General features: G+C 44.3%; 3 protein-coding genes and 1 long non-coding RNA gene across 5 annotated transcripts; 1 reads left to right on the top strand and 3 right to left on the bottom strand.

Annotated features, from left to right (window-relative positions):
• Positions 1 to 12,080: 12,080 nt before the first annotated feature.
• LOC117808169 (major facilitator superfamily domain-containing protein 6-A-like) lies at positions 12,081 to 21,061 on the bottom strand. Of its 2 annotated transcripts, XM_034677725.1 has the most exons (8): positions 20,786 to 21,061; positions 18,546 to 20,109; positions 16,830 to 16,927; positions 15,509 to 15,670; positions 15,321 to 15,419; positions 14,950 to 15,239; positions 14,547 to 14,550; positions 12,081 to 13,874 (listed from the first exon to the last, which is right to left on the bottom strand). In XM_034677725.1, the coding sequence occupies exons 2-8, from the start codon at positions 20,105 to 20,107 to the stop codon at positions 13,867 to 13,869; spliced, it is 2,223 nt and encodes a 740-aa protein (XP_034533616.1). In that variant the 5' UTR covers positions 20,108 to 20,109; positions 20,786 to 21,061; the 3' UTR covers positions 12,081 to 13,866. The 2 variants fall into 2 exon arrangements, with proteins under 2 accessions (XP_034533616.1, XP_034533615.1); XM_034677724.1 differs by lacking the exon at positions 14,547 to 14,550.
• Positions 21,062 to 22,542: 1,481 nt separating this feature from the next.
• LOC117808301 (protein slit-like) lies at positions 22,543 to 26,554 on the bottom strand. The gene is given in 5 exon segments (XM_034677964.1): positions 22,543 to 23,155; positions 23,157 to 24,179; positions 24,471 to 24,601; positions 25,677 to 25,806; positions 26,360 to 26,554. Coding segments are annotated over 4 exon segments (1,383 nt in total). The 5' UTR covers positions 25,741 to 25,806; positions 26,360 to 26,554; the 3' UTR covers positions 22,543 to 22,990.
• A 6,268-nt stretch (positions 26,555 to 32,822) lies between these two features.
• On the bottom strand, positions 32,823 to 53,417 carry ahr1b (aryl hydrocarbon receptor 1b). The gene is made up of 12 exons (XM_034678144.1): positions 53,257 to 53,417; positions 52,880 to 53,036; positions 51,743 to 51,930; positions 47,375 to 47,490; positions 44,640 to 44,729; positions 43,665 to 43,791; positions 43,060 to 43,196; positions 41,273 to 41,478; positions 41,085 to 41,194; positions 39,199 to 39,340; positions 37,674 to 39,114; positions 32,823 to 35,957 (listed from the first exon to the last, which is right to left on the bottom strand). The coding sequence occupies exons 2-12, from the start codon at positions 52,918 to 52,920 to the stop codon at positions 35,799 to 35,801; spliced, it is 2,757 nt and encodes a 918-aa protein (XP_034534035.1). The 5' UTR covers positions 52,921 to 53,036; positions 53,257 to 53,417; the 3' UTR covers positions 32,823 to 35,798.
• A 394-nt stretch (positions 53,418 to 53,811) lies between these two features.
• LOC117808419 lies at positions 53,812 to 54,993 on the top strand. Its single transcript, XR_004630298.1, has 3 exons — positions 53,812 to 53,971; positions 54,289 to 54,399; positions 54,718 to 54,993. It is a non-coding gene; the product is annotated as an uncharacterized LOC117808419 (long non-coding RNA).
• Positions 54,994 to 71,019: the final 16,026 nt, after the last annotated feature.

The following is a 71,019-nucleotide window of genomic DNA, read 5'->3' as shown; positions in this document are numbered from 1 at the left end:
TCACAATTAACAAGGTGAAACGTGGAGGAGTTTGAAGTTTTTGTCCTCATCAGTATGAAATCTGTATCTGTCCACGCTGAGCTCCAAGCTTCCCTGGTGCATCATGTCCTATTTCTTCGTCTCTCAGGGGGACTTTAAAGCTTTCTGTTGCTGATTAAAACCACATCGTACTTCGAGGAGAGCTCCTGAGTGGAGAAGATTCAGTCTCACAAAGATTAAACTTTTATGCAAATAGTAATGATGTGTTTTCCAAACGCACACATGGAGCAGGTAGGCAGGTAGGATTCCTGACCGCCCACCTTCAGCCTCTAAATCCATGTCTGGCTGCTCTCTCTATGTGTGTGTGTGTGTGTGTGTGTGTTATTATGCAGATATGACCTTCTTATAGCGCTCCCATGGATCAGCCTCCGAGCAGACGGGGATCAAATCAAAATCTTTAAAAAAGAGAGAAGAAGGAATATCAGTTTAGTATCACTCTCTACTGACCTTCACCCACATCTGTCCTCCCTCTCCCCTCCCCCTCCCCTCACCTACACACACACACACACACACACACAATATCTAACAAGAACCAAACTAGAACAAATTAAACCGAGAGCGCCGGCAGGAAATAGGATGTCCACCCACACTGTGAGGTAGGTCGACACCCAGGCTGCCTGTTCCCACAAGTCCCAGTTCCCCAGTTTAGAAAATCGTACGCCACAGCACTCTTTCTAAAAGCTCCAGTCACCTCTTTTCTGCACAGAGAATTTATTTACATGATTGTTTTTACAGAGGACAAACGTTAAGTCAGGTTTAGAAGCCAAAGTTACACCAAAAAAGTCCCTGAAATTTACATAAAGCTGCTTTTCCTGTCTTAAAGGAATAAAGCAACATATCGGGCGATGCATTAGTTAAAGTAAGAAGATGTATGCTGCAAAAAGAACAAATCATTCACATTTCACAGCCTCTGGTTTTCTCTGTAGCGCCACCATCAGGTCTAAAACACTGAGAAACATCCAGATACCTGCAGGAATTACAAGCTCCAGCAGACTCAGCTGAACTCTGAGGGTTCAGTCTCTTAATGTGAGCTCAGTTTGGAGAGGATGCCTCAGTAGTGTAAAGAAACAAACACAGAGATGACCAACAACATCAAGTGCCTGTAAGAGGTGTTGATTTAAATGTGCTGGAATACAACTCCAAACTCTGGAAGACAAAACTTTCTGACAGGTGTTTGATTACCGCTGAGTGTTTCCATGCAGAAGTTCACATCACCTCCCCTCCTCCCTGTAAGTGTGTGAATACATTCACATATTTCTCTGCAAGAGCACAAATCCAGTTTTAGTTTGTTTTGTATTCTTCTGATCAGTTTCTCCCCCCCACCTCATCCTTCATTTTAGTCCTAAAAATATTAAAAACCGCCAAGAGCAAGAGTTACAAGGTTTTCACACGACAGCAGCAATCTGCTTTCATGTCGACCTGTCAATCATTCCCAAAGAGTAGGCGTCACTTTTTATTTTTTGTGTGTGTGTGTCCTCCCCTCCCCGCCAAAACCTCCAAACAGTGGATGTATCTCATTTGGCAAGGAGCCTCTTCATATTTCACTTTTCAGGAGACGCCTGTTCGTTTAATTTCTGCAGCGGCGTGCCTCTCTCTCTTTTTCTTCTTCTTCTCCTTTTCTTTTTCCCTGCAACTTCTTCTTCTTCCCCCCCCGGAGTAGAAACACATTTCAATGACACGCCCACGCCTGGGCCTGTCAGCCCCTCGCCCTGTCAGAACGCCCACGCTGCTCTGCTCCCCTTCTCCCTCCCCTCTGTCTCCTCCCCTCCCCTTCCCTCCCCTCGCCTCTCCTCCCCTTCCCACCAACCCACATCCTCAACACTTTGCGCTCTAAAAAAGCAGCTCTTTTCATCCAAGTTCCTCTTTTGCAAGGAGAGAAAAAAAAAAGAAAAAAGGAGGAACAACAGAGCGGCATGATTCAGTCTCCAGGCGGTGGTAGTGCTTGTCATGGAGTGTCCCTTTTCATTTGGAGGGAATATGGGTTACAGGATGACTGGGATGCCGAAAAGCTGCAGATGAAAATGAGAGAAAAAGGAGTGTGGTGCCTTCCTATTGTCGTCTCCACCCAGTGCTGTGATGCCATTTTTGGGTGGCAGACACGTTTTAGACGGGCGTGGATGTGTCTTCACAGGGAGGAAAAAAAAATGTTGTGAAATCTAAAAAATCTGTCCAGAAAGAAGTCAAAGCAGCCGAGCAGGTTTTTCTTTCTATTAAAGCACATTCTGTTTTATGATGCCGTATGAGGCCACAGCTTGTGTGAATTGAGAGAATGTGTGTGTGTGTGTGTGTGCGGGCTGAAGCCGGTGTGTTTGCACAGGCTCCCTGGTTAGCAGAGTCTTACTTTGTGTCTGTTGAGAAAGTGTGGGATGGTATGAGCGGCTTATGTCTGACTGAACACGTGTGTGCCTGCGTGGGTGGGGAGTGTGTATAGGGGCGATGTGTGTGTGTGTGTGTGTATGTGTCTTTGCACACAGATTACACTCGTGTGGGCGTTTTGGGCAAGGATGTGTGTGGGCGTAGTGAGCGTAGGCGGAGGTTATGTGACATACAGATAGAGACTGCAGTGTTCCTGCAGTGTGTTTATGTGTGTGAAACTTTACTGCAGAGTGTGGACGGCAGAAACAGCTATAGGGGCCCTGCAGCCTGCAAATGTGCCAGCGTGGAAATCTGCTGCCTTCACACTCGTCTACTACTACTTAAGTCGAAATCCCCTGCATTGAGATACAGTCTGGAAATGTGTCAGGTCCAGGAGCTGAAAGGAAGGACGCATCACAAAGTTATTTTATGTTGCTGATGACTTCAACGTTATCAGGGGAGTTTGAGTCAGATAATCAATTCCTCTGTGAATAAATACTCCAGCAAAAGTCATGCGTTCATCCTGTGTGAGTCCAAATCAGCTGATGCTGTCATCTAAATTTTGACATTTAGATTTCTAAAACTACAGCTCCCATGATTCTGCTTCAAGTCCCCTAAACATGAACTCATGGAGTCAGGAGCAGGGAGGGCAATGAGAGCTGCACACATGATGTAAATGTAAAAGCAATCACAGAGACTTCTAAGATCAATCTGATGCGACCTTTCCCTCGCCTGTGAAGCTGCACGTTTCTTACTCACAGTGTGATGAAACATGCTAATCGTGGTGTTGAATGGTAGAATCCTCGTACTATCATAGTCGTGACACATGTTGACTCATCTGCTCTAAAGTGGGCTCAACCTATGACAGAGCGGCCTTGTGGTTACAAAGACTGCAGACTGTAAAAAAGGTAAAAATGTGTCAAACAACGATCGTACTTTTGTGTTGATGCGTCTTTGAACACGAGTTTGAATCACTCGTTCAGTCAGCGTTTCTGAGGGGAAATATCAGCTACAGGTCTGGAGCATTGACGACTTAATGTCGTAACTGTCTGTAAGCGCTTTGCAGGTGTGGACTATGTGAGCCACTTCAGCCTAAAGACCTCCAGTCTAGATGTGACAGGGATTCACTTTTAACTGTTCCAGTCTTACCACTTCTAGAAGCCTCTTCTCCATCCTCATCCTCCCAAATCCTGATTCTGGCTCCTGAAACAGCCAATGCTAAGCTGCTGTAGTTAGCAGACATGTGCAGAGCTCTCTGTAGGGGTTGTAAAGACAATGTAAGAATTAAAAATATGTGCATCATAATGTGCAAAACATAGAAAAGCATCCTGGGTTTGATGTCTAAAACCAAGATCATAATATCTCAAAGTGAGGTGACCTTTACCTGCACTCATAAATGGTGGAATATCCAAAACAGGACTTTAAATTTGGTGCAAAAAGGCGCAGAAGAAACTTATCTGATGCACCTTTAGAGATAAGGTTATCTCTCTCACAGACAAAGGTCACTTTAAGTGCAAATCTTTAAGCAGTGAAAGTGGGTTCAGACAATGAGTGAGGCGTCATTAATGCGGTGCAGGTTTCCCTGGTCTTTAAATGTGCTGCACCTTTAAAGCTTCAGTGTGAAGCTCTGTTCGTCCCTGCTGACAGGCCGTGGGCTGACGTGGAGGGGATTTGCCCATTTTGGCCACGTATGGGCCTCAGCGACCCTCGCCGCCCACGGCTTCTTCACACTGAGAGTGCTGCTGACGTCTGACATGTCTGCTATCTGCAGGCGGAGGCTGATGCTCCCTCGCCACGACCACACACTGCAGTCAGAGAGAAACCGACGGCCTCCAATGTGGGGTGTGAAAAAAAAAAACAACTCAGCTTTGAGCCGATGTGAGGGTGTGATTAATCTGTAAAGTGTATTAATTTTGGGCGGCTTCTGAAAGGTCACAACTGCCTATCAGATCACCTTCAAATCTCTCGGACTGACATGCTGATATGTGACAAAAGATGAACAGGGGAAAGAACCCTTGCAGGAGAGGCAGAGAAGAGAAGAAGCAAACTGGTAGGAAAATGATGAAACAATGCGAGCTAAGGGTGTGAGCAAAGTTGAGGCAAGCTTTGAAGTGAAGCCACACATTTTGCATGATTATTGCTGTTAAGTTTTTGATCTTGAGCCAGCAGGCACGAAAAACAACAGCAGCTTGGGATTAGTCTCCCCCCCACTCACACGCCTACCTTTGCCAGCATAAGTCCCTGACTCAATTAGAAAAAAACCTCTGCAACTTAGGGCTCCTCACGCACAAGTACCCACATCGCCCTGCCCACGTCCCTGCAGCACATCACTACCAGCATCACTTTAATCACATGCACAATGAATGCACAGGGATTTGTCTTGGTGACATTAATGCAGAGACGTGCCCACAAATAATGTACACACCGATATAACGGCACGGCAACGACGGGGCCGAACACACAGAGGAAATAAAGATTTATCTTCATTAATTAAATACCAGATATCATCCACTGAGGGAACCGTCTGCACAGAGGTAAACGAAAGGAGAACGTGATGAGTGATTATCTTTGCACAAACGTTGATCATTGAACTGGTCAGTTACGTTTTAGTCTGTTCCATCAGTCTGAATGTTGCATCAGAGACATTTTAAACATGCAAAACTCAGGATATTACTGCGTACTATGTTCACCTTAGCTGCAAAATGCCAGAGAGAACGTTAGCAATGGAAGAATCTGTAGCGCCTTTGCATGGTGTACAATCATGCTTATGGTGAAAACACTTAACTTGAGGAGGATAACTCCAGTCTGCATGAAATTATGTTTGAATAAGATCCCAAGTAGCATCCTAACTCCTGTCTCTCTGCAGATGATCCCATTATAAATCAAAGTTTTGTCCAAACCAGGAACTGACCCCCTCAACTCTTTTCCAAATACAACCATCCTCAGATCTGCTCGCTGCCTTTGGTTCATGTCAGCCATGGAGGTGTAGACGCTCACTGAAGTTCCTCCAGGTGATAAAACTCAAATGTAAATGAGAGAGAGTCCTGCCTGTGGGCGATCACTGAGCTTAATCTGATCTCTGCTCCGGACAGCAGCGTCAAATAAATGCAATAAATGTAAATGCAAATGTGCCGAGTGTTTGTGAGGAGTAATGTGGGTGAAGCAGGAATTTAAGCTCACTGGGAGCTTGTTTTTATTCTCAGTGTCATAAGGTTCACTGCGAGCAAACAACGAAACTACAACTTTAAAGTGTTTCAAGTTGTCCAGGAATTGAAGCTCATGGCTTTATGTTTTTGACAGCTTTTTAAAATCAAGGTTTTTGCACTCAATCTTTACGGGAGTTGATAAAGTTTGCAGATTTTATAAACACAGCTGATTCGATCAGGATGCTGTCTGGTGTTTCTACATCTTCTGTCAGTCTGTGTACTTGCTCTTACCTGTAGTGTTACCACAGCAACAGCTGCAGACTGAACACATCCTGCTGACCCTGCAGGTAACAGAGAGGACCATCAAACCTAATGATATCAAATGAGATCAAAACGACATCAGACCTCAGAAAGTGTTCACTAATGTTTACCTGTCGCTCTGAAAAAGAGCATCAGCTGCTGGAAATCATCTCATCTGACGCTGAGCCGCTCTGTCACTGCTCGGCCTTCATCCACGTGTTGCTCGCTTTGAGTCTGAGCAGATTGATTCTCTCCTTGTTTGGGTTTGTTTACTGTTTCCACCTGAAGAGCTCAACAAAGACGATTCAGTCAATTAAAGTCAATGTGCAGAGACTGTGAGATTCAGAGCTTCATTTCCCTCTTCTGTTATTATTCACCTCTGTGCAGGTTAGTGACTCATCTGTGAATAAGATGTGTGTACGCTTAATCTAGGGTTATTATTTTAACACAGTGTCTTTGAGACTGATTCTCTGGTTATGAGCTCATGAGGATAAATGCACAAACGTGTTCATGTGTCTTAAACTTCTGTGGAAACTCGTGCTGCTCTTGGTGGAAGTTTGAGCCTGAAAGTGAACTCAGGCGTGATTTATTCCTGAAACAAAAACTCTGTTTGTAACATCAGTAAAACTTAATGAACCGTCTCACCCTCTCGTCCAATCAAATCGCCTCTCCTCCTCTCCCTGACGCTTCATTGGCTGCTGTGATCAGGAAGTAGTTCACTGTAAAGCTCTCCTCTCTCCTTGGGTGACTTTCAGATGTCAGCTGAAAGCTTTCACATGTAAAGTTCGGGGCCCTGCTGGCTGCGGGGGCCGGAGGAGGCCCTGAGCCGGGGTGGGGCTGGACTGGGGCCGGCCCGCTGGGCTGCTGGGCTCCCGGCCGCCCACAGAGAGGCCTGGCTGGGTGGGCGTCATCTATGGAGCGATTGATCCAGGCCGAGACAAAAAGTCTCCCTGTTGTCCTGCCTGAAAAGCAGCAGCAGAAAAGTGCTCAGAGTCACTGAAGCAAACACTTTGATACTAAATTAAACCTTTACTGCACTTTACAACAAACACACCACTACTTCTGCTCCATCTAAAAAAGGAAACTTTGCTTTAATAATCTAAAAGAAGGTCAGAGGTCACAGCCGGGGTCTTTCTGTGACTGCAGAGTGATCGTACATAAATCTATCTATGACTGTACTAACCACCAGAGTGTGAGACAACAGATTGAATGTGAAGTGAGAAACAGCGAGGCACAGAAGTTAAAGTTTGTGAAGAGCGCTGTAGTACGACTCTGATATCACGCCAGTCTTTGTCCTTTGAAGTCCAGCAGCCGTGGTGGGGAGGCGGCTGCTGCTGTGGGCTCGGTGTGGAGGAGTTTGCCTGGAGAGGGGGAAAGGTCACAGATAGAGAGCACACATCTTTTACACTTTATGATACGCATCACGTCAGGGCTGAGCTGAGCTGTGTGTCAGCGGCTGAGAGGAGAGAAGAGTACCTGGAGTTTTTTGGTGGTGTAGGTTTTCATGCATTGAGGGAGTTTAGAAACTTTAAGACCAACAACTTTCACTGCAAACTATCACTTATACATGCATACTTTAGCCTTCCTCCATCTCTGCATTGTTCCTGTACCTCACCTGCTGGGATAAGTTAACACAGCATCAATGCGATTTGAGCTTGCTCCTGTGGTGACATAATAACAGGAGCGTTTTGCATCGGCATGCATGCACAACCACTCCCCTTCCTCGACTGACTCCATTTCCTCCTATGCTTGTGTGGTTTTGCTTCGTGTTGCAGAGTCAAGACGTCAAAAGTTAGAACCCGACACGCCAGCTGCTCAGATATCTATAATCTGCCCCAGGAAGATGACCAACTACGTCTGCTAAACTCCAACAGTCACCTCCTCCTGTTAGGGGTCAAATTCTGGATTATGTGTGTAGTGTACTGGCGCTGGTTCTTCTGGAGTGCTCGCCATGTTTCAGTAAGATGACAGAAAGGTGTGTGTGAGCTCCAGAAAGAAAAGTTTTGAATCACTATAATAAATAACAGCTGTCATGAATATAATAAACACTCCTGTTTGATAATCATACTCGTCTGAGATGCGGTCCCTCCTCTCCGTCTGTCGGAGGCCCAGATGTCGGTGCGTCTGGGAAAAAGAGATTTTGCAGTAATTAGTCCGGTTAGTGACACTCCACTTTGTAGAGCTGTATCCACTTCTTTCTCATCTCATGGTAATTATTGTCATAATCCATCATTAAGCACATCATAGACCTACACTGGTGCTCAGAGTCATTCTGCTCTCATTGATTTTTAATGATTAATAATGCAAGTCCATTATAAGCTCACTGTCTGCTCTCTAATCTACATCATGAGGGTGTTTTTAAAGCACATGAAACAAGCTCTACGCTGATAGATGAATAAAACATTAATGCCATGAAAAGGATGTTTGTTGTTTTTATTGACTTCATGTAATCCTCTGCCATCTTACACCAACTTATCTCTAATCCTTCTTCCAGATCATATGAAGGGAATCGATAAAAGTGAAAGTACACCGTCTGTAATCACTAATCTGTGCTGGAGACAAACAGCACCAGCCTGCAGCTCCTCACTGGTAACCTCCCATTCTGTATTTCTCAAAATCACATTTGGCTGCCGAGACACTGAAACGCTCCGACAAATATTTGGAAGGCACAAAGCATTGTGGCCGGTGGATGAAAATGTTAATTTCCTCTCTTGATAATGATGCATGTCGTTTTTCCCAAATGTGATTATACAAACAGAATGGTGTGTTACACGCCTGTAATGTGCTTAAGATGTTTTAAAACACATTTTCATGCCTGCACACTGAGGAATGTGAAAGACCCCCGAGAAACCTTTAAGGTTTGACAGAAATAAACCACAGGGGGAACCGGGACGGTTCCCTGAGGGATCCCAGGATTTAGGATTAATGGAAACATGAAAGGTGATATCTGGTATTTGTGACATTAAAGAGGACTGGTGAGACTTGTTTCAGGTGGGGAGAGGAGTTATACGCTTCTAATTTGTGCAGGTCCATCAATATTTTGAGTGATATAAATAAAAGCCTTAAAAAAACCTCTACAGTGTGCACTTACCCTTTATTTAAACAGCACAGGTCATGATGAATCCCTGAATCAGAGGCATGGCTCCCCTCCCTGCACTGAAACAGATATCAGGACATCAATTAAGCAAATAAAATCAGGTCAGTGTCCGATCATACATCAACAGGAATGTGTTATTCCTGACAGGTAACGTGACGGCTTCCTCCCTCTCCTGTGTAAACAGAGGCAGGCTGTGTGAATGCAGCCAGTGGAGTGATGCTAGACCAGCCATGACAGCTGTCTGCTCCTATATATCTTAGTCTGCTGCACCCGCTTCACACTGCAGGGCTCCTCTCTGAGCACTGATACTGTTAACATTACTGTAAAACCAAAACCAGGACACGTTTAAAAGCTGGGTCCTCACTGTGGACTAAGATGATCTTCTAGTGGGAATAGAAACCTCCTTAAAAGACTCACTGAGATCTGTGTGCCTCAACAATAAGCTCCTGACTGGGATCACCTTCCTGTAGAGTTCTGCACAGTACCCATCAGGTGTGTCTTGTCTCGTGTAATAACTGAAACTGTAAACAGTGTAGTAGAAACTCAGCAGGAGCTCCACATGGGGAATGCTTTGTTGAAGCGTGTGCAGTATTTTTAATCAGCATTTGTGTTTTAAAATAGTCACAAGTAATTCCTCAGTCCAAAAAGAGAGTAAGAGGCATGCAGCCATTCAGTCTGAATCATCTTGCCAATAACATGACTCTCTGTAATCTTTAGTCTGACTCAGATTTGACTCAGGTGGTCCCGATCGCGACCGTGCATGAGGTCTAACCGAGGTTGTCTAGGGGGGGAATTTCTGCAACCGAGTCGGGCTCATCTTTAACTCGTGACCCGCTCTGCTGCTGCTCTGCTCCACTTCACAGTTTAGTGGGTTAGCTCGGTGGTCTCCTACAGTTCTCCTCGCAGGGTTTCTGTTTCAGAGAAAGAAGACTGAAGCTGCTTCCTTTAGAAACTCAGACAGCCCCGACAGCTAAAACAACACATGATGGTAGTCTGGGGCTTTGACTCAGGCTTGGTATTTTATCTGAGGGTTTTTTTTTATTTCTAACAACATGACACATAGTTTAGATTTTACATTCACAGAGATTTCACAAATAAGTTTGTTTCTGATATTTTTATGCTCCAAATCCTTTTTAAATTAAGGATGCTTCCTGTCTGATTTATACTCAGGGGGTCAAAATTAAAAAAAACCTAAACTGAAGCTCTTCTTCTCTTTTCTTTTCTCTCCAGAAACCTGTCATGAGGAAGTGGAAAAGACAGAAAATATAGCTTCACTGTAAATGAGCTGACGAGGAAAGAACAATCAAAAAAGTTCTCTGGTTTGTTTGGAAAGTTTCCCAGAGTTTTGCTTGTGGAGGGGGGAAGTGAACATACATTACCTCTCTATCCCAACCAACGAAGGCTCTGAAACCAGGATTAATCAGCTCTGCAAGCACAAAAACAAAAGTCAGTGCTTCTAATTGAAAAGGAGTTTGATGAATCATTCCCAGAAACAAAAATCAGGAGATGTTTAAAATAAAATAAACTGTTTCAGATTCTCCTTTTTGAAATCAAAGACACTTCAATCATTTTAAAGTCTGCGTGATACTGCGTCCAACCACAAAATCCATCATGAGTCGGTTGTGGTATTTTATTTCTGATGGAGAACCTGTCACAGCATTCTTCAGTGTCTCTGTTTGCTCTGTTGTGCTCCCCAAAGTGTGTCAGGTTAATATGAACACCTTACTCCGACTCAGAGAGGTCCCTGATCCCCATCTCTTCAGAGAGTCCAGGAGGACACGAGGAGCCATCATCACCTTGACTCAACAGATCCTGCCAAGTCGCCTCCTCAGGGCGTCTGGCTCTCCTCTCTGTCACAGCACAGTGAGGAAAAAAGGAGCTAAAAATAGCTTCAGGTTGTATCTGGGCAGCGGTTAGCTGGGAGCGACTGATTAACAATACATCTGTGCTTTTTTTTATATCAATGGTAACCAGTGCAGTTATTAAAATGGGCTCTGGATGAAGCTAGTGTTCTTGGATTATGGGATCATTACATCTCTGTGATGCTCAGGTGAAGGAAGAGGAGCATCTTTGGATGATTAGGTCAAAGGAAATAAAAGAAGCAGGATGCTAAGAAGCTCAGAGGAAGCCTCAATAATTTATTCTAGATGCACAAACTGAATGCAAACACAATCTAATGTACTTAATGTTCTCACTGGCTGTCCATCTTTCCTGCCAGAGAGCCCACAAGCAAGGCAGAGAAATGATTATCATGTACAGCTCTGTGTTCTCCAGTAATTGGAATCATCTGCAGGTCAGGCTCTGCAGTAATTCCCTGCATTTGTCTGAGATGTGTCAGTGAATGAGGAGCTCTGTCTCTGCGTGACCTCCGTCGTTTAAATTAAAATGTGTAGCATTGTTCAGCAGCTCGCGGTCATGACACAGCCGCAGCAAACATTATTATAGTGTTCATTATTAAGAACCACGCAGGACGAAACAACAACGGCGTGAACAGCAGAGGGGCTGGTGATATTTCTCCACGCATATCAGACAGGCTGAGTGCGCCAAGACACTTTTGAGTTTATTTTTTTATTTTTTTACAACAGCACATAGTCTAGTTTTTGAGGAAGCCTATTACTGTCCACCCACACACACCCATCAGTAGCAGGCGCACCACGACCTCAATAACCCTACACACACACACACACACAGACCGGGTTAGTCCATTTAAGACTATAAAACCACTAATGGAGTCAGAGTGCTACTGCCATCAAGTGGCTGACTTTACACACAACAGCTGCCAGCAGAGCGTCCTGATGCATGAACACCGCCTTACTTCAACTCTGCTCATGAATCCTTCTGCTGTAACATGAGGTCAATAATAAAACCAGCTTTAACTGAACTTACCTGAAAGTTTAGGTAACTAAGAAAACATTTTCAGTTAAAGAAGAGAAGTTTTATTTGTGATATGTACACATTTAGCAGTCTGCCTTCATATTTCTGCATATTTATCTGGATTAACCTGCAAAATAATCAGAAATACTATGTTTAAAAATGCTCATTCTGCAGAAGCATCCTCCCTCCATGACATTATTACAGATTAAGAATTAAGTGTAAGGTTAAATTGACACACACACACACACACACAGCAGGTCAGCTCAGTCTGAGGTAATATTTGTGAGATTTATTTAATCATATGTTCAGTTTAAATACACTCATGTCTTACAGAAAAACCAGGCTGAAATCACTTTTCTAAATGAGTTAATGTCCTGTAAACAGAATTTCTAGCTCTATTTCTGAGGCTTTCTGCACCCAGAGGACACAAACACTGAATACTGGGAATCATTTGGCATGAAAAGGAGACAGTAAATATAGCGTGTCGATTATTGGCAGCTTCAATACAAAAATATTGGAACCAGGCTTCAAAAAAGAGCCTGGGTTTGCCGTGTTGATTACACTGATGTAGGAGGAGAGTAAAGGGGCCCTTTGCTTTATAATAAGTAATAAGATTAAAGATCAACAGCATGTTTAAAAGGAGGCACTTCTTCATCGCCGCTACTTCACTGTGCTCGTCAGTTTAAAAGCACAACGTTTAAGATTTGAGTTAATACTTAAAAATTGAAATAACTGTTTGATAAGGAATCTTATCACAGTGTTTATTAACCGGCTCTGAAGCTTTCAACCTCCACTAAGACACTCTCCTGTCCTCCGGTACCTCGAGGAAAGAAGTTCAAACTTCACGCTTCTTAAGGCTTTGGGACTTTTTGTGGAAACTAGAAGCTACTTGAGAAAGTCTGAGACATTTTACAAAAGACTTTATTCTGATTTAGTCACAGCTAAGGCTTCTTCACGCTTGGATTCGAAACCAGCAGAGTAACAAAATGAGCAAATGCTATAAAAATGGATGCTACATAAAAAAGCTCCAACACGACTTAAACTGCCACCTTTAGATCAGAGGAGTGAGTTCCCTTCTTGTATGAGAGCTGATTAAAGCTAAAACTAAAGCTAACTACTTTCCTACTCCAGCTACTTCACAATAAAAGCCCTTTCAATAAAAAACATGTTGCACAAAAGCTTGGGGAGCTCTGTGATGCAGCAAATCCAAAATATGTAAATGTTTTAATAGCGTCAAATCATGACACTAAATGTTTTATGTACGAGAGAGCAGCCGGTTTTTAACAGCAGCTGTCACTCTGTGTCAAAAGCTGTACATGTTATGAGTCAAAGTGCTAAATGAAATCACCATGTTGTCAGTAAAGGAAGTTAATAACTTATCAAGAGGCACAACGTTTCTATACATTTGAAGGATTTCCTTCACACTTCACCGGTAAAGGGCAGTAAATATAGTGCACAGTGCTCAGAGGTGAATCAGAGTCGACCACCTCCGCAGGTAAAAAAAATGCCACCAACACGCCTCCAGGTTCATCCGAACGCCACCCCAAACTCCCCTTTTCAAACGCATCCATTAAAACAAGCCGTCTGTCTGTAACAGGAGTCACAGTGTCGTTTCTTTGAGGATATCTTCTGCCTGATTCAAACAAAATAAACCAGGATTTACCGACTGACTGAGAGCGCACTACAGCTCTGATTTTAAGACTGACTGAGAGCAGAATTCATCAGACTACAGCTCTGATTTTAAGACCGACTGTGAGGAAAGAACGACTTGTTTTGATGGATATCTCTTACAGTAATAAAAGCACACTGAGTTTAAATTAAATAGTCTTTAAATTAAAGAGTCACTTTGTGTTTTCTGCTGTAAAAGCCGGGTTTTCATGAGGCCCTCCTCCTCCGTCTGAAGGCGGCTCTGTTTGGTCTTTGTCAGAGTCTGAGGGTGGTGCTGGTTGGGTGGTGTTTGGTTGTGTGGGAGTTTCTGAGGTGGCTGGTGGATCTGTGCCGTCATTGTTTGGGTTTCTGTCTGACGTGCCCACTGCGTTGTGCTCCGCCCACTCCTTAGGTACCTGGCAACAAACATAAACAAACAGTAACTGCCTTTGTTGACTGAGATTTGCAGTTGCATCACAGATCTAGCACCTACAAGCACCTACACTTTAATTAACTGAGTCTAAATATGAGTAATTATCCTTACACTGAAAGAAACAAAGAACTAGCTGTCTAAAGATGCTTTGTGTCTAGCTACTAACTACTACATGGGTATTAAAGTTAACCTCTTCTAGCTAAGTTATCCACTCCCTAAACAAATACAAACTGACTTAGATTTTAAAAACACAAACTTCCCTGATGTCTGCACTAATCTGCCTACATCTTCACCATCTTCAGCACTTTGCCAACATGGCCGCCAGAGGGAGAGGGGGTGGGTTGGCGGGCGGGGATGACATCAGCAGGGGAGTATTTCATGCAGGCAGGCCATGCAGCCACACGACGTCATGAAAACGGGTGTGTGAGATTCGCAAAGCACACAGACACATATGCATGCATGTACACGCCCACATACCACACACACACTTCACACACACACACACACACACACACACACACACACACAGGTATAGATGAGTCACCGCATGCTTCAACACACAGACACGCAGAAAACCCTGGACGCCCCCACGCACACACACACACACACACACAGGGTAGTTTTCCATTGACCTTTGCACGCACAAACGTCTCACCTTTCTTTTGAGTGTGTGTGAGCAGGTTAGAGGAGGGAGTAACGGAAAGTTCAGGTTAGTTAAAGTTAAATAAACATGTTGTTACTCAGTCAGTTCAAAGTTAAGCGTATGAAAGGAAGCCCATGCATGGTACCAACAGAGAAACAGGAACCAGACTGTGTATATTTAGAGTAATGCTCTCAGTGTGGAGCTGGACTGTGTTTACTTCAAATATATACAGTCCAGTCACCGGGCTGTATTTAGACTGAGTACGGTTTAAATCTCTGTTTGAGTCACCATGTATTTTGTCCTAAAGGGACACCGTACAGAGAATAAACCCTTATGAATGAACCATGACCTCACCGCACACACTTTGAATCAAAGTAATGAACATGTGTAGCATTGGTTGTGTATCTTTGTGTACCTGCAGTGGTTGGTTCTCTGGAGGAGGCCCACTTCCCTTCGCCAAGTTCATCAGCTCTCTGATCTGGAAGATGGCAAAGGCAACGGTGACCCAGGGGGCGCCGGAGAGCACCCAGGCCGGCCTGCTGGCATCCTCCTGATCCTCCTGGTGTTTGGTCTTTGGGGGCTGCGAGGGGCCTTGACGATTCGGGCCGGGGCTACCAACTCCGTTCTGGCTCTGCACCAGGTCGATGGTGGCGATGGGAACCGGGCTGGAGGGGACCGGGATGTTCTCTGCTAAGATTTTGTCCTCTGAGGAAGGAGAGGACAGAGAAGTTGTATAAAGTTGAACTGAAGTAAAACTGTGGGTTTGAATTGAAGAAATGTTCCAACCTTTCCCCTCAGTCTCTCCAGTCAGACACTGGATGAAGGAGAAGATGAGGAGGATGACGAGGGATGCCATGCCGATCCCCCTGAACGTTGCTGCAGCACCTGCAAAAAAACACAAACGCATAGAATCAGATTTGATCTACAGCAGGAGGGATCCAGAAACAGAACAAGACTTCATCGTGCAGTCATACCGAAGAAATTGACGAAAACTCCTCCCACCATGGCTCCACAGCCGCGGCCCAGACCGAGGTGAAGGCCTTGCAGGATTCCCTGCGCTGACGTCCTCAGAGCTGGAGGGACCGCCGCACTCAAGTAAGAGATGCAGGCTGCCCAAACGGAGGCATGCGTCACACCTGGAGGACACACAGGGAAATCAATGCATCACTGCGGTGTGTCAACATCAATCAGATATCTCTCCTGATGGAGAAACTGTTAAATTATAGTTTAAGGATATACTGCAATGCCTAAAAGAAAAGATGAATCAGCAGGTTAGCTTCACTCAAGGTTTGAAGTGTCTCTTTAGCGGTTTGTCCACCAGAGAGCACTGAAAGACAGATTTCATCCTCACTGCACATCTTCAGCACTTCATCTGAGGATCAAATCTGAAAAGATTCTAATTTAAAATGTGAAGAATAAAACTATTTTAATCAAGTTTGAATTTCACTGTTTCCTTGTCCACAAATAAACCGCCCAGACTCATGGACAGGATGTTCTATCAGGACAGAAAAATGAAATCAGTGTTCAGAGTTCTTCCTGATATTCTCTGTTATCAGCTCAGACTGGACTCAGTTTTGGACTTTTTGTTTCCCTGTTGGTTCAGAGTCAAAACACTCACTGAAACATTGAACTTGCTTTCACTTGTTTGTTCTGTGAGGCGTCATGTTTCCTCAGGGCGGCGGTCTCAAACAAACCATCCAAATCCTCAAAGTCCGATTCATGGCTCTACTGTCCGCTGCTTTCCCTTTCAAGCCACGTCTTCATTTGTTTTCCATTTGTCTCTGGATTCAAGTCCTCCGATCAGAAACAGAAACAGCACTTCTCTGTTTCACTCTCCCTGCACCTTTCAGTAGATGTTTTATTTCTTACTCTGTAGGTAATCGTGCCTTCAGCTTGCAGACAACTATCATTGCATTACTTTGAACCTGAAGCAAACACAGTTATTCTGAGGCAGGCTCTGCAGCTGCAAGGAGCTTGTCTTGAGTTCTATGTCAGCTTGAGATTTGAAGACAAGGCGTTTAAGTACCCTCATCATCTCTATGAGCTGTGTCAACATAAGACTCCAGTTCAGTCTGTTAATGCCCTCTGCAGCAACTGTTTGACTTTATTAACACGCGTCCTGCAGAAGCACAAAGTTCATCCGAGTATTTCCTAAGCTTCATCACTCCCACAGCTATCAGGAGGAAAAAGGCTGCCTGATAAGCGTCCTGTTGGACAAACACAGCATGGTTCCTGTCTCAGTCCCCTGGGTCCTAGTTTCCCCAAACCCTCTAAGCAGACGGGGGGCACAGTTACCTTGAAGGACCTCCATGGGCAGGACGATCCAGGCGTTCTGCAGGTATGAAATGTACAGGTAGCGAGCTGTGTTGCAGGCCAGGCCGATGTACAGCACCCTGAGAGGAGGGAGGAGAAAAGCAGAGTTTGTTTTTGAGCTCAAGCATCTTTATTTGACTTATAGATTTATTCACACTAAAGAAACAAAACCTGCAAATTAAAGTGAAGCAGAAAGTAAAGGTCAGACACACAGACGGCTTCTATGTCTGCTCAGTATTCAGCGTGAGAGGATGTGACGCCCTGCTGCAAACACACTTCCTGTATGACTGGAAAGTCTGATGTTTTTTTATAAACCGCCGATGAGAGCAGCCTTAATAAGTTGCCTCAGACTGCAGGTGTCCTCAGCTGACCCCGTCTGACACGGAAACATCATCTGCTGCCACTTTACAGCTTTTACAGAGTTTACTCTTCATCCATGGCTGAAAATAGTCGTTAACAGGAGCAACACTTCCTCCTGTTTGTTTAATGAAACCACAGAGAGCAGATGTTTGTGGCGTGTTTGTAAAGCTGCAGGAGGAGACAAACGGGTTAGAGCAGAGAGACAGGGAGTCACACGTATTCATGGAGGCTGTGACACATGCAAGTTTCCATCTTTTCATTGTGTGTGTATCAAAAGCTCAACTAACACCAGACTGTTTGGCATTCATCAGATTAGAGTGTAGTGGCATCAGACTCTCTTTGCCTGTTTGAGCTGAGAGAAATGTATTCAGTCAAATCTCAGATATTGGAATAACCTCAATGATTCCTTCAATTGATTTCAGGCTAACTTCGAGTGTTTCCTCACATGGATTAAAGCTCTTAACTAAGAGTTTTCTTAATTTGTTTGTTTGAGCAAACTCGTCAGAGCGGTTAAAAGGAGCTGAGTCACTAAATGATTGATGGTTTGAATCTAAATTGTTCGCGTTAGTCTCATAAGCTTCTGAGGATTAAAACAGACGCCTGTTTTTCAGAGAGAGACAGAGAGACTCAGCTGTCATGTGTCTTTTCTGTGTGTGTGCTCAGCAAACGTTCAGTGGATGAACAAACACTGAAGTGATCCTGTCTGCTGATGAACTAGTGAACGCTCTGAGGTGTGTGCAGATCCGCTTGTTTGTCCTGGAGAGAGAGAAAAGAGCTTCTCTAAATAACACAACAGGGATGTCAGAAAAGTCAGGCGTCTTTTGTTGTTCCTGAGGAGAACACAGTTTACAAATACACAGACGAGTGAACCTTCTTCTGATAGCAGAATTACTTTAACTCGGACTCTCGTTGACTGTGGATCAACCAGGAGTTGTTGCAGAGTTTCCTGAGCAGGTACTGAGCTGCAGCCTGGAGGCCTCGCTCTGAAATCTAACACCACGATCTCAAATGTCCCCGCTGCCTGCAAGGTCTGAGAGTCCAACCCCCGAGTCTCCACTCCAACAGAAACCCTGAGCATCAATGACACTATTGTCTGAGCCAGTCAGTCCTCACTGCTGCTGCTGCAGGAGGGCAGGAGGGATCTCACGGCTCAGAGTGATGCTTTAAGAAGTTAATTATCAGGCTGGCATGCTGGTTAAAGAAAGGCTTTCCTAAAAGGAGTTTAGAAACACTTGAGCATGTTTGAACATTCTTCCTGTATGAACAACAACACTGAAATAGAAATGAGGATTTAGGTCTTTGGATAAAATGTGTCATACTCTAAAGTGTGTGTCTCACCTGACATGTCCAACAAGCTCAATGAACTTGTGGCTGGTGAAGTACGCAGCAAGCTCCGAAACATGGCTCAGAACTGAGCAGACCCCGAACAGGGTGGTGGTCCCCTTCAGGTCCTCCAGGTGCCAGTACAGGAAGGTGAAAACGAAGCCGTAGCCGAAGCCCATGAACCAGGCGACGAAGAGGACGGAGCTGTAGCGCACGCTGCACATGAGCCTCAGGAGGTCGCTGTAGTGGAACTCCTGAGGGGCGTCGGGGCTGATGGGGGTCTGATCCGAGGAGCTGGGCTCGGGTAAAGCTCCGGGGGTGTCTGCCTCTGCCACCACACCCTCAGGGTGATCATGACTGTAGTCTGCCCCCTTTTCAAAGTAAAACTGCGTGGCGACAATTAAAGCCACGCCCATCAGCACGCCAAAGACGATGAAGGCGATCTGGTAGTTGTGGAGACGGAACTCAGGGACAACGCAGCCCACGCCATCGATCTGTACAGTGACGTGTGTGTGGTCGATCCAGATCCCCACCAGCAGCATGGCCAGACCCCAGCCCAGCGAGCCCCACATCCTCTGAAGCCCGTAACGGTCCCGGGCTTTGCCGAGGTAGTGCAGAGTCACCGTGTCCACGATGGTGACGGCCGGAGCGCTGAAGAACTCGCCCACTATAACGACAAGCAGGATGAGCAGGAAGATGGTCTCCACCTGGTCCTTGTTGTAGATGATCTGGTACTCCTTGGGTTTGATTGGAGCAGGAGCTTTGGTGGTGGTGGTGGTGGTTGGTTTAAAGGTTGAGGTGTTTGTCGTATTCTTGCCTGGGATAGCGAGTGTGATGGGAGTGATGGGGGTGCTGGGAGTGCTGGGAGTGCTGGGAGTGTCGGTGGCGTTGGCGTCTACGCTTCGCACATGCCGGAGCTGCACGCTGAAGAAGGAGTCTAAAAGTTCAGGGAGTCGAGGGAAGTCCAGGAAGCTCCTGCGACTCCTGGTGCGGTTGGTGGAGTTGATCGGATGCGTTATGTTATGGATCATGGGAGTCGTTGTCAGAGGCGCCATGGTCGTTGTTGCACCTTTCTCTTCGCACTTCATCTCGGCTGGTTTGACGAAGCCGATGCCGCAGTTGAAAACGAGCCAGCACAGGACAGAGAACAGTAGCACTGCCTTCCCCTTCTTGAAGCGGTCTGCCACCACTCCCCAGAAAGGGGCGCTGCAGAACTCAATGAAGTACCGGATGCCAACCAGCAACCCACTGCGTCCCGCCGACATGCCGAGCTGCTTGTAATACACGGCCAGGAGAGGGTGCAGCGAGCCGTAGGCAGCATAGAAGAAGAAGTAGAAAACTTTGGAGACGAGGAGGTGGCTGTTGATGCGGAGGCACATCCTCTCACAGCAGTCTATGGAGTCTGGTTCTGAGGACAGCGGCTGTTCTGGTGGCGTGCCTGAGGGGGGCACAGGTGCCACAGAATCCCCTGCATGTGGCTTTAGTGACAGGGTGTTGAACGGCTCAGCCAGCACATACTTCCTCTTCTGCTCCTCCTCATCGTCTGTCAGGATGGCAACCTTGTCGTCAGCTGCCATATCTGGAAGATAAGGAAATGAGAGTGTTCAGCAAGCAAATGATGCAGACTTCACTCCTCGGGCTGGAGCCGCTCTGCCAAGCAAAGTCCTGTGTGGCTGCAGAGCGAGCATGAGCAGTGAATCTGTCTGATGAATAAAAAGTGTGTGAATGATGTTATTCTCTGAGTGAGGTCTCACAGCTCTTTTGAATCAGGAAATCAGTCTCACAAACATTAATGAAAGCTAGAATAAACTGCTGTGCCATTCTGATTTGAACACTAATCTTCAATAATTAAAGCTCTCACTGAATCAGTTCTATCTTTGAATCAATGACACCAGAAACATGAGACCTGTCAAACCAGCCTCTACCGACCGCTGACGGCCCCCGGACCTCAGGTTGGAAACCGTCCGTCCGTCACTGACTGTCACAGGCGATCCGATGCGGAAGTAATTGGCATCTCAACAAAGCTGCAGTTTATTTGTCTCATAACACCCTCTAAAGTCAGATCATTAAAGAGGTTCATTAACCTGAATCAGCTGTGACTGTGTTCTCTAATGAAAACAGAGAGAGCAGGTTACACATGTGGAGAATTATCCTGCTACCATTTTCTCTGTAACCTGAGCTGAACCATATTTAACATTTCCACCAGATGAACTCAACATACAGCAGAAGTCACATTTTAAAGACATGTTTCTTACCTGCTCAGGTCACTGCTCCCATTAAATTAGGACTGCGCAGTGTCTGTTGGATTTCTCTCTCCTCGGTGGGACATGTCTCACAGAAAGACGCTCCTAACTCCTTCCTTTAATTCCCCTGTAATAATTAAATTTAAATAAATGTGTCCATGTTTAAATGTAAGGTGAATAGTCAGTGTCTCTCCGGCTGTATTCTCTTTGTATTGAGAACAACAGCAGCTCGTCTAACCGGAGCTCCCACCTGTCCCCACAATGACCGTCAGTATCAACGTGCTGCACGCTGCGCATCCCGGAAGACGCTTTCAAAATAAGAGTCTCTGTTTACTAAATGACATGTTAGAATACAGAGCTGAAGCTGTGATAAAACAAGCTTTGACTCTGTGTTTATACATTTAAATATATATATATATATAAATGAAGTGTAATGTTCTATTTGTATCATATATTTATAAAATGTAAGATTCAGCCATCAGTTTATTGATTTAAGATCTGATTAAAGTCAGAATTCACAGCTTTTACCGCCTATTAATGAAGCAAATAAGCTTTCAAGCAAACAGAACCTAAGTCACACGATCAGGGATGTTGCCAGGAATTATGCACCCCCTGAACAGATATCTCAGTGGGCCCCATCACCACAGCCAACCCTGCAAAATATAACATTGCTGCTATAATACTGGTTTATTTGCATTAAACAACAAATGTATGCTTAAAACTATCCTGGTTAACTGACTCAAATCTAAGCTACATATCAATATTATTATTTTATAATTTCTCCAAATGTAACTGCACAATATTGACCTTCACTGTGCAGCTGCAGCATCCCTCTCTCTTCACTTTACTGACCCCTGACAGATCAATCTAGTGAACTGTCTGTCCCACTTCTCCCCCCACTATGACGTCCCTGCCCTCTATGTCAAATGTAAGGTTTAATTAGTCTCTTTGATTTGTAATTTGATAAGCACTAGGTTGACTGATTCCCCTTATTTGGGATAATGGGTGAAAATATTAATCTTTTTCTTTATGACTTTAATCTAAAACTAATCTAAAAGTAGTGAATCAGTAGTTATTCCAGAATATTCCCATATTTATATTTTGTGTGAGGAGAGAAATAGCATGCTTTTATTTTCTCCCTGTCTGGTCTCCTTCAGTCCTGCATTGACTCACCTTGACACAGCAGAGCAACTCGGTCTCCAGCATCTAAATTAAAGGGGAAACTCCATTAATCACACATGAATTAATCAGACATGAAAACATTCCACTAATTCATTTCAGAGTGACACTGTGCAGACTGCAGGCTCTGGTTCACGTCCCCAGGGGAATATATCCGGGTATAAAAACATGAACATAAATAAATAATAACATTAAATCAACATTATGAACATTAAACTCACCACTGAGCAGGATGGGTGGAATAGATGTCTCTACAGGAGTATTAAAGTGATGCATCAGCTCCTATGATCATACTAATGTTTATAATTATGACTTTCATCAATCATACAGTTAAATAAGAAACTGACTCCTACACTCATGATGATGCTACTGTTACTGCAGCACTGCATGTTTAGTTCCTTTAATAATAAAGGGAAATGTCAGAGTTTGTTCTCTTAATAAGGTGTGTTTTTTCCTGAAGGCAGAGGTCTCATTTTATTGAACAAAAGAACAAAAGAATTACACATTCTGGATGAATAGCTGCATAAATAAGAGTGCAAATTGAACCGTGGTTGTTAAATCTCTCTACATTCAGTATGTTAACCACAGCGGCTGACTTACATGCATTTTCACAGGGTGTGGTGCCAGAAAACAACCAACCCCACCCTTCTGATGCTGCCAGAACATCACATCAAATATCCCAAATGCTTTCCTCTGTAGTTCAGCTGTTTGACCAGCAGAGGGCAGTGCAGGCCTGCGTTTGACATTAAAACACTTCATGCTTCTTGAGTTGAATGAGTGTCAGACACACAAGAAGTCAGTACACCCAGTTTAATGTGCACACCAGGAGCAATTACAACACAGCCACTGCTGCAACTGCTGCAACTGCTCCACATCCAGTTTCATAAAAAATAATTCTTCAACATGTTTAAGATGAGAAAATACATTTTTATACAGCTGCAGTTTGGAGGGGAAACAACACAGGACAGTTCAAAGAGTGTTTTCACAATGAAGTGTTTTAAAATAATCCTTCTTTTTCTGTGCCGAGGATGAAATCCGTCAAAATGAGCTGCTGAACAAAAACATGGAAGTCATCCTGCCGTCTGTGTCTGAAACAGAAAACTGTAAAGAAAGTGGATGAAGATATTTCAGGGGAAAAAGAGTAAGATGTGTTTTAATAGTCCGACTCGTCCGAGAGCTCTCCCTGCTGTGTCCAGTGCTTTCCTCTCTTCTTCTTCTTCCTCTTCCTCTCTCCCATCAACATGGCAGCCAGCACGGTTATCACCACGGTAATGGTGATGATTAGCACGGTGACGGTCTCGGCGAGGCACAGCTCCACATCCATCAGCCGGTAATCTTTGAGGACAGGCGGCTCCTTGCAGGTCAGGTTGTAGTAGTCGTCCAGGAAGAGCCTCTGGATGCTGCGCAGCTTACGGAAAACTCTCTGCAGGTCGCAGTCGCAGTTCCAGGGGTTCCCCTCTAGCAGGATGTGGGTGCTGTAGGTGTGGATGCTCAGGAACGTCTTGAAGTAAGCGGTGGACAGCTGGTTGTCGGCCAGGTTGAGTAACGTCATGCTGGTGAGCGGCTTGAAGACGCCCATCTCTGTCTCGCTGATCTGGTTCCCGGCCAGGTTGAGGACCTCCAGGGAGCGCAGCATGGAGAAGATCCCACTCCTCAGAGCCGTCAGCTGGTTGTTCTGCAGGTGGAGCTGCCGCAGGGTGCTCATGGAGGAGAAGGATCTCACCTGGATGGTGTGGATGCTGTTGCAGGTTAGGTTTAACCTCTGCAGGCCGTCCAGGTGCATAAAGCTCCTGCTGTCCAGGCTTGTCAGGCGGTTGTGGGCGAGCTGCAGTTCCCGCAAGAATACCAGGCCGAGAGAGAACCCTTCTGTCAGGGTAGAGATCCGGTTCCAGCTCAGGTCCAGTTTCTGCAGGAACTCCAGGTGAGAGAAGCACCCATCCTCCACCACACTGATGTTGTTGTTCTGCAGTATGAGGACTCGGAGCTTACGGTTCTTGCTGAAGGAGCGTTCAGGAATGACGGAGATGTTGTTGTCGGACAGGTCCAGGAGCTCGGTGGTGGGCGGGATTCTGCTGGGCAGGTGGGTGAAGTGAGCTCTGGAGCAGATGGTGAACTTCAGATCTCCTCCACAGTCACAGCCCTGTCTGCACCAGCTGCTGTTAGACCTGGAGGAGGTCTCCATCACCACGAGGAGGAGGAGGAACAGCAGCTCCTTCATTGTTCCACTCTGGAAACGTAAAGAAGGGGAATTAAAGAACAAACAGTGGAATCATCTAAGAATAGATCTCACCTGGAGCAGGGAGACACAGACTTTTAAATGCAACAGGTTAGACACCACACCAGAGGTAGTAAAATCTCCATATATATGCTTGTGAGGTCAAAAGCCCGTCAGAGTTTAGACTTTAAAAATACTTGAGTGAAAAGATGACTATCAAAAGAGTTACTTGTGACATCTCCTGCTTTTTAAACTCTATTATCTATAAACACTGCTGTTCCCATGTCTGAGGTTTTGTCTTACCTGCAGCTGCTCCTGTGTTTCCTCCTGTTTCACCTCCTGACGGTGGTCAACATGCAGCGGCCGGCTGGTGGAAACTGAACATGATGGAGGCGAGGGAAGAGGCGTGGGGTTGTCACGGCTCGGAGAAGAAGCTGATGAGCGACACCACAAAGACAGAGAGATGGAAAGAGACACAGATGAGGGAGGAGGAGGAGGAGGGGGAGCCCGTCAATTATTCACCAGGCAGCACGGCGGTGGTGGTGGCGGCGGTGGGAGGGGGTTATCGGCGTGGCTGTGGAGGGGAGCTTTGAGAGATTGCAGCCAAAGTGGGCCACGGAGTGAGCTTTAGAAAGTCTGGTCAGATTGGATTGATTGCAGGCGGACGGAGCGGTGCTTATCTCCAGGTTGTTCCTGGTTTATTCACAGATTTAGTTTTAATCACATAAAGTCAAAAGGTGGTTTGACAGCCTGAAATTACTTTGATCTGGATGTTCCAGGAAAGGCTGGAGGACAAACTTCAAATTAAAGTGCAAAAATTCATCTTCAGGATTTGTTTGCACTCTATTTAAAGAGGCGTGCTCACTGTGCTTCCTTCCTTTGACTATGCACACACATGTTGATGTTTAACAGCAAAGAAAGAAGATTTAAATGACATTACTTATTAAAATACTTTGATTTAACGGGACAGAAATCTCCTTCAAACTCTAAATAAAAAGTTTGTTTGCAGAAGTTGTTGAGTGCTTCACTCACGTTCCTCTCTGATGCAGATAAAGACGTCCAGATGTGACATTACATATCCTCATCTGTAGGATGAAGCGGAGATGTATGATGAGGGGACCTGTTGGTCTCTCGGAGAGAAAGATTACACTAATACGTTGAAATCCCTGGCCCAGATAAAGCACTCTCGGCCTCCACCGTCCACCTCCAGTAACGGAGGAGTCAGAGCTCCCAGCAGCTTTTTAACCTCAATCCTGTTTCTTATTTTAGACTTCAGCTGAGTCAGCATGGCACTCATTTCTTAATTCTTTGAAGGAGGACACTGAAGGGTTAACATCAGGAGCTTTTGTTTCATATTCAAAGTGTTCCTCCACAGCAGGAAACATAGGATTCAAGAAAGGCTGGGGTCAAATGATCGTTCCTTTTCATTTGTTGGGATATGGATTAGAGTCCCTGTTTGTCTCTAACACTTCATGTTGTGTTGTTTCTTCAGATGGACTTAGAGATCACCTGTCAGAGTGAGCAGGAGTGTCACTTCTTCTTTTGTTGCTTTTGATGTTGTTACAGCAGCCATCACTGATTTTCTTCTTCTGCTTCCTCTGATGTTATTCTGGAAGCCAGCTCACGCTCAGTTCTTCTTCTGTTATTTGAAAGAGAAGAAGCACATTTCAGAGTGATGGAAAAGAGCAGTTTGTGTGTTCTGTGTTGTTTTGTGGTCGGCTGTGTGAGTGTTTTTAGACGGTGGGGGGGTCTGCAGACTGTCAGGGATGGTACAGTGTCTCCTCTCACAGGTATCTGGTGTCTGCAGGGGTCTGGTTTCAGCTCGGCTTTTGACTCAACCTGAATAGTGGTGATGCAGGATGACAGCAGCTGGAAACGGCTTCAGTTTCCTCCATCCTGAACACTTAACGTGATTATCTCTAAAGTCTGCTGCCATCAGTGCTAACAAGTGTTTGTGAGAGACAGCTGAGGTGTTTGTTTTACTGCGGTCATGAGTTCAGAGCAGAATTAGACATTTTTAGATATTTCTATTCATGCTGTTGTTATTAAGCTTCTCTTCTTGGTGCGGTTACAGCTCTACTGCCTCAAACACAGGAAACATTCTAACATTCTACCACAAACCTGTGTTAGTTGACCCCTTCTCTCCGGAGTCTATCAGAGAGCAGGAGGATTACAATGAGACAGGAACTCACTGTAAGTGAAGCTGGTGAAAGCTGCTTCAGTCTCAATGAAGACGCTAATCGTTAATCCCTGTGGACGAGGATTATTCTCCGTGTTCTGCTGCTGGAACATTAAAGTCACACTGTGTCTTCATCCGGCTCACTTTCACTCTCATATTCACGTTTCCTATTCATCTTTTCACTGTTGCATTTTACACTAAGAGGCTGTTTTCACTGTGTTTACAATGTGACATCAATGCATTGATTTTGAATCAGTCATCCAAAGCTTCACAAGATCTGACGAGATGTTTTAGAAATAAACATTCTTATTTTCTTCAGCTAAATAACTGCAGACACCACTACCTGTGCAGGTTTGAATGATGCATGCTAAAAGCCAAGTTAATCAGTTAGTCTCACCTTTCCAGGAGGATGAGTGCAGGTGAGTCTCCTGTGATATCATCAGTCCCACCAGAGTGCAGCATTCAAATTAGCCAGCAGAGGGCGACGCAGGACCATCTGAAATTAAAAGATGATTTATGACAGGAAGGTGAGCTGCCTTGATATGGACACAGGAGTTGTAAAACAACAAAAAGCACTCAAACTAAAATAAATCACATGAAAAGATTAAAACGAGGAGATAAAATGACAAAGAAGAGAAGAACAGAACTCAAAATCTTTACTTTATCCATGAAATGTTGATCAAATGTGACTGAAACTCTCATCAGCCATCAGCCATCTGTCTCTCCTCTGATCTCTGAAGTTATAATAGACACCAAGCTTCTTCACAGTGATCAGTGTCTCTGTAAGTGTGTGTGTGTGTGTGTGTGTGTGTGTGTGTGTGTGTGACTGGTGGAAGTGTTAATGAAGGTGTCATCAGCACGTTCACACCGCTTCTCAGATCCAGCATGGCAGCTCCGGCTCATCACGGAGGTCAGATGCAGCATGGAGCGGGTCGGACGGAGCAGACTGTCCCTGCCTGCTGTCAAGTCTTCAATCAGGTCCTCAGAGAAATACCCCATCGTGTGGTGGTGTTACGTTAAGGACTTGGATTTGACCCTTTATTTGTGGAGTTCAGTTAAAGCTCCTCACTGAGTTGGAGCCAATTCCTCAGAATAATCATCATCACTGCTGTCATCGTCATCCTCATCATCTTCACTTTGAGTGTCAGTGCTGTCATCCGGAGATGTGCGTCTCCATCATCACCATGTTGTTGATCATCAATCACCTCAACAGATTCTTAATTACTCATAAATATAGAGCTCAGATTCAGACGGATACATCATGTTGACACAATCCTGCAACTAGCACCGCTCCTGTGACTGCAAACACTGCGAGGACGACAGCGCAGAGGCATGAGTGTATTCAGTAGGAGTTGATGTAGCTGTAGTACGGACCTCAGTTGTAGTTGAGGTCTTCAGCAGCACTGTTACTGCAGCGACTGACAGCAGCACTCCTGCTACTCTGACCTTTCACACCCTGGAACCTGCCACCTGTGCAGGACCACTACTCTTCTTTGACCTCTGACCTTTATGTGTGTGTATGTGTGAGTTTCCAGACGAAAACCACAGTCGATAAAGAAAACACCTCCAGGGAAACTGTGTGTGTGTGTGTGTGTGTGTGTGTGTGAGTGAGTAAGACACACACACACACACGCGCGGTCTCCTGTGGTCTCTGGTTGTCAGTGTGGATCCATCAGACCAACAGGAGGGAGACCCTGACCTCCAAACCAACACTCCTCCTCTCTCTCTCTCTCTCTCTCTCTCTCTCTCTCTCGATCCACCTCTGTCCTCCTTCCTTCTCTTCCTTTACTTCTCTCCTCTCATCCTTGTCCTTCCTCCTCATCCTCGTCTTCTTCACAGCTTGTTTTCACACTCTTCTTTCATTATCTGTTTCATCTCTCCATCTCCTCCTGTCCTTAGTTTCCTCTTCTTTTTATCCTCTCCTCTTCTTCGAACACTTCTCTTTCATTCCTCCTTCTATGTATTCTCTCAGTACTTTCAAACCTTTCTTCCTTACATTTCCTCTTCTCCCATATTTCTCCTGTTTTTTCATCTTCAGTCAATTCCTCGTCCTTCTCGCTCCCTTTCTTCTTTAACTTTCTTTCCCTTCTGTCATTTCATCATCCCTTTTCCTCTTATTTCACCTCTTTTTTCTGCTTTCTGAATTAATGTCTGCATCTGTTCTTTAATACTTCCCTCTCCTCTTTTCATCACTCCTCTTGTATCGTTTTCTTACATCCTCTTCCTCCTCTTTCACCTCCTCACCGACTCCTCTCCTCCACTCGTCCTCTTCGTCTCCTTGAAACCTCCTCTGGTTGTTTTTTCCGTATCTAGGTCGAGGATGTGTTTCTGCTCTCTAGTACACACAAACACACACAGTAACACAAACACACACACACACACGTAGTATTTTTGGCAGCTCAGTGTGTGTTCGCCCCTTGAGATGTCAGAGCTTTTAGGTCAGGCAGATCTGTGAGCTTCAGCAGCTTCCTGGAAGAGCTGAAAAAAAGTTGCAGCAGCAGGACGCTGAAAATACTCTGAATTATTCAACATCATCATATCAAAGTCGACACAACAAACTACGAGGGCTGAAAAAGTCTGTCGGACCAACACAAACTGCATTAAAGGATTATGTTTCATCTTCTTGTTCAACTGTTGGTCCAATGAAGGGTTAAGCTAACACAGCTGACTGCATGGCAACAGAGAATACTCATTTCTGATTGGCTGCCTGATGTCTGTGGAGGTTTTCCTTCTCTGATCTGTTCTATAGAAGTCACAGGAAGTTGTGTGAATATTTGTCAACAAACTCAAACTCACAGATGTTGGTTGAGCTTCCTTCAGAGGGGATCAGTTGTGTGTTTCACCTTCCGGCATCCATATCCCTCGACCTCTCCGCCCGCCTCATCTGCTGGGGTCAGCAAAACAAACGCTGATCAAACCTGTTTTGGCATATTGACATGAAGGACGAGGTAATGGCAGCGTTGTCACAGATAACACACACACACACAGTTGGATGTGTGTATATGTGTGTGTGTTTGAAGTAAAAGGGGGGGGGTTAAAGGTCAAACCATGCGGCTGAAGGTGCTCAGTGAAGCGTCACAGAGAGAGAAAACACAGAGAAACGTTTTCCTGTCAAACAAAATCACAACAGAGAGAAAACAGAGCGCCTTCAGTCCGCAGCTGCACCCGTCATCCCACTGTTTTCATGCATGTGACATATTTACACTCAACATTCAGCTTCTCCTTTTAACTTCTCATCACACGTTTACTGCAAATCACTGTGAATATAGAGGCTGATAGGGACGGAGACTTTGTCATATTTATCATTAATGCTGTTGTTTATCAATCTGCAGGATGCAACTTCATCAGCTCTGTTCCTGAATGTTCCTGAACTCATCCTCGACTCAGTTTAAAAGTTATATCCAGGGTTAGTTGGTCAACAACTTCCTGTCAGTCTCCAGTCTGCAGCATGAGCTCTCTGACTGTTTTAAGGACGATGACAATATCAGCATCCTGTATCTTAAACTTCTGTATTTGGATCCCTTACCGACTTGTGATGGGTTGATATCGTGATCTCAGTGCTGCAGAGGCCTGTCAGTCAAACCTCCGATCCACACAAACTCTGGTGGTTTGACCCGAGTTTCACACCGAGGCCCAGGCCTGCGGGCTCAACGACGACACTCAGAAAAGGTCAGAACATTCAACTGCATCGTGCACGCACACACATACATACACAAACACACACAGGAGGTTTGGTGACCTTTTAGCTTGATTTGGACCTCCTGCAATTACTAAAGGTTTTTAAAAAACTGACTAAAAACTGGGCCAGCATCATCAAACTATTGAAGAAGCCTCAGCCTGATCTGAAACTCTGTTCCTTAATGAAAATATAAAAGTGTCCTCAAACCTGCAACATGCTAATGCCAAATATGAAGTCCTAAAGTAAGAGGTTACAGATTCATCTACACTTGCATCACCCTGCCATTACTCAAAGCTCCACATGTGTCCTGCAGGGAGTCAAAGCTCAGATCTGGGTTACAGTGATGGAAGGTGGAGGTGGTGGGGGAGGTGTCTCCTCCCTAAAAGCCTCCTTCCCTGTTAACAGCAGCCATTAGCTCACTGTTTAAACCTTCATGACAGTTTACGCTGCGCTCTGCTCGGCCGTCTGGACCTTTCTGTGTCACTCTGAGGCCGGAAATTAACCGAGGGCGAGGAGATGCAGAATAAAACCCTAATTTCAATCCTCAATCATTAATACATGCCTGATTCCTTTTTCTATCTTTACTTATTCATGTTTTTTTTTTGTCAGAAAAACTGTTGTTGTAGAGTGCTACCACAAATAAAGTCCCCCTTCATTATTTATCCTCTTTAAGATCAGTGTGAAGGAGTGTTTTACCTTCATGCAGGAAGCAGAGAGGAGGAAGTTCAGGAGTCTGGAGGTAATGCACATTGACAGACCAACGGGTGGAGAAGGGGCGTGGGCTGAGAGGGAGAGACGGGGAGAGAGAGGGAGTGAGAGAGAAAGGATGCATGGGGATGGAGGGAAAAATTAATGATGAAAATGAAAATGATGGCACCGTATCTTCCAGAAATAAGACATCAGGAGCAGGAGGTAACCTAAAAGAGAAACACCTGAACACACACTGAAATTATCAGAGCATCAGAGTTTTATTGTGTGGATTTTCATTCTTCTTTTTTAATCTTAAAATCTGAAGATGAAAGCTGCTGATGCATGAAATATAATTTGAAAGATCAGAAGTGATCAGCAGGTCTCGGGTCGTCCTGAGTGGTCTGAGAAACAGGTCAGCAGCTCTTACTGAGTCCATGTTTTCCATCAGGGCAGCGGCCTGAGTGGTTATAGATGGTCACTTAATATTTCAAATCTTTTCTATGCAGCTGTAGGGACGCTGAGACCGCAGAGACTCCAGATCAAGGTGTTGAATATGGGAGTAGTCTGCTTTAAATATGATGTATGGTTTTACTTTTAATCATCGACAATAAAAGTGTGCACAGGAAGAAAACAGGAATCAAACATGTTTACCTGACAGTGTCTACCTGAGGGTGTCACAGTTATTTAAAGCTAATTTGATTCTCTTGAATGACTGGCTTCCACCTTTTATCTACCATTACTGAAACAAAGAAAACTCAGAGTTTATTTATGGTTTCTAGGAGCAGCAATGTGGTCGATTATCTCAGTATCCAACCCCATAACAACATTCCTCAGTAATTCTCGGCTGCTGCCTCGTTGGTCTCCATGAGGGCTGAGCTCTCCCGGCGGGTCTCGTGGCCGCCCTGTGGTGGAGGGCTGTGCGACGCAGAGGCCCGAGGAAGCTAAAGTGGGACACACAACATCTTGCTTGGATGATTGATCACGTCACAAGCGGGCAAGTTAACCGGCTGAAGACTGCGGGAGAAGAAAAACTCTCATAAATGATTCGGGGCCGGTCATTAAAGATGCAAAGTCAGCAGCAGACAGCGTTCTGCACTCGACGAAGGAAGCTTCTCTGTGCAGGTTCCTGGATGTTTAAATGTATAGTTTAAATCCCCTCAGTTTGCATTTTATTTTATATATTTTCAGTTTGAATTAAGAATGCAAAGATGATGAATCTCCTCCTGTGTTTGGAGAGTGATAACCTGAGGGTAGGAACAGATGTGGACAAACATAGGCGTAGAAGGTTACAGGAAACAAACTGCACCATAGATCCTTTGACCTCTTTTCACTCAGCTCAAAAGAATAAGGGAGGTTTGATTTGTTCAAAAGTCAGTCCCTTCAGATGTGAGGAGACAGCTGTTGTTTTGTTGCATTGTGAAACATTATTGCTCCTATATTAAGTGGTGGCTAAACCTCAGGGATCAGAATGTGATTTCAGAACCATTTCAGGGGAGACACTTGCAGCTTTGTCCTCGTGTTGCTCTGTAACAGGCGCTTTACGTTCGGGCAGATCGCCTCTGGTATCACTGTGTGTTTGTTTGCTCTCAGTTGGGCGTGACTTCACACATCTGCTGGTGCAAAAAGCGTAAGAACTGAGGTGTGGAGTGTGTGTGTGTGTGTGTGTGATGATGGACAGTTCAGTGACAGCAGCTAAAAGCATCCTCAGGTTGCTGGTGGCGTGCAGCACTTTGGTTTGTTAAACCTCTGAGGTCCTGTGATTCAGCTCAGGATGGCTTTAACCTGAAATCTTATACTTCAACACGTCGACTTAAACTTCTACATGTCATTCTCTTAACCTGTTACAGGGTGTTTGGGTGCAGCCTCATGTTTGATGTTACTTTAGCATGTTTTCAGTGAATGTCTTATCTAACCTTCCTGTAATGATGCTTGTTGGCTACTCTATGCTGCCTGAAGGATGGACTGGGGGGAAAGGGAAGAGCTGGGAGGACAGGTGAGAAGGTCAGCTGATGGCTGAGGTGTCGCAGCAGCTCGGGGAGGTCAGGCTCTGAGAAGACAGAAGACTTTAACACTGAAGCAGTCACAAAGAGAAGCAGAGGCGATTCAGTGTGATTGCACGGAGTTCCTTTATTTCCAGGATCCAAGAGCACATTGAAACACCGGCTAAAAGACAAACTGCATTTTAAAAAATGTTTCTTTACATACAGCCAGAACCTTCAGTGATAAAAGTAGCAAAATAAAATCTGTGTCCTAAAAAAAAAAGAATCACAACAAAACAGCTGACGGACAGTTTGGTTCAAATGTTTAACAGCAACTTTAACAAAAGGTCTGATAATGAAATGAAGGTATAAAACAGTCACTTTAAATGTTTTCTTGTGGACAAAGTGGATTTTAAGAAACTAAAATATCAGAAAAATACTTTAATGCAAAAGTGTTTCTTCACATACAGAACAATGGAGCAGCCTGTATCACCGTTATGGCACCGTTTTGTTTTGAGCTAAAGTGTCTTCAAACATGACGTAAAGATAAAACACAACTCTTGGGAACAATATTCAGACAACACACAGTCATAAAATGCTTTTTTCTACAAGACTACTTTCAGTGCTGGAGAAAGAGTTTGTAAGAGCAGTGATTGTAAAGTAGTGCTTGCAACAACACGGTTAAAAAAAACACGACTATACACACACAACCTTTTTGTTTTTAAAGCGCCTTGAAAAATGATTGTCTTGTTTTTTCTTCCACATGAGGTTTGATCCGATGATCATCTGTTTTATGTAAAAAGTCAGCTCACAAAATGAGGAAAACAAAAAAGAGGCAAATCTGTAAATGCATTTTATTCTACCGGGGTTGAGGAATCACCTTTAAGCACCTTTTTGTCGTGAGATAAAAGCTTCATGTTTCAAACGCCTTACAAGACATTCAACGATGGAGCGACTGCAGACACGTGTGTTCACATGTTTCTCGTTTGGTTTGTTAGTTGATGCTAAATGCTAAATGCTGTCCGGTCTGTCTCTCAGCCTCCTTTTAGTCTGCTGTGTCTGAAATATGAGGAATGCTGCGTTCATGTCAAACTAGAGTTAAACAGGAAGTTGTCACAGGTGGAGGGACAGCGTGCTTGAGCTGGAAGAAGTTCTCAGATCTTGAAGTAACTTAAGGAATAAACGCAAGATGTACTCAAAGTATTAAAGACGAGATGATTAGCAGAGGACCAAACACCTGAAGGATGTTTTTCTGTTGTAGACTTTAAAGCTTGTATCATTTTCTGCAGCATGGATTACAGTGTCCTGTTTATTACAGTTGATCTGACATGAACGCAGTCTGTTTTCAGGAGTCCAGCTTATGTATTGTTGTTGTTTAGCTTTTACAAGCTAAGGGGAAGTTCATCCAGAACAAAACGACGAAGATCCAGATGTCTGAACGACAGACGGATTAAAGTTTGACAATAAAACTGTGTTTGTGTTTTGTTCTGACTCCTACACGTCGCTGCTTTAAAAGAAACGCCTCTGCTCTGCATTCGAGCATTTCACAGTCTCGTCAGGTAAGTATCCACTGCAGAGGAAGGACAAACACTATCAGGACATGTATACAGGAGAGCTTGAATCTGTGGGGTCTGACTGGACTAACATGGTTTGGTGTCAGTCCCCACACCACAGTAAAAACGATTGAATCTTGTTTCCCGTACATTTCATATTCTCTCGATCATGGAATCAGTGATCACAGGAAACAAAACTTGAGAAATACTTCTACGCACTTCCTTTCGGCCTCCAGTCGTTATCTATTATTCATAATTAGGTCCTTAATGGATGACTGTGTGCATGTAAGTGCACTCAGTGTGTCCCAAACGACACGACTGCATGAGAAAGTGAGGGAGAGTCTCGACCTGCCCGAGGCTGACGAGACAAGGCATTAACGGGACATTTCACACCGTCTCCGGTCAGGAAACTAAAATGCTTTGTTATGTTTGATTTCAGTGTCGTCGACGTAACGAATCAGATCCTCTCTGATTCTGTCTGTATAAACATGTAAGTGCACAGCATCATGTAAACCTCAAACAGGCTAAAATGCAGCATTAGGATCAACAAGGTGACCAATAAATAAAAACCTCTGCTCTTCCTTCACGGTTTGAATCTCATCTGAACAATATTAAGAATGAAATGCTCTTTGTTGACACGGAAAGCACCAGGACACACGTCTACCAACCCTACAGGTCTCCTACATCTAAGTGACAAACAAACACGGAGGTTTAAATAATTTGTTGGTTTGTTCAGTCTGAATCTCGAGGCTGTTTGTAGAAATGTCTTCAGAGGAAATGCAGCCATGTTGAGCGGTTAGTTCACGTTACTTCCAACAGGAAGTGGAGGTTTGTGTTTTAGAATATAGCTTCACCTGTTTGAACCACTTAACTCCAAACCCTTTCTTTCAGTATAAACACAGACTATCCTTCAAAGCTTCTGTTTAAAGATAGTTACTCAAACTTCTCCCATCAGACTGTACGTCGATACAAACTGGTGTCAAGAAGTGTTTTCTGAAAATCTGTTTCCGTCACCTCTCCACAACATACAGCTCCACGTCTGAAGAGCTGCGTATCAGACGGTTACACTCACAGTATACTCATGTGTTGAATCATCGCAGACATGAGCAGGATGAACCGAATCTGAGCAGTCCAAAACTGAAACTATCTTTCTGTCATACCAACAGAGCTACGACCATCACAACAGAAACACGTAGATGAACCGGGCGGGAGCTGTTACTTGAGACGATGCAGATATAAAGAGAGCTTTGGTGTGAAGTAGCCAGCTTATCTTAATGTCACAGTGTCTTCTCCTCCTCCTCTTCTTCTCTTTAAGGACGTATGTACAGATCAGAAAGTGATGCGTTTTGGCTCCGTCTGTCGGCTTTAAGTGTGTGACATAAATAATGCTGTTTCTTGCAGTCGACCGTTCTAAGATGAAGCATGAGTGTGACGTCCGGCAGATAGTCAGTTCTGGTAATAAAAGATTATTTCCCCTTTTCGTATTGTATGATCTGTCCTCCCTCTGTACCTGCTCCTTTCTTCCTTCTCTAAAACGAAGCTCTCGTCCTTTCAGAGTAAAAATCCAGACTTCTGGGGGTCCTGCAAGGTGGGCAGTCCTTCTGGGCAGGAGACGGGGATGTTGCCAGGCACGACTTCGTTCCCATTGGGCATCAGACACGTCCGGATGTACGCTGCATTCGTGGCACTGAGGAGGCAACCGTTCTCCAACTGAAAAAGACACAAGAACAAAGCGGCTCCTGATTTAACACGTCTGTCTGATTCAGTTAAAGCACAATCAATACTTACTTTGTGTTTTGCACTATATATATCTTTTTATCGGGGTAATCTCTGCACTCCGTGTGTGTGTGTTGCTGTATCACACCGATGTAAAGACAGTGTGTTATTCTGTTCACAATGAACACATTCCCTAAACTCAAATTAGCGAGCCCTGCTTGTATTTGAGCTGAGAATAGTCTCTCTCTGTGCCTCCCCCTCCATCCTGCGTTCACAGCATTAGGTAATGATGACAGTCAAATTGTAGGTCAGCACTGCTCATGCTTGACTGGCTAGCCTGCCAGTATTTTTCTTTCAGCGACAGTCACTGACCCTGAAGAATAACAGTGGAGGCTGAATGGGGCGGGGATGAATGGATGCCTGCCGGGGTCGGCCATCTCTGAGCCCGTCCCGACCTTATTCTATTCATTATTGTGCTCTTTCTCACTGCTGCCTCTTTGCTGTTTTATTCCCCTTCTCTCATGTTTCAGTTTATCTCCTTTGTTGTTCTGCGAGTTTGTTTTTCACTCTAAACACCAGCGATGCTCTTCACGCTCCAAGAAGCAGAACACCGTGAAACAATTACACTGAAGAAGGATAAATGGAGTCTGAATCATTATGTCGAGTGTCACAGTGATACAGAGATTTATCCTCGTGCATGTTGAAGTGCTGGATGGCAGGCCAGCGCGTCAGAGGTGAGAGCCCCTGAGAAATGTCTGTTTTAAACTTTGGACTCATTACCTCGTTATGTTTTACAAAGGGGATCTCTCGGGTCCTACAGCAACGAGCTGCTTTGTGCTCTAATTAGAGTTTCCAGGATGACATTCCTCGGCCCTCGCTGCTCCACTATTACTGGAAAAGGTTTTCGTTGGACTTAAGAGACAGAGTTCTGTTTCCCTGAACATTTTATGGTCTTATTAACCCAACCAACATAACGTCTCTGAGATCTGAGGTCAAGCATCAAGATCACAAAAGCAGAAACACAGAGATTCTTGACTATAACGCCCGGTTATCTGCTCTCTTTAAGTTCTCTTTACTTTTAAGAATTAATGATAAGGGTACGTTTATTCTGAAGTTATTCCATGTACGTCTGATGAAATGTTACAGTGTGAAGCTTTCTTTCAGATTAGTAAAACCTGATTACTCCGACAAACTCTCACCAAAGAATAGATCTAGTGGACTCTATTCTCGGACTGCACTGCCCTGACCCGTCTCCCCCGTCTTATTTACATGGCATGTCTGGTCACATCATCACAGTTTACACTGAGCTCCATGCCAGCCCGCGGCCTCTGTGTGCTGACTTGGAAATAAAAGATCCATTTTCCTGACAGAGAAAGAGAACAGCTCAGGGTTTGAAGGATTGTGGATTCTTCAGCCCTCGGTTTGTTGACATTCTCCGATATTTGAGGGGCAACACAGACTTCAGGCCTCGTCAGTGGGCTGGGATCCTGAGTCTGGCTCCCAGACCAGACAGTTCGGAGGAGAGCTGGGAGCCTTGTTCATTTTGAGAGGGAAAAGAAACAAGACAGAAGGTTCTAGTCGGATTCATTTCCAGGATGAGGGAGGGGGAAGCATTCCTCACCTTTAAATGCACAGGCAGTATAAACCCTACAGTGTTATTTGGGGACGTCATACCTCATACATCATGCCCTCACCTCTTTGGTCTCTTACCTTGCTGTGGGCGGAATCCAGTGCGGTGCTGTTGAACACGCTGTAGGCTTCTATTGATGGCAGACCGTGCTGTGGCTGAGACAGACCCAGTAACTGCTCTAACTCCAGTGCAGAGCTCTGAGTGGGACACTGGGGCATACAAGATGGTGGACCCTGAGTGTCCTCCAGCATCTGCTGCTGGTGGGGGTGTTTCTGGTGATCCTGCAGCTCGTAGGGCTGCGTGTTGGTCACCTGGCAGTGACAGAAGCCTGGCGTGTTGACACCATTCAGCACAGCACCGCCTGTATGATGGGTGTTGGAGATGTTATAACCTGTGTAGCTGACTTCAACGTTTGGCAGAAAGGCTGTGTGTCCGTTTGGGATGTAGGATCCGTTAAGTCCGAGATGACTCTGGAGGCTGGGCAGCAGCAGACTCTGCTCATGAGACTGGAGCTGGACCGGGTGCTGGTCCTGCTGAAGCTGCCACTGTTGACTCAAGTGCAGCAGGTGTTTGTGTTCACCGTTAAGCTGACAGGCTTTGAGCACAGGATGTGGGTGATGATGAGCGTGGTTGTTTGTGTGAGGTTGGTTCTCTGTCATTGCCACCCAGTGGCCCTTGGGGATATCAGTTAAAGCTGTTCCTGGCTGAGTTTTAACCAGCTCCCCTGCACTGATGTGCTGCTGCATCTGCTGTGACAGCTGCGTGATGGGACTCTTGCAGCTGGATGAAGTTGGAGAAATGGCCGGTGTGAGGCCTGCCTGTGAATGCTGCGTGATGCTGTGGGCTGAGTCTGGGTCTCTGTCTCCTTGTTCCTCTCCGTTGGTCCCATTTTCCAGGGAGTCTTGGATGTAGGAGAGAATTTCGTTGTTGGTGAGAAGGTCATTGAGTGATGGGATGTGGTTGGGGTCCAGCTCCACCTGAATCATCCTCTCGTCCAGCAGCAAGAGCTCCAGGTCTTCAGCATTCAGGCCCAGATTCTCTAGAGCACTGAAGAGCTCACTGTTTGAACAGGGTTCCTCTCCGTCTAGAGACAGAGAGTCCAAAGTGGCAAGCAGTGGGTCAAAACTAGAGGATTTGATATGACTCCTCTCCATGTCTCTGTTTGACACGACGCCCCAGCTATCACCGTTCACTAGCCCGGCTAAAGCATCACCGTCCGCTGGCTGCTCAGTGAAGAAGCTGCTGCTGAAGGACATCTTAGGTTCTATCTGCGGCTGGCATACGTACACAGACTCATCCTGGCTCATCAGGGCTCCCAGTAGGGACTTGGGGTCCAGCTCATCAGAGGAGCTCTTGTCCAATTTGCCCTTCTTGGACTTGCTGCCTTTAGTTTTACCCTGGCTAGAGTCAGGGAAACCGTGCAGTGGATAACTGGTCTGGTAGAGCAGCGCCTCCCCGGTGGCGAAGGTGAAAGGAAGGTGCATCGATCTCTTCCTCAGGTGTTCCCCTCCCTCCTCATCCCTGTGGATACAAACATGAAAAGAAACCATTGAAGTATAAACAAGCTGAAGCTTAAGCAACAAGCTGGAATCATTGTGGACTTACACTAAAGGCCTCTGGGTGGCAATGATGTAGTCCGGCTTGCCGTTCTTGTAGACCAGCCTGGCGTTGGCCTGGACCCACTTCCATCGGTTGTCCTTGGTAAGCAGCCTGAAGACGGTGAGTCCACTCTCGCCCGTCTTTATCACTGGAATCACATCAGACAAGACGTTAGAGGCTCCGTGTCACTGCTGTTTACGCTCTGCACGCCCGCAGTGTGCACACACTCACACTGCATTTGCTCAGCCGGGCGTACTGCCGCTCAGATGGAGGCTGCATGCTGATGTTCACTTTGGCTACATGTTACAAGTCCTGTTTGCAGACTCTTAGCAGCCCAACACACACAATTACACTCTCTCACACACAGACACACACACACTGAGGGGCAGGTCATGTTTTTGTGCTGTCTGGTTTCTTAACAGGCCTCTCAGTCTCAGGTGCAAAGCAGTGGGACAGACTTCAGTTTGGACTAACATGAGACAAGAACAGCTGGGGTAAAGTTAGTGCATGTTTATCATTAACACCTTGGGAGCACTAAGTCCTTTAAAACATAAGACCTGTCTCTCTGTGTTTAGGGAAACACACCCCAGAGGCTGATCCACCATGATCTCAGTTCTACAATCAATAAAGTAAAACTGTGTACCACTCGCAGTCTGGATCCAGTCCAGATCAAAATGGACCCAAACATGAAGCATGATGGATACTGTTTGTTGTATGTGTTGTTCTATTTATTCTGCAGTAATTGATTTCTCATCAGGGTCACTCCCAGCCCGTTTGTTCACACTCACAGAGGGCAGAGGAGCTGCTGGGAGAGGATGACAGAGCTAAGAGTATCTGTGTGTTTGATAGTTACATAATCTCACATTTGTTTGTTGTTTAGTGAATCAGACGCTGACGGATCAGAGCGGCTGAACGACTTTTTATTCACTGAATGATTTTAAAGAAAGTGCAACATTTATTTTAGAGGATAAACTCGTCCAACCGGAGAAGACTCTCTGACCTGTACCGTTACTTTACTTCACTTTCAACCGAAACACTGACTAACAATAAGCAGAGGCTTTACTGCTATACAGAGCTGTGGCCTCATTTGTTTACTCATAATCTGAGGGATTACAGGGGTAAATGTCCGCAGGAGAAACAATCTCACATAGTCCCCTTTGTTTGAGTAAACAGGGCTGGGCCTATCTCAAAGTGCTTTTATTTATATCATCATAAACATTTCTGTAGAATGACATCATGTGTTTTTATTCTGTGGACTCTGCCGCTGTATGGAAACACGGCCTCCCATCCATCTGTGCATGCATTAGAGCGTGCGGAACATGTATGTATGTTTCCAAATATGTGTGCATGTGTTTCTGCTTCTGTATGCATGACTACATACTTATAGTATGTGTCTTTGTGTGTGTGTGCGTCTATGTGTGTGTGTGTGTCTGGTAGCAATGCGTTGAGGGCGCCATGGTTACGACTAACCGGGTCATCCGGTACACAAGCTAAGTAGGACACTTGACTCGCGCTCGGAGATTTCCTCCATCAACAGCAGACGCACACAGAGCGATTGTTTGCTTGTTTGATGCTTGTGTTACAAATGTTATGTTGAGCCTCACATGACAAGCCGGTCAAATCACACTTTACTCTGAACGTACGCTGAGGGTAGCGGGGTGGGAGGATGCAAGCACCATGTTTTATGGTACAATAAAAACCAAAACATAAGAAGGTTTTATTATCGTCAAGCCTTCACATATTTAACCTCTTTAATCTCTCTCTCTCTTTCAACATTTAAATCCAGCTGTTCTCTACGTTTGAACCACTAACCTTCGAGTCTCGGATGTGTCTCATTAACAACAAAGCAAACCGTGGTGTAAGCATAGAGACTGGTAACAGCTGGGACTTACTTCTGACATGATTTTCTGCGCAGTACAGCATGTCAGCAGCATGGATGAATTGGTAGCCTGAACCACGAACTCTCAGTTCCGCCTCCGTGTAGCCCAGAACGATTTTACCCCTGAAATGAAGAGAAGTAAAAACTAAACCTCACATAGCCATCTAAACAAATGAACAATGAAGTAAAGATGAAACATACTTTGCATCACAGGCCATGGGAGTGAAATCCAGCTTGTGTTTGGTCCTGAAGATCATATTCCTGGTCCTGATCTCCAGGATGGCCGGAGGCTGCAGGGGTGTGGCGATGGCAAACAGAGCAAGCTGAGGTGGGGAACTTCCCTCTTTGTCGCTCTGCTGACGGTTCTGACCGTGGAGGAACTTGAGTCGACCTTGGATATTCAGCGCCTGAGAGGAGAGGAGAGAACATACAGATCATATCAGAAGAAAGTACGCTGTGAATCTTTTCCTCCTCTGGGACTCGCTCATAAAGCTTCTGCAGCAGACAAGTGAGTACTTTTCTTTTCTCCCTGTCAAAAGGCATTAGTCTTATTTATCCTGCTGCGTAGTTCAGACAGTAATCACACTTCAGTAGACTGTAAACAGACTGGTCCACTCGTGTCTCTTACTGGAAAGCCTCCAGCTCCTCTCCCTCTGGTCACATGACTCACTGAATAATGTTTACAAACTGTGTTAATGTGACTGAGTCCTCCTGCAAGGAGCTCATTGATAAGTTGTGATGCTGCAGAGGTGGAGAAATATTCATACATGCAGTTTATTTAGTAAGTCTGACTCTAAATGCTTTCAGGGAGAGCATCTCCATGTCTGGACTGGAGAGGAAATGTTCTGCATCCTTTCTAGACTCCACCAGGGAGGATTTCACTACCTTGTAAAAACCTGAAAACACTTTCTCCTGTCTGCTGTCCTCCTCTCACCCCCTTTTCCACCTCGTGTGAGGACCCCCGCCTCCTCTGTTAGCTCTGGTTAATTGACCTTGGTGGGTTTAAGGGCCTGCAGTCATGATGTCAGGAATCTAGCCCTGAATAGCAGGAGGGATTACTAAAACAAAGCCATAGTGTCCAGTAGACAGAAGCAGAAACCTGGCTTACTGCTCACGCAAACACACTGGGAGGGAGCACAGGTCCAAAGCCCACCTCGAGTCCTGCAGGAGGGTCCTTAAGCAAAGGAAAGTGTCCTTATCTGCTATCAGGGTTCTGAGTGTTTAACTCTAAAACTTCATACCTCTGATGGGGTGAGGAAGTCCTGATTGTATAGCTCAAAATGTTTAGATGTTAAGCTTCATTTTCAGGGGCTTTGGGGAGGTCGAATGTCTTGCTTTGTCTGATGAATAACCACAAATCAAATGTAAGAAAATGAAAACACAAGTATCAGTTAAGGACTGAAGCTGGTAAATGTGGATTAAGGTACAATGGGGAAGGACCCTCTCGGGTGCCTTGCTCATGGGACCCTTCCCCAGTTTCCCAGCAGGTTTTAGGGATTTACGCTGCCACTGGACCTCAGCATGTTTTCCTCCTTATGCAGCTAATTGTCTTAGTGGAAAGAGCAGTGGTTGCTTCGGAGCTACCAACTCTGACTAAGCAAGTTTCCCCCTCTGCCCTCGTCTCCTCTAGGTGGTGGGAGGATTAAAGCCCTTTTCCCCACGACCCCAAGGCTCTCTTAAGACGGATTACAGGAGTAAATGGTGGCTTCTGATCCCTGAAGGACTCTGAGGTGGCACGCCATACTGCCAGCAGCACCAATGAGCCTAAAAACACTACAAATCTCAAATTATGAGTCATTTTATGAGCTAGTGTTTATAACTAAAACAGGATAATGAAAGCTCTCCTACTTGTTCAGTGTGATTAAATGAAGATAATCTTATGTATTGTCTCCTTTTCTTTCCTCTGATGTTTTGTGTGTGTATCCGGGGATGTGAGCTGCCCTTGTTGGGATAAATTAAGTTGCATTAAGTTTAAATTTCAGCTTTACCAGGAAACCAGAGGAGTTGTCCAACAGGCAGCGGAAGCGGCAGACGAAGCCTCTCTCCAGGAAGGACGAGTTCTCAGGCGGAAGCTGGTCGGGGTTGTAGCTCACCAGGCAGGTGGAGGTCGTCTTCGACTCGCCATCTGAGGACATTAAAACAGTTTCATCTTTTCTGATTCTGATTTCCATAAAGAGTGTGCGTGCAATCTCTTCTTTTCAAAACAAAATGTACAACTGATGTCACCTTGACTGTGATTTTGTGTGTTTGTGTGTGTCTCTCATCAACCACTGACCCTGACTTAATGCAACACGACAAGAGTGTGTGTATTTGTTTGAACGTTATAAGTGTGTGTGTGTGTGTACTGTAACATTTAGAGCACATCTCAGGAGGCTCCAGTTAAAGGTCACCTCTTCTCGCCCCTTCTCTGACCTGGGGTTGGATTCAGGGAGGACAGAAAACTGTGGACGAGGTTTTAATCTTATGTCTGTCATCATGAACGTATCGAGGCTGATGGTGAGGTATGTTTCATGTATTTTCGTCTCAGCTCATGTCATTGCAGCTGTGTTGGGTCTACAGCTGAAATATACAGGGTGGTCTTCAGCTGACAGACCTGTTGAGGGATCTGTAGGTGGTTCCGGGCCAGCAGGGGGGTTGAGGGCCCAGTGCAGGTTACTCCTGAACTCCTGCTGGTCTTCAGTGTGGATCAGCTCAAACACACTCTGGTGCATCACATCAGTCTGAAAGGAAAACACAGAAGCAGTCTTCATAAATAAACATTATGGTAAATCAAGATGAATTCAGAAAAGTAAACAAATAAAATCAAAGCAGTGGAGAGCTCGAACATGAGACTACATTAGTCAGGTAGATGCTCTATCAGCAGGTACCCTGAGGGCTACATTTGATTTGGTTTTCCTTGAAGTGGAGCCAAAAGAAATCAAGTGCCGCCGATCGTTTGATTCAAATAGTTGAAACGAAGCCAAAGACCTGCTGTGACCCTGATATCTGAGGTCCAGACCCAGCATGACCTGGCTTAGGACCAGCATGGAGCCAGCCTCCCTGCTCGGGTCAAACCCAGGTCACCAAAAAGGAAGGCTGTTATGCATACGTTTACGTGGAATACTGCAGCCTAGTTTTTAACTTTAAGAGGAATGGTTGTGTTGAGCAGGAAGGAGAAGAGTGAGCCGCTCAGCTTGACACAAGGTGGTATGTCCTGGTTCTCTTTCCATACTTGTTCTTCAGTGGAGTCCTGTTTTAAAGGTGTTACAAAAGCTGTTGACACCCGAGGTTTTCACCTGGTGTGTCCAAACACTCCTTGTGAGCAGTGACGGCACCTTCACCACAGATTTGGATGTGTTTGCTAAATCAGCTGTGATGAGCATCAGGTCGAGGGAGAAAGCAGGGTGAGAGGTGATGTTTGCACTCTGTGTGAGTATGAAAGGATGGCAAAAATAAGTGCGTCTGATATTTCGATGGGATCTCTGTGTTTGTGTGAGTTTAGACAAGATGAGAACGGAGAAAATCTGTACGTGCATTTGTTAAGAATCTGCCGGTGGGATGATATAAATGCATGTACAGAGGGTGTTACCTGATGGAAGCCGAGGTAATCCTGGATGGTGTGAGAGCAGAAGAAGATGATTCCCTCGGCTGTCACCACCAGGACGAAGCCGTTCAGGGCCTGTAGAGAGGGAATGTACAGTTTATGATGTGTGTGTTGAAAAGGAGGGAACCAACACTTCATCAGCAACTTTAAAATCTGTTTTGGGGTTTCTTACTCCCCAATCAGGTCGTACTTTCCAGAAGAAATCATTAGATTTAGTATCTCAGTATTATCTTGTGAGAAGAAGGAAAACAAGAGGAGGACTTGGGTTTAAAAAAAGGTTAAAAGACAAAAAAAATCAGGGGATGAAACATCTGCCTCAGGGTAGGAAGAGAGGAAGAAGAGAAGTGCAGGAAGGAGTGGACGTCAGTTCAAAGAGGAGGTGAAGCAGGAGGAGGAAGGAGAAGGAGGTCACTACTGCATGACTAACACTTCCATCATGGCGTCTCCTGCAGCCTCGGGGCTCTGTGAGGAGGTGATGACACTGTGTCCCAACACTGCAAAGAGCCACAACAGCATCCTGCCAGCATCCACCCACACCTCCCTGATGAAGATGAGTTTCAGAGGTACACACACTTTATCCATACAGACGTGCGTTAATATACCCCTCGTCCCTGGGCTGGGGAAGGTTTTCTAAGAGTCATGACGACGGGTCAAAACTTTACATTTCTTTTTTTGAAACCTCTTTCAAAGTCCATTACACGATGTCAAAAATGCATAACCACCAGCCTTAAAACAAGACAGCTTCTCGGGCTGCTGAATAATTCACACTCAGGAGGAGAGAGCAACGATAGCGGCAATATGTGGCTAGAAAGAAGAAAGTCTCATTCCTGTGACTCGTCCTCTGGTGTGCTGTTTGTGTCTGGGTTGATTACACCTTCCTGAAGCGAGATAAGAAACAAACATACAAGTGTTTGTGTTGCTCTGCTCGCCGGGCATCTTAATGAGCTACCACCGCTATAGGATGTGAACTTAACCACTTTAAATGAGTGGTTTGTAGACGATTTATTTAAAGTCTCAAATCCAGCATTTTGGATCTTTGTAGTTTCACTCTGACAGGAAAGGTTTTGTCATGGACCTGACAGCTGGACCAGATTTGTTTGGGTCTTGTTGCTGCTTCACGTTAATGTCACGAGCCATCCTTTGAGCCGGAAGACAAAGACATTAAGTGATGTTACATATCAACAACTCATAATCATAACTGGATTAATACATAAAGAATAAAATGATTCTTGATATTGAACACTGAATCCATTATTTATCCAGCTTTAAATTCAAGATTTAAGCCTTTCAAATGCCCCTAAAGCTGCAGCCTGCAGTATGTGACCACGCCCAACACTTGGTAACACACACATGTATCTGACACACACATGAACACACACACCGCACACAGTGGAGCGGCATACAGGCACTGTGTATAAATATTTACTGTAGTGTTCATCTGTCTGCAGAAAACACATCCCTCTCTCTCTCTTTCTCTCTCTCATGTTCAGTCAACCTCACACTCTCATGAGACAGAGGGAGAGTGTGTGTGTGTGTATGTGTGTGTGCAGTCATGTTTGTTGTCTCTGTCAGATGACAACCCAATGATAGCAAACACTGCGAGGACATACAGGAAACCTCTCTGTGTCTCTGTTTCTGAAAGAAAACGCTTTTCTAACAGACTTGGATCAGCTGCTCGCTCCTTCCTCTCACTGGGTTCTCAGAGACTCTGGTTCAGGTCCGACCCTGCAGACGATAGAATCGAGTGTATTCCACATTTGACCTGAGTGTCCTCTTTGTTCCAGCTCCTACAAAAGCACACACACATCACACGGCGTATCGAGCGATAGGAGCGGCTTTTGTATGTGTGTGTTTTACTGTGAAACATCCAAGAAGATTTTAAATGCTTTTACTAGATTTGCCAACACACACACACACATCCCCTTCATCCAAACCCCCTCACTTCAATAATGGATGCATTCACCGGCTCTGTATAATTCATGGTCCGATGTCTGTAATGGAAGAGAGCAGCTGAAGGCAGGAAGCTGTTGCCCTCCACGCCGACACATCCTTGATTCTTCACGGCTGCAGTGACCCGTTTACTCCTCCGGGGTCAATATGTGTATCAATTAATCGATTGAAGCCACAGCAACATGACTGTACTTATGTCTGTCTTGTCTTCAACCACAGCTGGGATCTTTGCCTCTGTGCGTCTGAGTGGTTTCAGGGCGGATGACTCCTCAGAGGGTCGTTTGAGATAACAAAAATTAAATCACAGAACCAGGCTTCTTTCTATCTCACCTCTTACTCACAGACATGAGTGCTTAGCCTTTTCTCCTCGTGGTCCCCACAACCCTCAACTCCCTTCTCCTCCCCTGAGCCGCCTCCTCTTCTCTCTCAGTGAGGGAATGCTGATCCAGAACGCCTGCAATGACACGCCCCACCCTTACTCTCACCCCCTGGGTTTCTAGCAGCTATAGCAAATCACAACTCCATCCATCAACGCCTGTGCACATGCTCGTTGGAGGATAATTCAGCAGCACTTAATCCACAATAACAACCCTCTGATTCAGTTCTAAAAGAAGAGACTGTTACAAAGGTTTAAAGTCTTCCCACGTCCATAAAACATGTCCTCCTCACTTCTCCAGCAGCGGCCTCGTTTAAGGTTCAGCAGAAAACAGACGTTGTCAGTGAAACTAAACAGAGTTTGACAGAAACATGGTGGCTTGTTGCTCACCAACCTGCAGCAGCAGTTCCCCCTCAGGTACGCGACCGTCCACGGATCCTGGCGTTCTGCTGTCATCACTGTGATCGCTGCTCTTGTTGATGCCGTTGGACAGCTGGTTCTTCAGAGTCACTGCAGAGAGAGAAAGAGAGGGGACGAGTTAGCGACTGTGACATTTATCAAGAAGAAGTCAAAGCTGTTGGTTGAGCATAAATACAGTTTGCAGACGTCTTTGCGGCAGTTTGTAGCTCTAACACTGGAATCTGTCATCGTGATTCAGAGCTACGACTACTTATTCACTGATTTCTGTTCCCACATTTTAAGAAGGTAGATAGTTGTGCAAAAGAGAACCACTAGACACGAGGTAAATGGTGTTAGCTTATTTTGGGTCGAAGGATTTCATCATGGAGCATCGTTTCTGACTTGCGTGAATCACAGACTGAGAGAAGGAGACACCTCAGGGAGTAACACTTTTACAGACAGAGAGCAGAGAGATGGAGAGAGTAACACCTTAAAAGATGGAGAGAAGATGTGGAATTAACAGAACTGGATGGATGTTAATCATGTTTTCTGTTCCACTTGATAAGCCTCCAAAAAAAGTGATGAAAACAGCCCCGATCAAAGTTTATTGACGGTTATTGTGACTCTAAAGTTTCCTGTACGCTCAGGCAGACAAAACATCCCAGAGGGGCTTCTTTGTGACCTATGACCTGGAGACAAAAACATGGAGGCCAGCACCGTGCCTTTGACCCAGCGCATGAAGTCTGAGTGAGAGGTCCAGAGGAAACAAAGAGCTCTTCTGAAGCAGCATCAGAGACATTAATGGAAGAGGAAGTCTCTGAGTGCTGCAGACAATACAGAGAGCGAAAGGTCGACTGGCACAAACGGCTCCTTCTGATCGCGACCCAAATTCCATACAGGGATCAATAAAGCTCCATCGTATCTCTTTATTAACATTAATGGAGTCTTTGTGTGCATCTGCCTCACAGCTAATGGCATGAGACAAAAAGTGCCCATGATCCATGACATGAATTCAGCACAGAGTCAGAGTTTATGTCAGAAAAACATTAACTTGATAAGTTATTTTCTATCTCAAATAAGCCGATAGCTCTCTGATGAAAACTTGCTTTGTTTTCTCCACCACGAGTAAGAGTACTTTCTTGTTTTAAATGTCTGCTAGTTTAACTCATTTGTGAATATCAGTATCATGCATGTTACACAAAAGACTGTTATGTTGTTTGTGACCTTAACTCTCTTCTTATCAAAATAAATCCTCACTGAACTGCACTGTTGCTGACGGAGTTCAGTGTAGTGGAAGCTCACAGGCCGAGGGAGGGAGCAGGAAAAGCATGTCGACTATCAATAATTAAAAGCTTGGAGGGGTGGAGGGGGTATTTTGCGCCCTGACGTCATGAACAGGAGCCGCCGGCAAGAAAAAACACCCTGAGGCGACCTGGAGGAGGAGGAGGAGGGGAGGGGACATCTGTTGGCACATCGGAGGACGATGAGGACACCAACAGCAGATAAAAACATCACAACAGACGCTCTGAGTCACTTCACAAACGCAGAAACATAAACAAAAAGGAGGCGCTATACATCTGCCTGGGCGTGTTCACAGCTGGGAGGAGAAGAAGAAGGGGATTTTAAAGGAATAAGCACTGAGACATGTCTAAGGTAAATGCATAAAGTCCTGCATGTAAGCGGGGAGGGAAGAAGAACTCCCAGAAGAAGCCAAAAACGTTCTGCAACAACTTCCCTGCAAACAAAAGTGTCAGAGGAGAACATGTTTAATGTACAAATGCTTAGTTTGCAGAAGTGACGGAGTAAAAGATGTATTAAGAGTCAGAACTGTTCACAGACTCTTTGCATACTCAGAACATCCAAAACCATATTTCAACTTCTGGAAAATTCTGAACCACACACCAAAACCTGCAGCAGCTCCAGATGAACACGTCTCTAATGTGGTGCAGTGTGCTCTGTTGGGACAACAACGCAAACAATGACCCGTCTAATCCAGCATCTCATCCCCCAACACCAGCAACACCATCACCACCATCACCACTGCCCCACAAGATCTGAGACTGAATAAATGTTTTAAAGGCTCAACCTTTGCAACAGAAGCCGTGCTACAGAGGGCAGAGCGTCTCCCAAAAGACAACATCAACAACAACAGAGGGGATGAGCTGCAAACACAGAGTGTCAGGGGGTGATGGGCTTTAAAATTAATATTCATGAAGGACCTAAATCATTTATTCTATTATTTTTAAGTAATTATCTTCTTTCGCTGTATCTTAAAATATTGTTTTAATGCAAGAGATTATTTTAACTTCGCTCTATTCTTGTGAGGGATCCCCGTGTGACAGAGGTGGAAATAATAAAAAACACAGAGCGGTCCGTTACATAAGTTCGCTTTAATCTGCTCTGAGCACTTGGCAGATGGCTGCACATGAAGACAGATGTAGACTAACACACACACACACACACCAACACACACACTGGAAATATACCAGTATGACCACCACACAGCACTCCAGACCTTCAGAGGGCCTAAATGTTGACAATAACAAACACTCATACTGTCACTACGGTGGATTCACTCCCTGAATTGAGTTTATATTTCAGATAAAGTCAGTCTGGTGCATCAGAGGAGTAAATGTGATACCAACTGATGTGGATCAGTTTTTCATACGGAGCAGAAGTCCAGACTTCTTCTCCTGCGTTAGCTGCAACATGAGGTGGAAGAACATCTGACAGAGGGAGAAACAACATTCAGAAAGTTAAAGGAGACAATAATTCACTTAGTGTGTTAGAAATTAACGGGCATCTCCTTTACCGATTAGCCTGAATCTGACTGAAATGAAAACAGAGTTAGGGAGCTAGTCTGTCAGTGTGCAACTTCATTCTTCCACATGCTTATGTCCCTTAAGACATAAACTCCCTGTGAGGAACATACATGAGAGAAAACCCCAAAAAACAGGTTTCTCTGAGGTTACAGAAGTCAAAAGTTGAAAAGTGGGCTCCCACCTCCCCCCCGTCTTTCTTCAAACAGTCTGTAAAGCGGTTGTGAGTGGATTATCCCGCCGTGTTTTTATTCTCAGAGGCTTTCATCTCCTCCTCCCACCTCCTCTCTCTCTCTCTCTCTCTCTCTCTCTCTCTCTCTCTCTCTCTCTCTCTCTCTCTCTCTCTCTCTCTCGCTGTAAAGCAGCAGTCGCTTCAGACCTACATTACTGCATGGCTAAGGCTTTGGGACAGGGGTCGACTTATGGCCACAGGCAAGAGGACCTGACCTACAATACGTTAAGGTTGCATCAAGACACTGGGATGAGAGGGGGTCGAGCATGGTTCATGCTCTTTGACACAGATGGGTCTGCTCGTCTGTTTTTGCTGGGTCAGCGTGTGACACAAAGCTCTGATGTGGTTTAATCAGAGGTTAACGTGTTGGATGGTTTAAGACTTAGGCTACAGATTGAGGGAGCAAAGGCTGAAATGATCAGATCGAGTGTTTGGTGATGCATTTCCTGGTTTTGATGCTCATATTTGTACTGCAGCAGAAACACTTCAGCGAGGATGTTTGTTGTTGTTGGACGGCAAACAATCTGCTGTCTTTGATAGCAAGTCTGGGAACACATTCAAGTCTGCGTCTCACACACACACACACACACACACACACAAATCTACATCCCCAAATCCATCTGCTGCCCCTCTAAGCCTGCTAACTCCTTGACAAAGCCAATCCACTGCACTTTAGCACTTCTTAAACCAAGCCCAAATCACAGACAGTCATGACCCAACTTCCCCACCCACAAACACACACACACACACACACACACACACACACACACACACACACACACACACACACTCACACACACACCTCACCTAAACCACCATCTACATACGAGGGAAACAAGGCTAACTGATGCTCTGCTGTCTACCTGCGTTAGCCTTCTCTTTCCTGTCATCTTTTTAAAGATCTGTTTCTGCCTTTAAATTTTATTTTCACACCTGATTTCTTTCACAGTCTCGCGCTCTGTTTTGGCCTCCAGAAACTCCCTCTGACCTTCTCCCTCTTTTTTACTTGAAACCTTCCACCCCGGTCTGTTTCTGCCTCTGTGTCCGCAGGTTCTGTGTGAGGTGTGAAAAAGCTATTTCAGAGCTCCAGCAGGCGGGGAGAGAGGGAAAGGAGGTACAGAGGAAGCTGTTTTGGGACTACAGACGGACATGTCCCAGCGTTACTTACCTTCTCTGGTTCTTAAAAATGTGCCTGCGTCATCCTTCCTACACAAGGGGTGATACCACCTAATGCAATACCTTTTATCAAAGTGTCATCTCCAACCTGCCTCCAGCCGTGTGTTATATGTCATATCAGTGATGTGTTTCATACCTGAGAAGAAGCTCTTGGTGCGGAGGAAGCTGACACTGAGCCTCAGGATGGAAAGCTTGTCCAGGCTTGAGATGACATCTTCAGGGAAGGGCAGAAGGCTGGCGAGCCGGTCCAGCTCTGAGTTCAGACGGTCCCGGTGGCGTTTGGACGGGTTAGACTTGGCACCTTCAGCTGGGGCTGGTTTAAGCCTGAAGGTAGAGGTGTAGGGATGAGTATGAGTCTTTAAGGTCCCTCAGAAGCATTGGGATTTGGTCTGTTCTTCTCATATTGAAACATCTCACATCTAAATCACTCTGTGCATGCTTTTCATACTGTGTATACTCATAAAAACCTGCTGCAATTTTACCCATGCCACAACTTATCTTACGATCAAATTATAAGATATAAGTGTAGGAGTGTATACAGTGTATATACCTCTTAAATGTAGTATATTTTATTTTATACTCACCTTATCATTATAACTATTAATATCATTATTATTTTATTTATCTATTTTTCATAGTGTTTATTTTTTTAAACGTGCTGTATTCTCCTGTCCTTATATTTACCATATCATTTTATATTCACCATAATTGTTATTATTATTATTGTATGTTAATGTATTTTATTCACCTTATCATTATTAACATTATTATTATTTTGTTAATTTATTTTATTCACCTTATCATTATTACTATTGTTATTATTTAAGCACATATATACATTGTTTTGGGGATCAATAAAGTATATCTATCTATCTATCTATCTATCTATCTATCTATCTATCTATCTATCTATCTATCTATCTATCTATCTATCTAATAAGGTAGACACATTTCACATGCAAAACTTACATTATAAGTACAAAAATGTTACTTTTAACAGTTATTTCTATATCGTAAATACAGATTTTTTTTATTTTATTGGTGCAGATTTTCATTCAAATTGTGTGTATTTTATTTGTTCTGTTATTCAACATTAATAAGAGTTTATTAGCTGCAAATATTGACTTAAATTAAGAACATTAGGAAGTCTGCATGTAAATGATCACAGATGAGTACCCTGTCCCCTCTCCGGACCCTGGACACACCCCTGCTTAATGAAGCATCTCTCTAACCTCTGTAATAAGTTAATAAATCACATTTATCCATAACTCACCCCTTCTGTGCTGGTTTTCTTCTCTTACGTCCCGCATACATGTTGTTATTCACAGTGAATGTGGAAGAGATCCATAAACTAGACTCAGCTCCGGATAGTGGACTCCAGTGGAAGCAGCAGTCCTTCTCTCAGGGATCAGCAGCATGTGATTCATTAACTGTCACAGAGGACACTGATTCAACGTTTCATACAAAACAACGACGATCTGGTTATAAAGAGCTTCACCAGGAGAATTAAAGAAGATAAACAGAGTCTAAATACATGATGTTAGTGAGTTAACTGGTGATCTGAGAGGCGAGGTGAAGCTCTGTGTAGCAGAGTGTCCGGTCCATGATCTGAGATACAGCGACGATTAAAAGCACCAGATTTAAACTCACATCCTCAGAATGAAGCCAATGCAAAGACAGAAGCGTCCAAAAGTTAGATCTCCCTCCGTCTTCTCCTCCTTTCCTCCTCTTCTCTGCTCCCCTTACCTCTTCTCTCCTCCTCGGTCTCTCTCACTGCTCCTGAACGAGCAAAACAAGCAGGATGCGCGCGCATCCCGGGCACTGATTTCACATCGAGCTCGCGCTGGGGGTTAAAGGTCGTAAGGGGAATTCATCGTCTGTATTTCGGTATTAATATCCTTATACATATTATTACATTAAATAAACGGTTTAAATGGTTTTATAAAAAATATAACATCATTTCTTAGCTTTAAAAAAAATAATTTGACATTCCTCTTATTATATATATATAAAAGTATTATTATTATGTTAAAATCATGAACGTGACGTCGCTATGCTAGGTTTTTACTTCAGTTATCCTCTCAATGTTGCTAAAATATATATAAATATATTTATAAAAAATAATTTAAGACTGTATAAATAAACTTATATTCGAGGAACAAGCTAATTCCGGTCTATACCATAGACTATCAAATATGGACGTAGTATCCGTGACGTCACCCATCATCTATACACTGTACACCTGAGCCTGCGCCTGCACGAGCGCATCAAAGGAGGAGGCGGCGAGGTTTCCCGGGCAAAGCTGTCACTTCGAGCTCGCGCTGGGGGAGAAACGTCGAAAGGAGGATTCGTCGTCTGTATTTCGGTGAGTAAATTAAGTCCTTATCCATGTTATTACATTAAATAAACGGTTTAAATGTTTTTTGTACGAAATATAACATAATTTATTCGCTTTAAAACAAATGTATTCAACTTTCCTCTTATTATATATATGAAAAAGTTGTATTATTATGGTAAAATCATGGACGCGACTTCATTATGCTAGTCTTTTACTTCAGTTATCCTCTCAATGTTGCTAAAATACCAAATATTTATGAAAATAATTGAAAACTGTATAAATAAACTTATATTCGAGGAACAAGCTAACATATTCTGGTGTTCTCCCTTTAACACGGTGTTTAGGTGGAAAGGGAGACCGTGTTAATGAGCGACGAGGTTTCCCGGGCAAAGCTTTCACTTCGAGCTCCCGCTGGGGCAGAAACGTCGAAAGGAGGATTCGTCGTCTGTATTTCGGTGAGTAAATTAAGTCCTTATTCATATTATTACATTAAATAAATGGTTTAAATGTTTTTTGCATGAAATATAACATAATTTATTCGCTTTAAAACAAATGTATTCAACTTTCCTCTTATTATATATATGAAAAAGTTGTATTATTATGGTAAAATCATGAACGTGACGTCGTTATGCTAGTTTTTTACTTCAGTTATCCTCTCAATGTTGCTAAAATACCAAATATTTATAAAAAATAATTACAGTCTTTATAAATAAACTTATATTCGAGGAACAAGCTAACATATTCTGGTCTTCTCCCTTTAACACGGTGTTTAGGTGGAAAGGGAGACCGTGTTAACGAGCGACTTTCAGCCAAATACACCTGTGGCAGCAGGAGGCAGCGCAAGCTTCCCGGGCACTGATTTCACATCGAGTACCGATGGAGGTTAAAGGTTGTAAGGTAAGTCAACGCCTTCATTTCGGTGAGTAAATGAAGTCCTTAAACATATTATTACATTAAATAAACGGTTTAAATGTTTTTGTATAAAATATCACATCACATTATTCTGCTTTGTGATACCTTATAATGCCTTATTGTGCCTTATTGTGCCTTATAATGTCTTATCTTGCCTTATTGTGCCTTATTGTGCCTTATAATGTCTTATTGTGCCTTATAATACCTTATCTTGCCTTATTGTGCCTTATAATGTCTTATTGTGCCTTATAATACCTTATCTTGCCTTATTGTGCCTTATAATGTCTTATCTTGTCTTATTGTGCCTTATCTTGCCTTATAATACCTTATCTTGTCTTATTGTGCCTTATAATACCTTATCTTGCCTTATTGTGCCTTATAATGTCTTATCTTGTCTTATTGTGCCTTATCTAGCCTTATAATACCTTATCTTGTCTTATTGTGCCTTATTGTGCCTTATAATGTCTTATCTTGACTTATTGTGCCTTATTGTGCCTTATAATACCTAATCTTGTCTTATTGTGCCTTATTGTGCCTTATAATACCTTATCTTGATTTATTGTGCCTTATTGTGCCTTATAATACCTTATCTTGACTTATTGTGCCTTATAATACCTTATCTTGTCTTATTGTGCCTTATTGTGCCTTATAATACCTTATCTTGTCTTATTGTACCTTATAACACCTAATCTTGTCTTATTGTGCCTTATTGTGCCTTATAATACCTTATCTTGTCTTATTGTACCTTATAATACCTTATCTTGTCTTATTGTGCCTTATTGTGCCTTATAATGCCTTATTGTGCCTTATAATGCCTTATTGTGCCTTATTTTGCCTTATAGTGCCTTATGATGCCTCACTGCCGCAACCCGGATCAACCATCTGGAACACTTGTTGGACCTAGAGACAGAGTCAACTCCTCTTCCCCCTCTGCCGCATCAGGGATTGACAGGGACGAGGAAGTGACATCCTTCGGGGAGACCTGCTCTGCGTCGGAATCTGAAGAGGAGCCAGGGACAGACTTCTCAGAGGAGTTTTTGCCCTCCTCCCACCTCTGCTTGTTGGACTTTGGGACGTTGAGAGCCGTCCCTTGAGGGGGGGGAGGGGGTGTTTCTGTCCCAGTATCACATGCCCCAGTACATTTCCACTCCCCTTCAGTTTCCCTTCGTTTACCTGAACCACACTCTCCTCATTAAGCCAACACTAATTACCTGTTTCTCATCACCTGCTGCCAGTATTTAAGTCCTGGTTTCAGCTCACTCAGTGCCAGATTGTTCTCTGCAATGCAAGACTCTCCAGCACTTTTCCTCGGACTGATCTCCCGGTTTCCACCCTGCCTGTCCCCGACCTTCCTTCCTCGTTTCTGCCCTGGTTACTACCTCAGCCTTCTGTCCCTGACCAACAGATTTGCCTGCTCCTTGTCTGTTTCCAGCCTGATCCTCCACACAGCGACTCGGCGTGCCTTCGCCGCCTCGCCGCCTGAGAAGCTGAACAGCATTCCTGCTGAGGAGATCCAGCATCTCAACAGACACTGTGTGACCTGGTTAGTAAAGACTGTTACCTGCTGTTTCCTCAGGGCTCCAGTGTGCTGGGTTCACCCTTACACCCGTTACAAGGCATTATAAGGCACGATAAGGCATTATAAGGCACGATAAGGCACGATTGTAACGGGTGTAAGGTCAAACCCAAAAGCAGCACACTGGAGCCTGGAGGAAGCAGCAGGCAACAGTCTTTACTTACCAGGTCACACAATGTCTGTTGAAGTGCTGGATCTCCTCAGCAGGAATGCTGTTCAGCTTCTCAGGCGGCGAGGCGGCGAAGGCGCGCCAAGTTGCTGTGTGGAGGATCATGCTGGAAACAGATGAGGAGCAGGCAAATCTCTTGGTCAGGGACAGAAGGCTGAGGTTGTAACCAGGGCAGAAACGAGGAAGGAAGGTCGGGGACAGGCAAGGTGGAAACCGGGAGATCAGTCCGAGGAGAAGTGCTGGAGAGTCTTGCATTGCAGAGAACAATCTGGCACTGACTGAGTTGAAACCGGGACTTTGATACTGGCAGCAGGTGATGAGAAACAGGTGATTTGTGTTGGCTTATTGAGGAGAGTGTGGTTCAGGTAAACGAAGGGAAACTGAAGGGGAGTGGAAATGTAGTGGGCTGAGAGGCTGAGCAGGTGTGGCGTGTGATGACTGTGGCAGAACCCCTCCCTCAACGGACGGCTCTCGACGTCCCAAAGTCCAACAGGCAGAGGCGGGAGGAGAGCTAAAACTCCTCTAAGACGTCTGTCCCTGGCTCCTCTTCAGATTCCTACACAGAGCAGGTCTCCCCGAAGGATGTCACTTCCTCGTCCCTGTCAATCCCTGATGCGACAGAGGAGGAAGAGGAGTTTACTCTGTCTCTAGGTCCAACAAGTGTTCCAGATGGTTGATCAGGGTTGCGACGGTGAGGCATTATAAGGCATTATAGTGCCTTATAATGCCTTTATAAAGCCATTAGCAGTGCCTAAATATGACTTATCGCACCTTATAATGCCTTATTGTGCCTTATTGTGCCTTATAATACCTTATCTTGTCTTATTGTGCCTTACTGGCCCTATAATGCCTTATTGTGCCTTATTGTGCCTTATAATACCTTATTGTGCCTTATAATACCTTATCTTGTGTTATTGTGCTTTATAATACCTTATCTTGTCCTATTGTGCTTTATAATACCTTATCTTTACTTATTGTGCCTTATTGTGCCTTATAATACCTTATCTTGTCTTATTGTGCCTTATAATACCTTATCTTGTCTTATTGTGCCTTATAATACCTTATCTTGTCTTATTAACCCTAACCCCAGAACCCTAACCCTGCACAGAGCAGGTCTCCCCGAAGGATGTCACTTCCTCGTCTCTGTCAATCCCTGATGCGACAGAGGGGGAAGAGGAGTTCTAGTCTCTAGGTCCAACAAGTGTTCCAGATGGTTGATCCAGGTTGCGACGGTGAGGCATCATAAGGCATTATAATGCCTTATAATGCCTTATAAAGCAATTAGCAGTGCCTAAATATGCCTTATCGCACCTTATAATGCCTTATTGTGCCTTATTGTGCCTTATTGTGCCTTATATTGTCTTATTTTGCCTTATCGTGCCTTATCGTGCCTTATAATGCCTTATCGTGCCTTATTGTGCCTTATTGTGCCTTATTGTGTCTTATTGTGCCTTATCGTGCCTTATAGTGCCTTATCGTGCCTTATCGTGCCTTATTATGCCTTATAATCATAGACTGTATAAAATATGGGCGTAGTATCCGTGACGTCACCCATCTGTTCCTGAGAGCTGTTTTGAAGCAAATCGACGGCAGCAGCCATATTGGTAATGCGGAACTCAACCAGGCAGAGTGTGACGTAGTGTGAGCCTCTTAGCCAATGGCTGTGTGTTCCCAACCGGGAGTCACGTCAGTCATGTCCTTATTTGGGCAAAACTGGTAATCCTAATATCTTCTGAACCGTCACGTTAGAAAAAAATTCACTCCCTGTACAGTGTGTGCCATTAGAGAGATTAGCTTCATAGGGCCAAGCCGTTTTTTGAACCAGGCTGTAAACATGTTTATTAATGCTGCAAAGATCGTCTTTTTCCCATTCATATCTATGTAGTTTCCGGTGTTTCTGCAGCCAGCCTCAAGCGGATTCTCGATGTACTGCAGTTCAAAGCACTTCCGCATTGGCTTCATCGTTTGAGACCGGAGTTTGCCGCTTGCTTATAATGCCTTATTGTGCCTTATAATGCCTTGTTGTGCCTTATTGTGCCTTATTGTGCCTTATAATGCCTTATAATGCCTTATCGTGCCTTATTGTGCCTTATAATGCCTTATTGTGCCTTATAATGCCTTATTGTGCCTTATTGTGCCTTATCGTGCCTTATAATGCCTTATCGTGCCTTATTGTGCCTTATAATGCCTTATTGTGCCTTATAATGCCTTATCGTGCCTTATAATGCCTTATCGTGCCTTATCGTGCCTTATAATGCCTTATTGTGCCTTATAATGCCTTATCGTGCCTTATTGTGCCTTATAATGCCTTATTGTGCCTTATAATGCCTTATAATGCCTTATTGTGCCTTATTGTGCCTTATTGTGCCTTATTGTGCCTTATAATGCCTTATCGTGCCTTATAATGCCTTATCGTGCCTTATCGTGCCTTATAATGCCTTATTGTGCCTTATAATGCCTTATCGTGCCTTATTGTGCCTTATAATGCCTTATCGTGCCTTATTGTGCCTTATAATGCCTTATTGTGCCTTATTGTGCCTTATTGTGCCTTATTGTGCCTTATCGTGCCTTATAGTGCCTTATAATGCCTTATTGTGCCTTATTGTGCCTTATTGTGCCTTATTGTGCCTTATCGTGCCTTATAATGCCTTATTGTGCCTTATTGTGCCTTATTGTGCCTTATCGTGCCTTATAATGCCTTATCGTGCCTTATTGTGCCTTATTGTGCCTTATTGTGCCTTATCGTGCCTTATAATGCCTTATCGTGCCTTATTGTGCCTTATAATGCCTTATTGTGCCTTATAATGCCTTATCGTGCCTTATAATGCCTTATCGTGCCTTATCGTGCCTTATAATGCCTTATTGTGCCTTATAATGCCTTATTGTGCCTTATTGTGCCTTATAGTGCCTTATAATGCCTTATTGTGCCTTATTGGGCCTTATTGTGCCTTATTGTGCCTTATCGTGCCTTATAATGCCTTATCGTGCCTTATTGTGCCTTATTGTGCCTTATTGTGCCTTATCGTGCCTTATAATGCCTTATCGTGCCTTATTGTGCCTTATAATGCCTTATTGTGCCTTATAATGCCTTATCGTGCCTTATTGTGCCTTATAATGCCTTATTGTGCCTTATTGTGCCTTATTGTGCCTTATCGTGCCTTATAGTGCCTTATAATGCCTTATTGTGCCTTATTGTGCCTTATTGTGCCTTATTGTGCCTTATCGTGCCTTATAATGCCTTATTGTGCCTTATTGTGCCTTATTGTGCCTTATTGTGCCTTATCGTGCCTTATAATGCCTTATCGTGCCTTATTGTGCCTTATTGTGCCTTATTGTGCCTTATCGTGCCTTATAATGCCTTATCGTGCCTTATTGTGCCTTATAATGCCTTATTGTGCCTTATAATGCCTTATCGTGCCTTATAATGCCTTATCGTGCCTTATCGTGCCTTATAATGCCTTATTGTGCCTTATAATGCCTTATTGTGCCTTATTGTGCCTTATAATGCCTTATCGTGCCTTATTGTGCCTTATTGTGCCTTATTGTGCCTTATCGTGCCTTATCGTGCCTTATAATGCCTTATCGTGCCTTATTGTGCCTTATTGTGCCTTATTGTGCCTTATCGTGCCTTATAATGCCTTATCGTGCCTTATTGTGCCTTATAATGCCTTATTGTGCCTTATAATGCCTTATCGTGCCTTATAATGCCTTATCGTGCCTTATCGTGCCTTATAATGCCTTATTGTGCCTTATAATGCCTTATTATGCCTTATTGTGCCTTATAATGCCTTATTATGCCTTATCGTGCCTTATAATGCCTTATTGTGCCTTATAATGCCTTATTATGCCTTATTGTGCCTTATAATGCCTTATTATGCCTTATCGTGCCTTATTGTGCCTTATTGTGCCTTATAATGCCTTATCGTGCCTTATAATGCCTTATAGTGCCTTATCGTGCCTTATAATGCCTTATCGTGCCTTATAATGCCTTATCGTGCCTTATAGTGCCTTATCGTGCCTTATAATGCCTTATCGTGCCTTATAGTGCCTTATCGTGCCTTATAATGCCTTATCGTGCCTTATAGTGCCTTATCGTGCCTTATAGTGCCTTATCGTGCCTTATCGTGCCTTATAGTGCCTTATCGTGCCTTATCGTGCCTTATTGTGCCTTATTGTGCCTTATTGTGCCTTATAGTGCCTTATTGTGCCTTATTGTGCCTTATTGTGCCTTATTGTGCCTTATTGTGCCTTATTGTGCCTTATTGTGCCTTATTGTGCCTTATTGTGCCTTATTGTGCCTTATCGTGCCTTATAATGCCTTATCGTGCCTTATTGTGCCTTATTGTGCCTTATTGTGCCTTATCGTGCCTTATAATGCCTTATCGTGCCTTATTGTGCCTTATAATGCCTTATAATGCCTTATAATGCCTTATCGTGCCTTATTGTGCCTTATTGTGCCTTATAATGCCTTATAATGCCTTATCGTGCCTTATTGTGCCTTATTGTGCCTTATTGTGCCTTATTGTGCCTTATTGTGCCTTATTGTGCCTTATCGTGCCTTATAATGCCTTATCGTGCCTTATTGTGCCTTATTGTGCCTTATTGTGCCTTATCGTGCCTTATAATGCCTTATCGTGCCTTATTGTGCCTTATAATGCCTTATTGTGCCTTATAATGCCTTATCGTGCCTTATAATGCCTTATCGTGCCTTATCGTGCCTTATAATGCCTTATTGTGCCTTATAATGCCTTATTATGCCTTATTGTGCCTTATAATGCCTTATTATGCCTTATCGTGCCTTATAATGCCTTATTGTGCCTTATAATGCCTTATTATGCCTTATTGTGCCTTATAATGCCTTATTATGCCTTATCGTGCCTTATTGTGCCTTATTGTGCCTTATAATGCCTTATCGTGCCTTATAATGCCTTATAGTGCCTTATCGTGCCTTATAATGCCTTATCGTGCCTTATAATGCCTTATCGTGCCTTATAGTGCCTTATCGTGCCTTATAGTGCCTTATCGTGCCTTATAATGCCTTATCGTGCCTTATAGTGCCTTATCGTGCCTTATAGTGCCTTATCGTGCCTTATAATGCCTTATCGTGCCTTATTGTGCCTGATTGTGCCTTATAATGCCTTATCGTGCCTTATAGTGCCTTATCGTGCCTTATCGTGCCTTATAATGCCTTATAATGCCTTATTGTGCTTTATTGTGCTTTATTGTGCCTTATTGTGCCTTATAATGCCTTATTGTGCCTTATCGTGCCTTATTGTGCCTTATCGTGCCTTATTGTGCCTTATTGTGCCTTATAATGCCTTATCGTGCCTTATAATGCCTTATCGTGCCTTATAGTGCCTTATCGTGCCTTATAATGCCTTATCGTGCCTTATAATGCCTTATCGTGCTGTATAGTGCCCTATAATGCCTTATAATGCCTTATCGTGCCTTATAATGCCTTATCGTGCTTTATTGTGCCTTATAATGCCTTATAATGCCTTATCGTGCCTTATAATGCCTTATCGTGCCTTATAGTGCCTTATCGTGCCTTATAATGCCTTATCGTGCCTTATAATGCCTTATAATGCCTTATAATGCCTTATCGTGCCTTATAGTGCCTTATCGTGCCTTATAATGCCTTATCGTGCCTTATAGTGCCTTATAATGCCTTATCGTGCCTTATAATGCCTTATCGTGCCTTATAGTGCCTTATCGTGCCTTATAATGCCTTATCGTGCCTTATAATGCCTTATCGTGCTGTATAGTGCCTTATCGTGCCTTATAATGCCTTATCGTGCCTTATAATGCCTTATCGTGCTGTATAGTGCCTTATAATGCCTTATAATGCCTTATCGTGCCTTATAATGCCTTATCGTGCCTTATAGTGCCTTATCGTGCCTTATAATGCCTTATCGTGCCTTATAATGCCTTATCGTGCTGTATAGTGCCTTATAATGCCATATAATGCCTTATTGTGCCTTATACTGCCTTATCGTGCTGTATTTTGCCTTATAATGCCTTATAATGCCTTATTGTGCCTTATTGTGCCTTATTGTGCCTTATAATGCCTTATTGTGCCTTATTGTGCCTTATAATGCCTTATCGTGCCTTATTGTGCCTTATAATGCCTTATTGTGCCTTATAATGCCTTATCATGCTTTATTGTGCCTTATAATGCCTTATCGTGCCTTATTGTGCCTTATAATGCCTTATTGTGCCTTATAATGCCTTATCATGCTTTATTGTGCCTTATAATGCCTTATCTTGCCTTATTGTGCCTTATAATGCCTTATCGTGCCTTATTGTGCCTTATAATGCCTTATTGTGCCTTATAATGCCTTATCGTGCCTTATAATGCCTTACCGTGCCTTATCGTGCCTTATAATGCCTTATCGTGCCTTATCGTGCCTTATAATGCCTTATTATGCCTTATAATGCCTTATAATGCCTTATTGTGCCTTATAGTGCCTTATCGTGCCTTATAGTGCCTTATCGTGCCTTATAATGCCTTATCGTGCCTTATTGTGCCTGATTGTGCCTTATAATGCCTTATCGTGCCTTATAGTGCCTTATCGTGCCTTATCGTGCCTTATAATGCCTTATAATGCCTTATTGTGCTTTATTGTACCTTATTGTGCCTTATTGTGCCTTATAATGCCTTATTGTGCCTTATCGTGCCTTATTGTGCCTTATCGTGCCTTATAATGCCTTATCGTGCCTTATAGTGCCTTATCGTGCCTTATAATGCCTTATCGTGCCTTATAATGCCTTATCGTGCTGTATAGTGCCCTATAATGCCTTATAATGCCTTATCGTGCCTTATAATGCCTTATCGTGCTTTATTGTGCCTTATAATGCCTTATAATGCCTTATAATGCCTTATAATGCCTTATCGTGCCTTATAGTGCCTTATCGTGCCTTATAATGCCTTATCGTGCCTTATAATGCCTTATCGTGCCTTATAGTGCCTTATCGTGCCTTATAATGCCTTATCGTGCCTTATAATGCCTTATCGTGCTGTATAGTGCCTTATAATGCCTTATAATGCCTTATCGTGCCTTATAATGCCTTATCGTGCCTTATAGTGCCTTATCGTGCCTTATAATGCCTTATCGTGCCTTATAATGCCTTATCGTGCTGTATAGTGCCTTATAATGCCATATAATGCCTTATTGTGCCTTATACTGCCTTATCGTGCTGTATTTTGCCTTATAATGCCTTATAATGCCTTATTGTGCCTTATTGTGCCTTATTTTGCCATATCGTGCCTTATAATGCCTTATTGTGCCTTATTGTGCCTTATAATGCCTTATCGTGCCTTATTGTGCCTTATAATGCCTTATTGTGCCTTATAATGCCTTATCATGCTTTATTGTGCCTTATAATGCCTTATTGTGCCTTATAATGCCTTATCGTGCCTTATTGTGCCTTATAATGCCTTATTGTGCCTTATAATGCCTTATCGTGCCTTATAATGCCTTACCGTGCCTTATCGTGCCTTATAATGCCTTATCGTGCCTTATCGTGCCTTATAATGCCTTATTATGCCTTATAATGCCTTATAATGCCTTATTGTGCCTTATAATGCCTTATTATGCCTTATTGTGCCTTATAATGCCTTATTGTGCCTTATTGTGCCTTATAGTGCCTTATCGTGCCTTATAATGCCTTATCGTGCCTTATTGTGGCTTATTGTGCCTTATAATGCCTTATCGTGCCTTATAGTGCCTTATCGTGCCTTATCGTGCCTTATAATGCCTTATAATGCCTTATTGTGCCTTATTGTGCCTTATAATGCCTTATTGTGCCTTATAATGCCTTATTATGCCTTATTGTGCCTTATAATGCCTTATTGTGCCTTATAGTGCCTTATCGTGCCTTATAATGCCTTATCGTGCCTTATTGTGCCTTATAATGCCTTATCGTGCCTTATTGTGCCTTATAGTGCCTTATCGTGCCTTATAATTCCTTATCGTGCCTTATAATGCCTTATCGTGCTTTATTGTGCCTTATGATGCCTTATTGTGCCTTATCGTGCCTTATCGTGCTGTATTGTGCCTTATAATGCCTTATTGTGCCATATAATGCCTTATTGTGCCTTATAATGCCTTATTGTGCCTTATCGTGCCTTATAATGCCTTATCGTGCCTTATAATGCCTTATCGTGCTTTATTGTGCCTTATAATGCCTTATTGTGCCTTATCATGCCTTATCGTGCTGTATTGTGCCTTATAATGCCTTATTGTGCCTTATCGTGCTTTATTGTGCCTTATGATGCCTTATCGTGCTGTATTGTGCCTTATAATGCCTTATTGTGCCTTATAATGCCTTATTGTGCCTTATTGTGCCTTATCGTGCCTTATAATGCCTTATCGTGCCTTATAATGCCTTATCTTGCCTTATTGTGCCTTATAATTCCTTATTGTGCCTTATTGTGCCTTATAATGCCTTACCGTGCCTTATCGTGCCTTATCGTGCCTTATAATGCCTTATCGTGCCTTATAATGCCTTATCGTGCTTTATTGTGCCTTATAATGCCTTATCGTGCCTTATTGTGCCTTATTGTGCCTTATCGTGCCTTATAATGCCTTATCGTGCCTTATAATGCCTTATTGTGCCTTATAATGCCTTATCGTGCTTTATTGTGCCTTATAATGCCTTATTGTGCCTTATAATGCCTTATCGTGCTTTATTGTGCCTTATAATGCCTTATTGTGCCTTATACTGCCTTATCGTGCTTTATTGTGCCTTATACTGCCTTATCGTGCCTTATTGTGCCTTATAATGCCTTATCGTGCCTTATTGTGCCTTATAATGCCTTATTGTGCCTTATTGTGCCTTATCGTGCCTTATAGTGCCTTATCGTGCCTTATAAAGCCTGATTGTGCCTTATAATGCCTTATTGTGCCTTATAATGCCTTATCGTGCTTTATTGTGCCTTATAATGCCTTATCGTGCCTAATCGTGCCTTATAATGCCTTATAATGCCTTATCGTGCCTTATAATGCCTTATCGTGCCTAATCGTGCTTTATAATGCCTTATCGTGCCTTATCGTGCCTTATAATGCCTTATCGTGCCTTATTGTGCCTTATAATGCCTTATCGTGCCTTATCGTGCCTTATAATGCCTTATTGTGCCTTATAATGCCTTATCGTGCCTTATAATGCCTTATCGTGCCTTATAATTCCTTATTGTGCCTTATTGTGCCTTATAATGCCTTACCGTGCCTTATCGTGCCTTATAATGCCTTATCGTGCCTTATAATGCCTTATCGTGCCTTATCGTGCCTTATAATGCCTTATCGTGCCTTATAATGCCTTATCGTGCCTAATCGTGCTTTATAATGCCTTATCGTGCCTTATCGTGCCTTATAATGCCTTATCGTGCCTTATTGTGCCTTATAATGCCTTATCGTGCCTTATCGTGCCTTATAATGCCTTATTGTGCCTTATAATGCCTTATCGTGCCTTATAATGCCTTATCGTGCCTTATAATTCCTTATTGTGCCTTATTGTGCCTTATAATGCCTTACCGTGCCTTATCGTGCCTTATAATGCCTTATCGTGCCTTATTGTGCCTTATTGTGCCTTATCGTGCCTTATAGTGCCTTATCGTGCCTTATAAAGCCTGATTGTGCCTTATAATGCCTTATTGTGCCTTATAATGCCTTATCGTGCTTTATTGTGCCTTATAATGCCTTATCGTGCCTAATCGTGCCTTATAATGCCTTATAATGCCTTATCGTGCCTTATAATGCCTTATCGTGCCTAATCGTGCTTTATAATGCCTTATCGTGCCTTATCGTGCCTTATAATGCCTTATCGTGCCTTATTGTGCCTTATAATGCCTTATCGTGCCTTATCGTGCCTTATAATGCCTTATTGTGCCTTATAATGCCTTATTGTGCCTTATAATGCCTTATCGTGCCTTATCGTGCCTTATAATGCCTTATCGTGCCTTATTGTGCCTTATAATGCCTTATCGTGCCTTATCGTGCCTTATAATGCCTTATTGTGCCTTATAATGCCTTATCGTGCCTTATAATGCCTTATCGTGCCTTATAATTCCTTATTGTGCCTTATTGTGCCTTATAATGCCTTACCGTGCCTTATCGTGCCTTATAATGCCTTATCGTGCCTTATAATGCCTTATCGTGCCTTATCGTGCCTTATAATGCCTTATTGTGTCTTATAATGCCTTATTGTGCCTTATTGTGCCGTATAATGCCTTATTGTGCCTTATATTGCCTTATTGTGCCTTATTGTGCCTTATAATGCCTTATTGTGCCTTATTGTGCCTTATAATGCCTTATAATGCCTTATAATGCCTTATCGTGCCTAATCGTGCCTTATAATGCCTTATCGTGCCTTATTGTGCCTTATAGTGCCTTATCGTGCCTTATAATGCCTTATAATGCCTTATAATGCCTTATCGTGCCTAATCTTGCCTTATAATGCCTTATCGTGCCTTATAATGCCTTATCGTGCCTTATAATGCCTTATAATGCCTTATCGTGCCTAATCGTGCCTTATAATGCCTTATCGTGCCTTATTGTGCCTTATAATGCCTAATCGTGCCTTATAATGCCTTATCGTGCCTTATTGTGCCTTATAATGCCTTATCGTGCCTTATCGTGCCTAATCGTGCCTTATAATGCCTTATAATGCCTTATCGTGCCTTATAATGCCTTATCGTGCCTAATCGTGCCTTATAATGCCTTATCGTGCCTTATAATGCCTTATCGTGCCTTATCGTGCCTTATTGTGCTTTATAATGCCTTATCGTGCCTTATAATGCCTTATCGTGCCTTATCGTGCCTTATTGTGCTTTATAATGCCTTATCGTGCCTTATAATACCTTATCGTGCCTTATAATGCCTTATCGTGCCTTATCGTGCCTTATTGTGCTTTATAATGCCTTATCGTGCCTTATAATACCTTATCTTGCCTTATAATGCCTTATCGTGCCTAATCGTGCCTTATAATGCCTTATCGTGCCTAATCGTGCCTTATAATGCCTTATAATTCCTTATTGTGCCTAATAGTGCCTTATTATGCCTTATCGTGCCTAATCGTGCCTTATAATGCCTTATTGTGCCTTATAATGCCTTATCGTGCGTTATAATGCCTTGTTATGCCTTATAATGCCTTATAATGCCTTATCGTGCCTAATCGTGACTTATAATGCCTTATAATGCCTTATCGTGCCTAATAGTGCCTTATTATGCCTTATCGTGCCTAATCGTGCCTTATAATGCCTTATTGTGCCTTATAATGCCTTATCGTGCCTTACTGTGCCTTATATTGTCTTATTTTGCCTTATAATGCCATATCGTGCCTTATTGTTATTTATAATGCCTTATAATGCCTTATCGTGACTAATCGTGCCTTATTGTTCCTTATAATGCCTTATAGTGCTTTATTGTGCCTTATTGTGCCTTATAATGCCTTATCGTGACTAATCGTGCCTTATCGTGCCTTATAATGCCTTATTGTATCTTACATTGTCGTATTGTGCCTTACAATGCCTTATCGTGCCTTATCTTGCCTAATCGTGCCTAATATTGTCTTATTGTGCCTAATAATGTCTTATCTTGCCTTGTCGTGCCTTATTGTGCCTTATAATGCCTAATTATGCCTTATTGTGCCTAATTGTGCCTTGTTGTGCCTTATTGTGCCTAATTGTGCCTTATTGTGCCTAATTATGCCTTATTGTGCCTAATTGTGCCTTGTTGTGCCTTATTTTGCCTAATTGTGCCTTATTGTGCCTTATTGTGCCTTATATTGTCTTATTTTGCCTTATAATGCCTTATCGTGCCTTATATTGTCTTATTGTGCCTCATAATGCCTTATCGTGCCTTATATTGTCTTATTGTGCCTTAAAATGCCTTATCGTGCCTTATATTGTCTTATTGTGCCTCATAATGCCTTATCGTGCCTTATATTGTCTTATTGTGCCTTATAATTCCACATCGTGTGTCAGTGTGCCTCATAATGCCTTATCTTGCGTTATTGTGCCTTATTGTGCCTTATAATGCCTTATAGTCTGAAAAATAACATGGAGCTGCCACCCTGTGGGCCCACCACTGGCAGGGGTAGGCATGGGGGTCGGTTGCATAGGAGGCCGGTTGGTGGTCCGGGTAAAAGACCTGGGCGTGCTGATCCCCGGTGGCATAGACTGGCTGTTGGGATGTGGAACGTTACCTCGCTGGTGGGGAAGGAGCCGGAGTTGGTTCGGGAGGTGGAGCGATACCGGCTAGATGTAGTTGGGCTTACCTTCACGCACTGCTCTGGTTCTGGAACCAAACTCCTGGAGAGGGGCTGGACTCTCTCCTATTCCGGAGTTGCTCATGGGGAGAGGCGCCGGGCGGGTGTGGGGATACTCACAAGCCCCCGGCTGAGCGCCTCGATATTGGAGTTTTCCCCGGGGAGCGAGAGGGTCGCCTCCCTGCGACCCAAGGTTGCGGGGAGGATGGCACTGGCTGTCGTTTGTGCATATGCACCGAATGGCAGTTCAGAGTTCGCGGCCTTCTTGGGGTCTCTGGATGGGGTTCTGGAAGGGATCCCGGATGGGGACGCCATTGTTCTTCTGGGGGACTTCAATGCCCACGTGGGTAATGACGGAGACACCTGGAGAGAGTTGATTGGGAGGAACGGCCTGCCCGATCTGAAACCGAGTGGTGTTCTGTTGTTGGACTTCTGTGCTAGGCATGGACTGTCCATAACGAACACCATGTTCGAGCATAGGGTGGTTCACAAGTGTACCTGGTACCAGACCACCCGAGGCCAAAGATCGATGATTGACTTTGTAGTCGTATCATCTGATCTGCGGCCGCATGTTTTGGACACTCGTGTGAAGAGAGGTGCAGAGCTGTCAACTGATCACCACCTGGTGGTGAGTTGGATCAGATGGCGGGGGAGGCTGCCTGACAGACCTGGTAAACCCAAATGAATAGTGCGGGTGAACTGGGACCGTCTGGCGGAGGCCCCTGTCCAGGAGGTCTTCAACTCCCACCTCGGTAGGATTTCTCGTGCATCCCGGGAGGTTTTGGACATGGAATCTGAATGGACCATGTTCAGGGCTTCCATTGTGAAAGCGGCTACTAGGAGTTGTGGCCTGAAGGCCATCGGTGCCTGTCATGGCGGTAACCCGCGAACCCGGTGGTGGACACCAGCGGTGAGGGAAGCCGTCAGGCTAAAGAAGGAGGCCTTTTGGATCTGGCTGGCCCAGGGGTCTCTGGAGGCGGCTGACGGGTACCGGGTGGCTAGGAGGGCTGCAGCATCGGTGGTCGTGGAAGCAAAAACCCGGGTGTGGGAGGAGTTCGGGGAGGCTATGGAGAAGGACTTTGGGTTGGTTTTCGTCCTGGCCGCGGGACAGTGGACCAGCTCTTTACCCTTGCAAGGCTCCTGGAGGGGGCATGGGAGTTTGCCCATCCAGTCTCCATGTGTTTTGTAGACTTGGAAAAGGCCTACGATCATGTACCGCGGGGGCTCTTGTGGGGGGTACTGCGGGAGTATGGGGTTCGGGGGCCGCTACTGCGAGCTATCCGGTCCCTGTACGACCAAAGTGAGAGTTGTGTTTGCATACTTGGCACAAAGTCGGACGCGTTCTCGGTGCCTGTTGGACTCCGCCAGGGTTGCACCTTGTCCCCGATCTTGTTTGTAGTCTTTATGGACAGGATCTCAGGGTGCAGCCGGGGGGAGGAGGGTCTCCAGTTTGGGGAGCTTGGAATCTCATCTCTGCTCTTTGCAGACGATGTGGTTCTGTTGGCGTCCTCGAGCGGGGACCTCCAGCGGGCATTGGGGCGGTTTGCAGCTGAGTGCGAAGCGGCCGGGACGAGAGTCAGTACCTCCAAGTCCGAGGCCATGGTTCTCTGCCGGGAAACGGTGGATTGCTCTCTCTCGGTGGGGAGTGAGACTTTGCTCCAAGTGGGGGAGTTTAAGTATCTCGGGGTCTTGTTCGCGAGTGGGGGTAAAATGGAGCGTGAGATCCACAGGTGGATTGGTGCAGCGTCAGCAGTGATGCGGACGTTGTATTGGACCATTGTGGTGAAGAGGGAGCTGAGCCGGAAGGTAAAGCTTTCGATTTACCAGTTGGTCTACGTTCCAACCCTCACCTATGGTCATGAGCTGTGGGTCATGACTGAAAGGATAAGACCGCGGATACAAGCGGCTGAAATGAGTTCTCTGCGAAGGGTGTCTGGGCTCGGCCTTAGAGATAGGGTCAGGAGCTCGGACATCCGGAGGGAGCTCGGAGTAGAGCCGCTGCTCCTCCGCGTCGAAAGGAGTCAGCTGAAGTGGTTCGGGCATCTGATAAGGATGGCTCCCGGACGCCTCCCTTGGGATGTGTTCCGGGCACGTCAAACTGGGAGAAGGCCCCGGGGTAGACCCAGAACGTGGTGGAAGGATTATATCTCC

This window comes from Notolabrus celidotus, chromosome 24 (assembly GCF_009762535.1).
Source record: "Notolabrus celidotus isolate fNotCel1 chromosome 24, fNotCel1.pri, whole genome shotgun sequence".
NCBI classification, from domain to species: domain Eukaryota; kingdom Metazoa; phylum Chordata; class Actinopteri; order Labriformes; family Labridae; genus Notolabrus; species Notolabrus celidotus.
This window is presented reverse-complemented; position numbering and strand designations above follow the sequence as displayed.

Bases quoted from the DNA above. Each gene is read 5' to 3' on its own strand.
- ahr1b (XM_034678144.1), bottom strand. From the start codon at position 52,920: ATGTATGCGGGACGTAAGAGAAGAAAACCAGCACAGAAGGG. The intron at 43,792-44,639 runs GTAACACCCTCT...TTTTCCTTTCAG, and splicing joins ATTACCTCGGCTTCCATCAG to ACTGATGTGATGCACCAGAG. The intron at 41,479-43,059 runs GTAAAGCTGAAA...CTCTCCTCTCAG, and splicing joins ACAACTCCTCTGGTTTCCTG to GCGCTGAATATCCAAGGTCG.
- LOC117808169 (XM_034677724.1), bottom strand. From the start codon at position 20,107: ATGGCAGCTGACGACAAGGTTGCCATCCTGACAGACGATGAGGAGGAG. The intron at 16,928-18,545 runs GTGAGACACACA...CCCTCCTCTCAG, and splicing joins GAGCTTGTTGGACATGTCAG to GGTGCTGTACATCGGCCTGG. The intron at 15,420-15,508 runs GTATGACTGCAC...GTTTTTTTGCAG, and splicing joins AGTTTTCGTCAATTTCTTCG to GTGCTGCAGCAACGTTCAGG.